The sequence below is a fragment of the Acomys minous genome (genome assembly GCF_964271855.1).
Source record: "Acomys minous genome assembly, contig: scaffold_26, whole genome shotgun sequence".
In the NCBI taxonomy this organism is placed as follows: domain Eukaryota; kingdom Metazoa; phylum Chordata; class Mammalia; order Rodentia; family Muridae; genus Acomys; species Acomys minous.
In genome coordinates, this window is record NW_028182179.1 from 2380905 (window position 1) to 2452744 (window position 71840).

Sequence of the window (71840 nt, forward strand, 5' to 3'; positions counted from 1 at the left end):
GGAAGCTCAGTTGTAGTCACAGTAGCTCCAACAAGTGTCTCCTCAGTGTGTTCCCATTTCCTTAGAAGCAGTGTATTTGCTGGGAGAAAAGTGCATTACTGTGCGCTTTCACCGTTCAGCAAATACATGTGTGGAAGCACAGCGCTAGCAGATACGACCGTTTCTCGACGTTTTCTAACTCAGGGAACAAGTTGCACACTTCTGAGATGCTTTTGGGCAACTTTGTCAGAAATGAGTTTTTTGCCTACAGAGACAAATCCTATTTGCGCAGTAGTACAGATTCTGAGTATGTAACTTGGCTTGATGAAATCAGCATTTCTCTTGCTTCCCTGTGCTTAGGGAAGCTCAGTTTTAGTCACAGTAGCTCCCACAAGTGTCTCCTCAGTGTGTTCCCATTTCCTTAGAAACAGTGTATTTGCTGGGAGAAAAGTACTTTGCTGTGTGCTTTCACCGTACAGCAAATACATGTGTAGAAGCACAGCGCTAGCAGAAACGAACGGTTCTCGACGTTTTCTAACTCAGGGAACAAGTTGCACACTTCTGAGATGCATTTGGGCAACATTGTCAGAAATGAGTTTTTTGCCTACAAAGACATGCCTATTTGCGCAGTAGTACAGATTCTGAGTATGTAACTGGGCTTGATGAAATCAGCATTTCTCTTGCTTCCCTGTGCGTAGGGAAGCTCAGTTTTAGTCACAGTAGCTCCCACAAGTGTCTCCTCAGTGTGTTCCCATTTCCTTAGAAACAGTGTATTTGCTGGGAGAAAAGTGCATTACTGTGTGCTTTCACCGTTCAGCAAATACATGTGTAGAAGCACAGCGCTAACAGAAACGAACGTTTCTCGACATTTTCTAACTCAGGGAACAAGTTGCACACTTCTGAGATGCATTTGGGCAACATTGTCAGAAATGAGTTTTTTGCCTATAGATTCATGCCTATTTTCGCAGTAGTACAGATTCTGAGTATGTAACTGGGCTTGATGAAATCAGCATTTCTCTTGCTTCCCTGTGCATAGGGAAGCTCAGTTTTAGTCACAGTAGCTCCCACAAGTGTATCCTCAGTGTGTTCCCATTTCCTTAGAAACAGTGTATTTCCTGGGAGAAAAGTGCATTACTGTGCGCTTTCACCGTTCAGCAAATACATGTGTAGAAGCACAGCCTTAGCAGATATGACCGTTTCTCGACGTTTTCTAACTCAGGGAAGAAGTTGCACAGTTTTGAGATGCATTTGGGCAACTTTGTCAGAAATGAGTTTTTTGCCTACAGAGACATGCCTATTTGCGCAGTAGAACAGATTCTGAGTATGTAACTGGGCTTGATGAAATCAGCATTTCTCTTGCTTCCCTGTGCTTAGGGAAGCTCAGTTTTAGTCACAGTAGCTCCCACAAGTGTCTCCTCAGTGTGTTCCCATTTCCTTAGAAACAGTGTATTTGCTGGGAGAAAAGTGCATTACTGTGTGCTTTCACCGTTCAGCAAATACATGTGTTGAAGCACAGCGCTATCAGAAACGAACGTTTCTCGACGTTTTCTAACTCAGGGAACAAGTTGCACACTTCTGAGATGCATTTGGGCAAATTTGTCAGAAATGAGTTTTTTGCCTATAGAGACATGCCTATTTGCGCAGTAGTACAGATTCTGTGTATGTAACTGGGCTTGATGAAATTAGCATTTCTCTTGCTTCCCTGTGCGTAGGAAAGCTCAGTTTTAGTCACAGTAGCTCCCACAAGTGTCTCCTCAGTGTGTTCCCAGTTCCTTAGAAACAGTGTATTTGCTGGGAGAAAAGTGCATTACTGTGCGCTTTCACCGTTCAGCAAATACATGTGTAGAAGCACAGCGCTAGCAGAAACGACCGTTTCTCGACGTTTTCTTACTCAGGGAACAAGTAGCACACTTCTGAGATGCATTTGGGCAACTTTGTCAGAAATGAGTTTTTTGCCTTACAGAGACATGCCTATTTGCGCAGTAGTACAGATTCTGAGTATGTAACTGGGCTTGATGAAATCAGCATTTCTCTTGCTTCCCTGTGCGTAGGGAAGCTCAGTTTTAGTCACAGTAGCTCCCACAAGTGTCTCCTCAGTGTGTTCCCATTTCCTTAGAAACAGTGTATTTGCTGGGAGAAAAGTGCATAACTGTGCACTTTCACCGTTCAGCAAATACATGTGTAGAAGCACAGCACTAGTAGATATGAACGTTTCTCGACGTTTTCTAAATCAGGGAACAAGTTGCACACTTCTGAGATGCATTTGGGCAACTTTGTCAGAAATGAGTTTTTTGCCTACAGAGACATGCCTATTTGCGCAGTAGTACAGATTCTGAGTATGTAACTGGGCTTGATGAAATCAGCATTTCTCTTGCTTCCCTGTGCGTAGGGAAGCTCAGTTTTAGTAACAGTAGCTCCCACAAGTGTCTCCTCAGTGTGTTCCCATTTCCTTAGAAGCAGTGTATTTGCTGGGAGAAAAGTCATTACTGTGCGCTTTCACCGTTCAGCAAATACATGTGTAGAAGCACAGCGTTAGCAGATATGACCGTTTCTCGACGTTTTCTAACTCAGGGAACAAGTTGCACACTTCTGAGATGCTTTTGGGCAACTTTGTCAGAAATGAGTTTTTGCCTAAAGAGACATGCCTATTTGCGCAGTAGTACAGATTCTGAGTATGTAACTGGGCTTGATGAAATCAGCATTTCTCTTGCTTCCCTGTGCGTAGGGAAGCTCAGTTTTAGTCACAGTAGCTCCCACAAGTGTCTCCTCAGTGAGTTCCCATTTCCTTAGAAACAGTGTATTTGCTGGGAGAAAAGTGCATTACTGTACACTTTCGCCGTTCAGCAAATACATGTGTAGAAGCACAGCGCAAGCAGAAACGAACGTTTCTCGAAGTTTTCTAACTCAGGGAACAAGTTGCACACTTCTGAGATGCATTTGGGCAACTTTGTCAGAAATGAGTTTTTTGCCTACAGAGACATGCCTATTTGCGCAGTAGTACAGATTCTGAGTATGTAACTGGGCTGGATGAAATCAGCATTTCTCTTGCTTCCCTGTGCGTAGGGAAGCTCAGTTTTAGTCACAGTAGCTCCCACAAGTGTCTCCTCAGTGTGTTCCCAGTTCCTTAGAAACAGTGTATTTGCTGGGAGAAAAGTGCATTACTGTGTGCTTTCACCGTTCAGCAAATACATGTGTAGAAGCACAGCGTTAGCAGATATGACAGTTTCTCGACGTTTTCTAACTCAGGGAACAAGTTGCACACTTCTGAGATGCATTTGGGCAACTTTGTCAGAAATGAGTTTTTTGCCTACAGAGACATGCCTATTTGCGCAGTAGTACAGATTCTGAGTATGTAACTGGGCTTGATGAAATCAGCATTTCTCTTGCTTCCCTGTGCGTAGGGAAGCTCAGTTTTAGTCACAGTAGCTCCCACAAGTGTCTCCTCAGTGTGTTCCCATTTCCTTAGAAACAGTGTATTTGCTGGGAGAAAAGTGCATTACTGTGCGCTTTCACCGTTCAGCAAATACATGTGTAGAAGCACAGCGTTAGCAGATATGACCGTTTCTCGATGTTTTCTAACTCAGGGAACAAGTTGCACACTTCTGAGATGCATTTTGGCAACTTTGTCAGAAATGAGTTTTTTGCCTACAGAGACATGCCTATTTGCGCAGTAGTACAGATTCTGAGTATGTAACTGGGCTTGATGAAATCAGCATTTCTCTTGCTTCCCTGGGCGTAGGGAAGCTCAGTTTTAGTCACAGTAGCTCCCACAAGTGTCGCCTCAGTGTGTTCCCATTTCCTTAGAAACAGTGTATTTGCTGGGAGAAAAGTACATTACTGTGCGCTTTCACCGTTGAGCAAATACATGTGTAGAAGCACAGCGCTATCAGAAACGAACGTTTCTCGACGTTTTCTAACTCAGGGAACAAGATGCACACTTCTGAGATGCATTTGGGCAACTTTGTCAGAAATGAGTTTTTTGCCTAAAGAGACATGCCTATTTGCGCAGTAGTACAGATTCTGAGTATATAACTGGGCTTGATGAAATCAGCATTTCTCTTGCTTCCCTGTGCGTAGGGAAGCTCAGTTTTAGTCACAGTAGCTCCCACAAGTGTCTCCTCAGTGTGTTCCCATTTCCTTAGAAACAGTGTATTTGCTGGGAGAAAAGTGCACATTCCTGTGGGCTTTCACCGTTCAGCAAATACATGTGTAGAAGCACAGCGCTAGCAGAAATGACCGTTTCTCGACGTTTTCTAACTCAGGGAACAAGTTGCACACTTCTGAGATGCATTTGGGCAACTTTGTCAGAAATGAGTTTTTTGCCTAAAGAGACATGCCTATTTGCGCAGTAGTACAGATTCTGAGTATGTAACTGGGCTTGATGAAATCAGCATTTCTCTTGCTTCCCTGTGCGTAGGGAAGCTCAGTTTTAGTCACAGTAGCTCCCAAAAGTGTCTCCTCAGTGTGTTCCCATTTCCTTAGAAACAGTGTATTTGCTGGGAGAAAAGTGCATTACTGTGCGCTTTCACCGTTCAGCAAATACATGTGTAGAAGCACAGCGCTAGCAGAAACGAACGTTTCTCGACGTTTTCTAACGCACGGAACAAGATGCACACTTCTGAGATGCATTTGGGCAACTTTGTCAGAAATGAGTTTTTTGCCTAAAGAGACATGCCTATTTGCGCAGTAGTACAGATTCTGAGTATGTAACTGGGCTTGATGAAATCAGCATTTCTCTTGCTTCCCTGTGCGTAGGGAAGCTCAGTTTTAGTCACAGTAGCTCCCACAAGTGTCTCCTCAGTGTGTTCCCATTTCCTTAGAAACAGTGTATTTGCTGGGAGAAAAGTGCATTACTGTGCGCTTTCACCGTTCAGCAAATACATGTGTAGAAGCACAGCGTTAGCAGATATGACCGTTTCTCGACGTTTTCTAACTCAGGGAACAAGTTGCACAGTTTTGAGATGCATTTGGGCAACTTTGTCAGAAATGAGTTTTTTGCCTAGAGAGACATGCCTATTTGCGCACTAGAACAGATTCTGAGTATGTAACTGGGCTTGATGAAATCAGCATTTCTCTTGCTTCCCTGTGCTTAGGGAAGCTCAGTTTTAGTCACAGTAGCTCCCACAAGTGTCTCCTCAGTGTGTTCCCATTTCCTTAGAAACAGTGTATTTGCTGGGAGAAAAGTACTTTACTGTGTGCTTTCACCGTTCAGCAAATACATGTGTAGAAGCACAGCGCTAGCAGAAACGAACGGTTCTCGACGTTTTCTAACTCAGGGAACAAGTTGCACACTTCTGAGATGCATTTGGGCAACATTGTCAGAAATGAGTTTTTTGCCTACAAAGACATGCCTATTTGCGCAGTAGTACAGATTCTGAGTATGTAACTGGGCTTGATGAAATCAGCATTTCTCTTGCTTCCCTGTGCGTAGGGAAGCTCAGTTTTAGTCACAGTAGCTCCAACAAGTGTCTCCTCAGTGTGTTCCCATTTCTTTAGAAGCAGTGTATTTGCTGGGAGAAAAGTGCATTACTGTGTGCTTTCGCCGTTCAGCAAATACATGTGTAGAAGCACAGCGCTAACAGAAACGAACGTTTCTCGACATTTTCTAACTCAGGGAAGAAGTTGCACAGTTTTGAGATGCATTTGGGCAACTTTGTCAGAAATGAGTTTTTTGCCTACAGAGACATGCCTATTTGCGCAGTAGAACAGATTCTGAGTATGTAACTGGGCTTGATGAAATCAGCATTTCTCTTGCTTCCCTGTGCTTAGGGAAGCTCAGTTTTAGTCACAGTAGCTCCCACAAGTGTCTCCTCAGTGTGTTCCCATTTCCTTAGAAACAGTGTATTTGCTGGGAGAAAAGTGCATTACTGTGTGCTTTCACCGTTCAGCAAATACATGTGTAGAAGCACAGCGCTAGCAGAAACGAACGTTTCTCGACGTTTTCTAACTCAGGGAACAAGTTGCACACTTCTGAGATGCATTTGGGCAAATTTGTCAGAAATGAGTTTTTTGCCTATAGAGACATGCCTATTTGCGCAGTAGTACAGATTCTGTGTATGTAACTGGGCTTGATGAAATTAGCATTTCTCTTGCTTCCCTGTGCGTAGGAAAGCTCAGTTTTAGTCACAGTAGCTCCCACAAGTGTCTCCTCAGTGTGTTCCCAGTTCCTTAGAAACAGTGTATTTGCTGGGAGAAAAGTGCATTACTGTGTGCTTTCACCGTTCAGCAAATACATGTGTAGAAGCACAGCGTTAGCAGATATGACAGTTTCTCGACGTTTTCTAACTCAGGGAACAAGTTGCACACTTCTGAGATGCATTTGGGCAACTTTGTCAGAAATGAGTTTTTTGCCTACAGAGACATGCCTATTTGCGCAGTAGTACAGATTCTGAGTATGTAACTGGGCTTGATGAAATCAGCATTTCTCTTGCTTCCCTGTGCGTAGGGAAGCTCAGTTTTAGTCACAGTAGCTCCCACAAGTGTCTCCTCAGTGTGTTCCCATTTCCTTAGAAACAGTGTATTTGGTGGGAGAAAAGTGCATTACTGTGCGCTTTCACCGTTCAGCAAATACATGTGTAGAAGCACAGCGTTAGCAGATATGACCGTTTCTCGATGTTTTCTAACTCAGGGAACAAGTTGCACACTTCTGAGATGCATTTGAGCAACTTTGTCAGAAATGAGTTTTTTGCCTACAGAGACATGCCTATTTGCGCAGTAGTACAGATTCTGAGTATGTAACTGGGCTTGATGAAATCAGCATTTCTCTTGCTTCCCTGGGCGTAGGGAAGCTCAGTTTTAGTCACAGTAGCTCCCACAAGTGTCGCCTCAGTGTGTTCCCATTTCCTTAGAAACAGTGTATTTGCTGGGAGAAAAGTACATTACTGTGCGCTTTCACCGTTCAGCAAATACATGTGTAGAAGCACAGCGCTATCAGAAACGAACGTTTCTCGACGTTTTCTAACTCAGGGAACAAGATGCACACTTCTGAGATGCATTTGGGCAACTTTGTCAGAAATGAGTTTTTTGCCTAAAGAGACATGCCTATTTGCGCAGTAGTACAGATTCTGAGTATGTAACTGGGCTTGATGAAATCAGCATTTCTCTTGCTTCCCTGTGCATAGGGAAGCTCAGTGTTAGTCACAGTAGCTCCCACAAGTGTCTCCTCAGTGTGTTCCCATTTCCTTAGAAACAGTGTATTTGCTGGGAGAAAAGTGCATTACTGTGCACTTTCACCGTTCAGCAAGTACATGTGTAGAAGCACAGCACTAGCAGAAACGACCGTTTCTCGACGTTTTCTAACTCAGGGAACAAGTTGCACACTTCTGAGATGCATTTGGGCAACTTTGTCAGAAATGAGTTTCTTGCCTAAAGAGACATGCCTATTTGCGCAGTAGTACAGATTCTGAGTATGTAACTGGGCTTGATGAAATCAGCATTTCTCTTGCTTCCCTGTGCGTAGGGAAGCTCAGTTTTAGTCACAGTAGCTCCCACAAGTGTCTCCTCAGTGTGTTCCCATTTCCATAGAAACAGTGTATTTGCTGGGAGAAAAGTGCACATTCCTGTGGGCTTTCACCGTTCAGCAAATACATGTGTAGAAGCACAGCGCTAGCAGAAATGACCGTTTCTCGACGTTTTCTAACTCAGGGAACAAGTTGCACACTTCTGAGATGCATTTGGGCAACTTTTTCAGAAATGAGGTTTTTGCCTAAAGAGACATGCCTATTTGCGCAGTAGTACAGATTCTGAGTATGTAACTGGGCTTGATGAAATCAGCATTTCTCTTGCTTCCCTGTGCGTAGGGAAGCTCAGTTTTAGTCACAGTAGCTCCCAAAAGTGTCTCCTCAGTGTGTTCCCATTTCCTTAGAAACAGTGTATTTGCTGGGAGAAAAGTGCATTACTGTGCGCTTTCACCGTTCAGCAAATACATGTGTAGAAGCACAGCGCTAGCAGAAACGACCGTTTCTCGACGTTTTCTAACGCACGGAACAAGATGCACACTTCTGAGATGCATTTGGGCAACTTTGTCAGAAATGAGTTTTTTGCCTAAAGAGACATGCCTATTTGCGCAGTAGTACAGATTCTGAGTATGTAACTGGGCTTGATGAAATCAGCATTTCTCTTGCTTCCCTGTGCGTAGGGAAGCTCAGTTTTAGTCACAGTAGCTCCCACAAGTGTCTCCTCAGTGTGTTCCCATTTCCTTAGAAACAGTGTATTTGCTGGGAGAAAAGTGCACTACTGTGCGCTTTCACCGTTCAGCAAATACATGTGTAGAAGCACAGCGTTAGCAGATATGACCGTTTCTCGACGTTTTCTAACTCAGGGAACAAGTTGCACAGTTTTGAGATACATTTGGGCAACTTTGTCAGAAATGAGTTTTTTGCCTACAAAGACATGCCTATTTGCGCAGTAGTACAGATTCTGAGTATGTAACTGGGCTTGATGAAATCAGCATTTCTCTTGCTTCCCTGTGCGTAGGGAAGCTCAGTTTTAGTCACAGTAGCTCCAACAAGTGTCTCCTCAGTGTGTTCCCATTTCCTTAGATGCAGTGTATTTGCTGGGAGAAAAGTGCATTACTGTGCGCTTTCACCGTTCAGCAAATACATGTGTGGAAGCACAGCGCTAGCAGATACGACCGTTTCTCGACGTTTTCTAACTCAGGGAACAAGTTGCACACTTCTGAGATGCATTTGGGTAACTTTGTCAGAAATGAGTTTTTTGCCTACAGAGACAAATCCTATTTGCGCAGTAGTACAGATTCTGAGTATGTAACTGGGCTTGATGAAATCAGCATTTCTATTGCTTCCCTGTGCGTAGAGAAGCTCAGTTTTAGTCACAGTAGCTCCCACAAGTGTCTCCTCAGTGTGTTCCCATTTCCTTAGAAAAAGTGTATTTGCTGGGAGAAAAGTGCATTACTGTGCGCTTTCACCGTTCAGCAAATACATGTGTAGAAGCACAGCGTTAGCAGATATGACCGTTTCTCGACGTTTTCTAACTCAGGGAACAAGTTGCACAGTTTTGAGATGCATTTGGGCAACTTTGTCAGAAATGAGTTTTTTGCCTAGAGAGACATGCCTATTTGCGCAGTAGAACAGATTCTGAGTATGTAACTGGGCTTGATGAAATCAGCATTTCTCTTGCTTCCCTGTGCTTAGGGAAGCTCAGTTTTAGTCACAGTAGCTCCCACAAGTGTCTCCTCAGTGTGTTCCCATTTCCTTAGAAACAGTGTATTTGCTGGGAGAAAAGTACTTTGCTGTGTGCTTTCACCGTACAGCAAATACATGTGTAGAAGCACAGCGCTAGCAGAAACGAACGGTTCTCGACGTTTTCTAACTCAGGGAACAAGTTGCACACTTCTGAGATGCATTTGGGCAACATTGTCAGAAATGAGTTTTTTGCCTACAAAGACATGCCTATTTGCGCAGTAGTACAGATTCTGAGTATGTAACTGGGCTTGATGAAATCAGCATTTCTCTTGCTTCCCTGTGCGTAGGGAAGCTCAGTTTTAGTCACAGTAGCTCCCACAAGTGTCTCCTCAGTGTGTTCCCATTTCCTTAGAAACAGTGTATTTGCTGGGAGAAAAGTGCATTACTGTGTGCTTTCACCGTTCAGCAAATACATGTGTAGAAGCACAGCGCTAACAGAAACGAACGTTTCTCGACATTTTCTAACTCAGGGAACAAGTTGCACACTTCTGAGATGCATTTGGGCAACTTTGTCAGAAATGAGTTTTTTGCCTACAGATTCATGCCTATTTTCGCAGTAGTACAGATTCTGAGTATGTAACTGGGCTTGATGAAATCAGCATTTCTCTTGCTTCCCTGTGCATAGGGAAGCTCAGTTTTAGTCACAGTAGCTCCCACAAGTGTATCCTCAGTGTGTTCCCATTTCCTTAGAAACAGTGTATTTCCTGGGAGAAAAGTGCATTACTGTGCGCTTTCACCGTTCAGCAAATACATGTGTAGAAGCACAGCCTTAGCAGATATGACCGTTTCTCGACGTTTTCTAACTCAGGGAAGAAGTTGCACAGTTTTGAGATGCATTTGGGCAACTTTGTCAGAAATGAGTTTTTTGCCTACAGAGACATGCCTATTTGCGCAGTAGAACAGATTCTGAGTATGTAACTGGGCTTGATGAAATCAGCATTTCTCTTGATTCCCTGTGCTTAGGGAAGCTCAGTTTTAGTCACAGTAGCTCCCACAAGTGTCTCCTCAGTGTGTTCCCATTTCCTTAGAAACAGTGTATTTGCTGGGAGAAAAGTGCATTACTGTGTGCTTTCACCGTTCAGCAAATACATGTGTAGAAGCACAGCGCTAGCAGAAACGAACGTTTCTCGACGTTTTCTAACTCAGGGAACAAGTTGCACACTTCTGAGATGCATTTGGGCAAATTTGTCAGAAATGAGTTTTTTGCCTATAGAGACATGCCTATTTGCGCAGTAGTACAGATTCTGAGTATGTAACTGGGCTTGATGAAATCAGCATTTCTCTTGCTTCCCTGTGCGTAGGAAAGCTCAGTTTTAGTCACAGTAGCTCCCACAAGTGTCTCCTCAGTGTGTTCCCAGTTCCTTAGAAACAGTGTATTTGCTGGGAGAAAAGTGCATTACTGTGCGCTTTCACCGTTCAGCAAGTACATGTGTAGAAGCACAGCGCTAGCAGAAACGACCGTTTCTCGACGTTTTCTAACTCAGGGAACAAGTAGCACACTTCTGAGATGCATTTGGGCAACTTTGTCAGAAATGAGTTTTTTGCCTTACAGAGACATGCCTATTTGCGCAGTAGTACAGATTCTGAGTATGTAACTGGGCTTGATGAAATCAGCATTTCTCTTGCTTCCCTGTGCGTAGGGAAGCCCAGTTTTAGTCACAGTAGCTCCCACAAGTGTCTCCTCAGTGTGTTCCCATTTCCTTAGAAACAGTGTATTTGCTGGGAGAAAAGTGCATTACTGTGTGCTTTCACCGTTCAGCAAATACATGTGTAGAAGCACAGCGCTAGCAGAAACGAACGTTTCTCGACGTTTTCTAACTCAGGGAACAAGTTGCACACTTCTGAGATGCATTTGGGCAAATTTGTCAGAAATGAGTTTTTTGCCTATAGAGACATGCCTATTTGCGCAGTAGTACAGATTCTGTGTATGTAACTGGGCTTGATGAAATTAGCATTTCTCTTGCTTCCCTGTGCGTAGGAAAGCTCAGTTTTAGTCACAGTAGCTCCCACAAGTGTCTCCTCAGTGTGTTCCCAGTTCCTTAGAAACAGTGTATTTGCTGGGAGAAAAGTGCATTACTGTGCGCTTTCACCGTTCAGCAAGTACATGTGTAGAAGCACAGCGCTAGCAGAAACGACCGTTTCTCGACGTTTTCTAACTCAGGGAACAAGTAGCACACTTCTGAGATGCATTTGGGCAACTTTGTCAGAAATGAGTTTTTTGCCTTACAGAGACATGCCTATTTGCGCAGTAGTACAGATTCTGAGTATGTAACTGGGCTTGATGAAATCAGCATTTCTCTTGCTTCCCTGTGCGTAGGGAAGCTCAGTTTTAGTCACAGTAGCTCCCACAAGTGTCTCCTCAGTGTGTTCCCATTTCCTTAGAAACAGTGTATTTGCTGGGAGAAAAGTGCATTACTGTGCACTTTCACCGTTCAGCAAATACATGTGTAGAAGCACAGCACTAGCAGATATGACCGTTTCTCGACGTTTTCTAAATCAGGGAACAAGTTGCACACTTCTGAGATGCATTTGGGAAACTTTGTCAGAAATGAGTTTTTGCCTAAAGAGACATGCCTATTTGCGCAGTAGTACAGATTCTGAGTATGTAACTGGGCTTTATGAAATCAGCATTTCTCTTGCTTCCCTGTGCGTAGGGAAGCTCAGTTTTAGTCACAGTAGCTCCCACAAGTGTCTCCTCAGTGAGTTCCCATTTCCTTAGAAACAGTGTATTTGCTGGGAGAAAAGTGCATTACTGTACGCTTTCGCCGTTCAGCAAATACATGTGTAGAAGCACAGCGCAAGCAGAAACGAACGTTTCTCGACGTTTTCTAACTCAGGGAACAAGTTGCACACTTCTGAGATGCATTTGGGCAACTTTGTCAGAAATGAGTTTTTTGCCTACAGAGAAATGCCTATTTGCGCAGTAGTACAGATTCTGAGTATGTACCTGGGCTTGATGAAATCAGCATTTCTCTTGCTTCCCTGTGCGTAGGGAAGCTCAGTTTTAGTCACAGTAGCTCCCACAAGTGTCTCCTCAGTGTGTTCCCAGTTCCTTAGAAACAGTGTATTTGCTGGGAGAAAAGTGCATTACTGTGTGCTTTCACCGTTCAGCAAATACATGTGTAGAAGCACAGCGTTAGCAGATATGACCGTTTCTCGACGTTTTCTAACTCAGGGAACAAGTTGCACACTTCTGAGATGCATTTGGGCAACTTTGTCAGAAATGAGTTTTTTGCCTACAGAGAGACATGCCTATTTGCGCAGTAGTACAGATTCTGAGTATGTAACTGGGCTTGATGAAATCAGCATTTCTCTTGCTTCCCTGTGCGTAGGGAAGCTCAGTTTTAGTCACAGTAGCTCCCACAAGTGTCTCCTCAGTGTGTTCCCATTTCCTTAGAAACAGTGTATTTGCTGGGAGAAAAGTGCATTACTGTGCGCTTTCACCGTTCAGCAAATACATGTGTAGAAGCACAGCGTTAGCAGATATGACCGTTTCTCGATGTTTTCTAACTCAGGGAACAAGTTGCACACTTCTGAGATGCATTTGGGCAACTTTGTCAGAAATGAGTTTTTTGCCTACAGAGACATGCCTATTTGCGCAGTAGTACAGATTGTGAGTATGTAACTGGGCTTGATGAAATCAGCATTTCTCTTGCTTCCCTGGGCATAGGGAAGCTCAGTTTTAGTCACAGTACCTCCCACAAGTGTCTCCTCAGTGTGTTCCCATTTCCTTAGAAACAGTGTATTTGCTGGGAGAAAAGTACATTACTGTGCGCTTTCAACGTTCAGCAAATACATGTGTAGAAGCACAGCGCTATCAGAAACGAACGTTTCTCGACGTTTTCTAACTCAGGGAACAAGATGCACACTTCTGAGATGCATTTGGGCAACTTTGTCAGAAATGAGTTTTTTGCCTAAAGAGACATGCCTATTTGCGCAGTAGTACAGATTCTGAGTATGTAACTGGGCTTGATGAAATCAGCATTTCTCTTGCTTCCCTGTGCATAGGGAAGCTCAGTTTTAGTCACAGTAGCTCCCACAAGTGTCTCCTCAGTGTGTTCCCATTTCCTTAGAAACAGTGTATTTGCTGGGAGAAAAGTGCATTACTGTGCGCTTTCACCGTTCAGCAAATACATGTGCAGAAGCACAGCGTTAGCAGATATGACCGTTTCTCGATGTTTTCTAACTCAGGGAACAAGTTGCACACTTCTGAGATGCATTTGGGCAACTTTGTCAGAAATGAGTTTTTTGCCTACAGAGACATGCCTATTTGCGCAGTAGTACAGATTCTGAGTATGTAACTGGTCTTGATGAAATCAGCATTTCTCTTGCTTCCCTGTGCGTAGGGAAGCTCAGTTTTAGTCACAGTAGCTCCCACAAGTGTCTCCTCAGTGTGTTCCCATTTCCATAGAAACAGTGTATTTGCTGGGAGAAAAGTGCACATTCCTGTGGGCTTTCACCGTTCAGCAAATACATGTGTAGAAGCACAGCGCTAGCAGAAATGACCGTTTCTCGACGTTTTCTAACTCAGGGAACAAGTTGCACACTTCTGAGATGCATTTGGGCAACTTTTTTAAGAAATGAGGTTTTTGCCTAAAGAGACATGCCTATTTGCGCAGTAGTACAGATTCTGAGTATGTAACTGGGCTTGATGAAATCAGCATTTCTCTTGCTTCCCTGTGCGTAGCGAAGCTCAGTTTTAGTCACAGTAGCTCCCAAAAGTGTCTCCTCAGTGTGTTCCCATTTCCTTAGAAACAGTGTATTTGCTGGGAGAAAAGTGCATTACTGTGCGCTTTCACCTTTCAGCAAATACATGTGTAGAAGCACAGCGCTAGCAGAAACGACCGTTTCTCGACGTTTTCTAACTCACGGAACAAGATACACACTTCTGAGATGCATTTGGGCAACTTTGTCAGAAATGAGTTTTTTGCCTAAAGAGACATGCCTATTTGCGCAGTAGTACAGATTCTGAGTATGTAACTGGGCTTGATGAAATCAGCATTTCTCTTGCTTCCCTGTGCGTAGGGAAGCTCAGTTTTAGTCACAGTAGCTCCCACAAGTGTCTCCTCAGTGTGTTCCCATTTCCTTAGAAACAGTGTATTTGCTGGGAGAAAAGTGCATTACTGTGCGCTTTCACCTTTCAGCAAATACATGTGTAGAAGCACAGCGCTAGCAGGAACGAACATTTCTCGACGTTTTCTAACTCAGGGAACAAGTTGCACACTTCTGAGATGCATTTGGGCAACTTTGTCAGAAATGAGTTTTTTGCCTAAAGAGACATGCCTATTTGCGCAGTAGTACAGATTCTGAGTATGTAACTGGGCTTGATGAAATCAGCATTTCTCTTGCCTCCCTGTGCGTAGGGAAGCTCAGTTTTAGTCACAGTAGCTCGCACAAGAGTCTCCTCAGTTTTTTCCCATTTCCTTAAAAACAGTGTATTTGCTGGGAGAAAAGTGCATTACTGTGTGCTTTCACCGTTCAGCAAGTACATGTGTAGAAGCACAGCGCTAGCAGAGAAGACCGTTTCTCGACGTTTTCTAACTTAGAGAACAAGTTGCACACTTCTGAGATGCATTTGGGCAACTTTGTCAGAAATGAGTTTTTTGCCTAAAGACACATGCCTATTTGCGCAGTAGTACAGATTCTGAGTATGTAACTGGGCTTGATGAAATCAGCATTTCTCTTGCTTCCCTGTGCGTAGGGAAGCTCAGTTTTAGTCACAGTAGCTCCCACAAGTGTCTCCTCAGTGTGTTCCCATTTCTTTAGAAACAGTGTATTTGCTGGGAGAAAAGTGCATTACTGTGCGCTTTCACCGTTCAGCAAATACATGTGTAGAAGCACAGCGCTAGCAGAAACGAACGTTTCTCGACGTTTTCTAACTCAGGGAACAAGATGCACACTTCTGAGATGCATTTGGGCAACTTTGTCAGAAATGAGTTTTTTGCCTAAAGAGACATGCCTATTTGCGCAGTAGTACAGATTCTGAGTATGTAACTGGGCTTGATGAAATCAGCATTTCTCTTGCTTCCCTGTGCGTAGGGAAGCTCAGTTTTAGTCACAGTAGCTCCCACAAGTGTCTCCTCAGTGTGTTCCCATTTCCTTAGAAACAGTGTATTTGCTGGGAGAAAAGTGCATTACTGTGCGCTTTCACCGTTCAGCAAATACATGTGTAGAAGCACAGCGCTAGCAGAAACGAACATTTCTCGACGTTTTCTAACTCAGGGAACAAGTTGCACACTTCTGAGATGCATTTGGGCAACTTTGTCAGAAATGAGTTTTTTGCCTAAAGAGACATGCCTATTTGCGCAGTAGTACAGATTCTGAGTATGTAACTGGGCTTGATGAAATCAGCATTTCTCTTGCTTCCCTGTGCATAGGGAAGCTCAGTTTTAGTCACAGTAGCTCCCACAAGTGTCTCCTCAGTGTGTTTCCATTTCCTTAGAAACAGTGTATTTGCTGGGAGAAAAGTGCATTACTGTGCGCTTTCACCGTTCAGCAAGTACATGTGTAGAAGCACAGCGCTAGCAGAAACGACCGTTTCTCGACGTTTTCTAACTCAGGGAACAAGTTGCACACTTCTGAGATGCATTTGGGCAACTTTTCCAGAAATGAGTTTTTTGCCTAAAGAAACATGCCTATTTGCGCAGTAGTACAGATTCTGCGTATGTAACTGGGCCTGATGAAATCAGCATTTCTCTTGCTTCCCTGTGCGTAGGGAAGCTCAGTTTTAGTCACAGTACCTCCCACAAGTGTCTCCTCAGTGTGTTCCCATTTCCTTAGAAACAGTGTATTTGCTGGGAGAAAAGTGCACATTCCTGTGCGCTTTCACCGTTCAGCAAATACATGTGTAGAAGCACAGCGCTAGCAGAAACGAACGTTTCTCGACGTTTTCTAACTCCGGGAACAAGTTGCACACTTCTGAGATGCATTTGGGCAACTTTGTCAGAAATGAGTTTTTTGCCTAAAGAGACATTCCTATTTGCGCAGTAGTACAGATTCTGAGTATGTAACTGGGCTTGATGAAATCAGCATTTCTCTTGCTTCCCTGTGCGTAGGGAAGCTCAGTTTTAGTCACAGTAGCTCCCACAAGTGTCTCCTCAGTGTGTTCCCATTTCCTTAGAAACAGTGTATTTGCTGGGAGAAAAGTGCACATTCCTGTGCGCTTTCACCGTTCAGCAAATACATGTGTAGAAGCACAGCGCTAGCAGAAACGAACGTTTCTCGACGTTTTCTAACTCAGGGAACAAGTTGCACACTTCTGAGATGCATTTGGGCAACTTTGTCAGAAATGAGTTTTTTGCCTAAAGAGACATGCCTATTTGCGCAGTAGTACAGATTCTGAGTATGTAACTGGGCTTGATGAAATCAGCATTTCTCTTGCTTCCCTGTGCATAGGGAAGCTCAGTTTTAGTCACAGTAGCTCCCACAAGTTTCTCCTCAGTGTGTTCCCATTTCCTTAGAAACAGTGTATTTCCTGGGAGAAAAGTGCATTACTGTGCGCTTTCACCGTTCAGCAAATACATATGTAGAAGCACAGCGCTAGCAGAAACGAACGTTTCTCGACGTTTTCTAACTCAGGGAACAAGTTGCACACTTCTGAGATGCCTTGGGCAACTTTGTCAGAAATGAGTTTTTTGCCTACAGAGACATGCCTTTTTGCGCAGTAGTACAGATACTGAGTATGTAACTGGGCTTGATGAAATCAGCATTTCTCTTGCTTCCCTGTGCGTAGGGAAGCTCAGTTTTAGTCACAGTAGCTCCCAGAAGTGTCTCCTCAGTGTGTTCCCATTTCCTTAGAAACAGTGTATTTGCTGGGAGAAAAGTGCATTACTGTGCACTTTCACCGTTCAGCAAGTACATGTGTAGAAGCACAGCGCTAGCAGAAAAGACCGTGTCTCGACGTTTTCTAACTCCGGGAACAAGTTGCACACTTCTGAGATGCATTTGGGCAACTTTGTCAGAAATGAGTTTTTTGCCTAAAGAGACATTCCTATTTGCGCAGTAGTACAGATTCTGAGTATGTAACTGGGCTTGATGAAATCAGCATTTCTCTTGCTTCCCTGTGCGTAGGGAAGCTCAGTTTTAGTCACAGTAGCTCCCACAAGTGTCTCCTCAGTGTGTTCCCAGTTCCTTAGAAACAGTGTATTTGCTGGGAGAAAAGTGCATTACTGTGCGCTTTCACCGTTCAGCAAATACATGTGTAGAAGCACAGCGCTAGCAGAAACGAACGTTTCTCGACGTTTTGTAACTCAGGGAACAAGTTGCACACTTCTGAGATGCATTTGGGCAACTTTGTCAGAAATGAGTTTTTAGCCTAAAGAGACATTCCTATTTGCGCAGTAGTACAGATTCTGAGTATGTAACTGGGCTTGATGAAATCAGCATTTCTCTTGCTTCCCTGTGCGTAGGGAAGCTCAGTTTTAGTCACAGTAGCTCCCTCAAGTGTCTCCTCAGTGTGTTCCCATTTCCTTAGAAACAGTGTATTTCCCGGGAGAAAAGTGCATTACTGTGCGCTTTCACCGTTCAGCAAATACATGTGTAGAAGCACAGCGCTAGCAGAAACGAACGTTTCTCGACGTTTTCTAACTCAGGGAACAAGTTGCACACTTCTGAGATGCATTTGGGCAACTTTGTCAGAAATGAGTTTTTTGCCTACAGAGACATGCCTATTTGCGCAGTAGTACAGATTCTGTGTATGTAACTGGGCTTGATGAAATCAGCATTTCTCTTGCTTCCCTGTGCGTAGGGAAGCTCAGTTTTAGTCACTGTAGCTCCCACAAGTGTCTCCTAAGTGTGTTCCCATTTCCTTAGAAACAGTGTATTTGCTGGGAGAAAAGTGCATTACTGTGCGCTTTCACCGTTCAGCAAATACATGTGTAGAAGCACAGCGCTAGCAGAAACGACCGTTTCTCCACGTTTTCTAACTCAGGGAACAAGTTGCACACTTCTGAGATGTATTTGGGCAACTTTGTCAGAAATGAGTTTTTTGCCTAAAGAGACATGCCTATTTGCGCAGTAGTACAGATTCTGAGTATGTAACTGGGCTTGATGAAATCAGCATTTCTCTTGCTTCCCTGTGCTTAGGGAAGCTCAGTTTTAGTCACAATAGCTCCCACAAGTGTCTCCTCAGTGTGTTCCCATTTCCTTAGAAACAGTGTATTTGCTGGGAGAAAAGTGCACATTACTGTGCGCTTTCACCGTTCAGCAAATACATGTGTAGAAGCACAGCGCTAGCAGAAACGAACATTTCTCGACGTTTTCTAACTCAGGGAACAAGTTGCACACTTCTGAGATGCATTTGGGCAACTTTGTCAGAAATGAGTTTTTTGCCTAAAGAGACATGCCTATTTGCGCAGTAGTACAGATTCTGAGTATGTAACTGGGCTTGATGAAATCAGCATTTCTCTTGCTTCCCTGTGCGTAGGGAAGCTCAGTTTTAGTCACAGTAGCTCCCACAAGTGTCTCCACAGTGTGTTCCCATTTCCTTAGAAACAGTGTATTTGCTGGGAGAAAAGTGCATTACTGGGCGCTTTCACCGTTCAGCAAGTATAATGTGTAGAAGCACAGCGCTAGCAGAAACGAACGTTTCTCGACGTTTTCTAACTCAGGGAACAAGTTGCACACTTCTGAGATGCATTTGGGCAACTTTGTCAGAAATGAGTTTTTTGCCTACAGAGACATGCCTATTTGCGCAGTAGTACAGATTCTGAGTATGTAACTGGGCTTGATGAAATCAGCATTTCTCTTGCTTCCCTGTGCGTAGGGAAGCTCAGTTTTAGTCACAGTAGCTCCCACAAGTGTCTCCTCAGTGTGTTTCCATTTCCTTAGAAACAGTGTATTTGCTGGGAGAAAAGTGCACATTCCTGTGCGCTTTCACCGTTCAGCAAATACATGTGTAGAAGCACAGCGCTAGCAGAAACAAACGTTTCTCGACGTTTTCTAACTCCGGGAACAAGTTGCACACTTTTGAGATGCATTTGGGCAACTTTGTCAGAAATGAGTTTTTTGCCTAAAGAGACATTCCTATTTGCGCAGTAGTACAGATTCTGAGTATGTAACTGGGCTTGATGAAATCAGCATTTCTCTTGCTTCCCTGTGCGTAGGGAAGCTCAGTTTTAGTCACAGTAGCTCCCACAAGTGTCTCCTCAGTGTGTTCCCATTCCCTTAGAAACAGCGTATTTGCTGGGAGAAAAGTGCATTACTGTGCGCTTTCACCGTTCAGCAAATACATGTGTAGAAGCACAGCGCTAGCAGAAACGACCGTTTCTCAACATTTTCTAACTCAGGGAACAAGTTGCACACTTCTGAGATGCATTTGGGCAACTTTGTCAGAAATGAGTTTTTTGCCTAAAGAGACATGCCTATTTGCGCAGTAGTACAGATTCTGAGTATGTAACTGGGCTTGATGAAATCAGCATTTCTCTTGCTTCCCTGTGCGTAGGGAAGCTCAGTTTTAGTCACAGTAGCTCCCACAAGTGTCTCCTCAGTGTGTTCCCATTTCCTTAGAAACAGTGTATTTGCTGGGAGAAAAGTGCATTACTGTGCGCTTTCACCGTTCAGCAAATACATGTGTAGAAGCACAGCGCTAGCAGAAATGAACGTTTCTCAACGTTTTCTAACTCAGGGAACAAGTTTCACACTTCTGAGATGCTTTTGGGCAACTTTGTCAGAAATGAGTTTTTTGCATACAGAGACATGCCTATTTGCGCAGTAGTACAGATTCTGAGTATGTAACTGGGCTTGATGAAATCAGCATTTCTCTTGCTTCCCTGTGCGTAGGGAAGCTCAGTTTTAGTCACAGTAGCTCCCACAAGTGTCTCCTCAGTGTGTTCCCATTTCCTTAGAAAGAGTGTATTTGCTGGGAGAAAAGTGCATTACTGTGCGCATTCACCGTTCAGCAAGTACATGTGTAGAAGCACAGCACTAGCAGAAACGACCGTTTCTCGACGTTTTCTAACTCAGGGAACAAGTTCCACACTTCTGGGATGCATTTAAGCAACTTTGTCAGAAATAAGCTTTTTGCCTACAGAGGCATGCCTATTTGCGCAGCACTACAGATTCTGAGTATGTAACTGGTTTGATGAAATCAGCATTTCTCATGCTTCCCTGAGTGTAGGGACGCTCAGTTTTAGTCACAGTAGCTCCCACAAGTGTCTCCTGAGTGTGTTCCCATTTCCTTACAAACAGTGTATTTGCTGTTAAAAAAGAGCATTACTGTGCGCTTTCACCGTTCAGCAAATACATGTGTAGAAGCACAGCGCTAGCAGAAAGTAACGTTTCTCGACGTTTTCTAATTCAGGGAACAAGTTGCACACTTCTGAGATGCATTTGGGCAACTTTGTCAGAAATGAGTTTTTTGCCTACAGAGACATGCCTATTTGCGCAGTAGTACAGATTCTGAGTATGTAACTGGGCTTGATGAAATCAGAATTTCTCTAGTTTCCTGTGCGAAGGGAAGCTCAGTTTTAGTCACAGTAGCTCCCACAAGTGTCTCCTCAGTGTGTTCCTATTTCCTAAGAAACAGTGTATTTGCTGGGAAAAAGTGCATTACTGTGCGCTTTCACCGTTCAGCAAATACATGTGTAGTAGCACAGCGCTAGCAGAAATGAACGTTTCTCGACGTTTTCTAACTCAGGGAACAAGTTGCACACTTCTGAGATGCATTTGGGCAACTTTGTCAGAAATGAGTTTTTTGCCTAAAGAGACATGCCTATTTGCGCAGTAGTACAGATTCTTATTATGTAACTAGGCTTGATGAAATCAGCATTTCTCTTGCTTCCCTGTGCATAGGGAAGCTCAGTTTTAGTCACAGTAGCTCCCACAAGTGTCTCCTCAGTGTGTTCCCATTTCCTTAGAAACAGTGTATTTGCTGTTAAAAAAGAGCATTACTGTGCGCTTTCACCGTTCAGCAAGTACATGTGTAGAAGCACAGCGCTAGCAGAAACGAATGTTTCTCGACGTTTTCTAACTCAGGGAACAAGTTGCACACTTCTGAGGTGCATTTGGGCAACTTTGTCAGAAATGAGTTTTTTGCCTACAGAGACATGCCTATTTGCGCAGTAGTACAGATTCTGAGTATGTAACTGGGCTTGATGAAATCAGCATTTCTCTTGCTTCCCTGTGCGTAGGGAAGCTCAGTTTTAGTCACAGTAGCTCCCACAAGTGTCTCCTCAGTGTGTTCACATTTCCTTAGAAAGAGTGTATTTGCTGGGAGAAAAGTGCATTACTGTGCGCTTTCACCGTTCAGCAAATACATGTGTAGTAGCACAGCGCTAGCAGAAACGAACGTTTCTCGATGTTTTCTAACTCAGGGTACAAGTTGCACACTTCTGAGATGCATTTGGGAAACTTTGTCAGAAATAAGTTTTTTGCCTACCGAAACATGCCTATTTGCGCAGTAGTACAGATTCTGAGTATGTAACTGGGCTTGATGAAATCAGCATTTCTCTTGCTTCCCTGTGCGTAGGGAAGCTCAGTTTTAGTCACAGTAGCTCCCACAAGTGTCTCCTCAGTGTGTTCCCATTTTCGTAGAAACAGTGTATTTGCTGGGTGAAAAGTGCAATACTGTGAGCTTTCACCGTTCAGCAAATACATGTGTAGAAGCACAGCGCTAGCAGAAACGAATGTTTCTCGACGTTTTTTAACGCAGGGACCAAGTTGCACACTTCTGAGATGCATTTGGGCAACTTTGTCAGAAATGAGTTTTTTGCCTAAAGAAACGTGCCTATTTGCGCAGTAGTACAGATTCTTAGTATGTAACTAGGCTTGATGAAATCAGCATTTCTCTTGCTTCCCTGTGCGTAGGGAAGCTCAGTTTTAGTCACAGTAGCTCCCACAAGTGTCTCCTCAGTGTGTTCCCAGTTCTTTGAAACAGTGTATTTGCTGGGAGAAAAGTGCATTACTGTGTGCTTTCACCGTTCAGCAAATACATGTGTAGAAGCACAGCGCTAGCAGAAACGACCGTTTCTCGACGTTTTTTAACTCAGGGAACAAGTTGCACACTTCTGAGATGCATTTGGGCAACTTTGTCAGAAAGGAGTTTTTTGCCTAAAGAGACATGCCTATTTGCGCAGTAGTACAGATTCTGAGTATGTAACTGGGCTTGATGAAATCAGCATTCTCTTGCTTCCCTGTGCGTAGGGAAGCTCAGTTTTAGTCACAGTAGCTCCCACAAGTGTCTCCTCAGTGTGTTCCCATTTCCTTAGAAACAGTGTATTTGCTGGGAGAAAAGTGCATTACTGTGTGCTTTCACCATTCAGCAAATACATGTGTAGTAGCACAGCGCTAGCAGAAACGAACGTTTCTCGATGTTTTCTAACTCAGAGTACAAGTTGCACACTTCTGAGATGCATTTGGGAAACTTTGTCAGAAATGAGTTTTTTGCCTACAGAAACATGCCTATTTGTGCAGTAGTACAGATTCTGAGTATGTGACTGGGCTTGATGAAATCAGCATTTCTCTTGCTTCCCTGTGCGTAGGGAAGCTCAGTTTTAGTCACAGTAGCTCCCACAAGTGTCTCCTCAGTGTGTTCCCATTTCCTTAGAAACAGTGTATTTGCTGGGTGAAAAGTGCAATACTGTGAGCTTTCACCGTTCAGCAAATACATGTGTAGAAGCACAGCGCTAGCAGAAACGAACGTTTCTTGACGTTTTTTAACTCAGGGACCAAGTTGCACACTTCTGAGATGCATTTGGGCAACTTTGTCAGAAATGAGTTTTCTGCCAAAAAACACATGCCTATTTGCGCAGTAGTATAGATTCTTAGTATGTAACTAGGCTTGATGAAATCAGCATTTCTCTTGCTTCCCTGTGCTTAGGGAAGCTCAGTTTTAGTCACAGTATCTCCCACAAGTGTCTCCTCAGTGTGTTCCCATTTCCGTAGAAACAGTGTATTTGCTGGGAGAAAAGTACTTTACTGTGTGCTTTCACCGTTCAGCAAATACATGTGTAGAAGCACAGCGCTGGCAGAAACGAACGGTTCTCGACGTTTTCTAACTCAGGGAACAAGTTGCACACTTCTGAGATGTATTTGGGCAACATTGTCAGAAATGAGTTTTTTGCCTACAAAGACATGCCTATTTGCGCAGTAGTACAGATTCTGAGTATGTAACTGGGCTTGATGAAATCAGCATTTCTCTTGCTTCCCTGTGCGTAGGGAAGCTCAGTTTTAGTCACAGTAGCTCCCACAAGTGTCTCCTCAGTGTGTTCCCATTTCCTTAGAAACAGTGTATTTGCTGGGAGAAAACTGCATTACTGTGCGCTTTCACCGTTCAGCAAATACATGTGTAGAAGCACAGCGCTAGCAGATACGACCGTTTCTCGACGTTTTCTAACTCAGGGAACAAGTTGCACACTTCTGAGATGCATTTGGGCAACTTTGTCAGAAATGAGTTTTTTGCCTACAGAGACAAATCCTATTTGCGCAGTAGTACAGATTCTGAGTATGTAACTGGGCTTGATGAAATCAACATTTCTCTTGCTTCCCTGTGCGTAGGGAAGCTCAGTTTTAGTCACAGTAGTTCCCACAAGTGTCTCCTCAGTGTCTTTCCATTTCCTTAAAAACAATGTATTTGCTGGGAGAAAAGTGCATTACTGTGCGCTTTCACCGTTCAGCAAATACATGTGTAGAAGCACAGCGTTAGCAGATATGACCGTTTCTCGACCTTTTCTAACTCAAGGAAGAAGTTGCACAGTTTTGAGATGCATTTGGGCAACTTTGTCAGAAATGAGTTTTTTGCCTACAGAGACATGCCTATTTGCGCAGTAGAACAGATTCTGAGTATGTAACTGGGCTTGATGAAATCAGCATTTCTCTTGCTTCCCTGTGCTTAGGGAAGCTCAGTTTTAGTCACAGTAGCTCCCACAAGTGTCTCCTCAGTGTGTTCCCATTTCCTTAGAAACAGTGTATTTGCTGGGAGAAAAGTGCATTACTGTGTGCTTTCACCGTTCAGCAAATACATGTGTAGAAGCACAGCGCTATCAGAAACGAACGTTTCTCGACGTTTTCTAACTCAGGGAACAAGTTGCACACTTCTGAGATGCATTTGGGCAAATTTGTCAGAAATGAGTTTTTTGCCTACAGAGACATGCCTATTTGCGCAGTAGTACAGATTCTGTGTATGTAACTGGGCTTGATGAAATTAGCATTTCTCTTGCTTCCCTGTGCGTAGGAAAGCTCAGTTTTAGTCACAGTAGCTCCCACAAGTGTCTCCTCAGTGTGTTCCCAGTTCCTTAGAAACAGTGTATTTGCTGGGAGAAAAGTGCATTACTGTGCGCTTTCACCGTTCAGCAAGTACATGTGTAGAAGCACAGCGCTAGCAGAAACGACCGTTTCTCGACGTTATCTAACTCAGGGAACAAGTAGCACACTTCTGAGATGCATTTGGGCAACTTTGTCAGAAATGAGTTTTTTGCCTTACAGAGACATGCCTATTTGCGCAGTAGTACAGATTCTGAGTATGTAACTGGGCTTGATGAAATCAGCATTTCTCTTGCTTCCCTGTGCGTAGGGAAGCTCAGTTTTAGTCACAGTAGCTCCCACAAGTGTCTCCTCAGTGTGTTCCCATTTCCTTAGAAACAGTGTATTTGCTGGGAGAAAACTGCATTACTGTGCACTTTCACCGTTCAGCAAATACATGTGTAGAAGCACAGCACTAGCAGATATGACCGTTTCTCGACGTTTTCTAAATCAGGGAACAAGTTGCACACTTCTGAGATGCATTTGGGCAACTTTGTCAGAAATGAGTTTTTTGCCTACAGAGACATGCCTATTTGCGCAGTAGTACAGATTCTGAGTATGTAACTGGGCTTGATGAAATCAGCATTTCTCTTGCTTCCCTGTGCGTAGGGAAGCTCAGTTTTAGTCACAGTAGCTCCCACAAGTGTCTCCTCAGTGTGTTCCCATTTCCTTAGAAGCAGTGTATTTGCTGGGAGAAAAGTCATTACTGTGTGCTTTCACCGTTCAGCAAATACATGTGTAGAAGCACAACGTTAGCAGATATGACCGTTTCTCGACGTTTTCTAACTCAGGGAACAAGTTGCACACTTCTGAGATGCTTTTGGGCAACTTTGTCAGAAATGAGTGTTTGCCTAAAGAGACATGCCTATTTGTGCAGTAGTACAGATTCTGAGTATGTAACTGGGCTTGATGAAATCAGCATTTCTCTTGCTTCCCTGTGCGTAGGGAAGCTCAGTTTTAGTCACAGTAGCTCCCACAAGTGTCTCCTCAGTGAGTTCCCATTTCCTTAGAAACAGTGTATTTGCTGGGAGAAAAGTGCATTACTGTACGCTTTCGCCGTTCAGCAAATACATGTGTAGAAGCACAGCACAAGCAGAAACGAACGTTTTTCGACGTTTTCTAACTCAGGGAACAAGTTGCACACTTCTGAGATGCATTTGGGCAACTTTGTCAGAAATGAGTTTTTTGCCTAAAGAGACATGCCTATTTGCGCAGTAGTACAGATTCTGAGTATGTAACTGGGCTTGATGAAATCAGCATTTCTCTTGCTTCCCTGTGCGTAGGGAAGCTCAGTTTTAGTCACAGTAGCTCCGACAAGTGTCTCCTCAGTGTGTTCCCAGTTCCTTAGAAACAGTGTATTTGCTGGGAGAAAAGTGCATTACTGTGTGCTTTCACCGTTCAGCAAATACATGTGTAGAAGCACAGCCTTAGCAGATATGACCGTTTCTCGACGTTTTCTAACTCAGGGAACAAGTTGCACACTTCTGAGATGCATTTGGGCAACTTTGTCAGAAATGAGTTTTTTGCCTACAGAGACATGCCTATTTGCGCAGTAGTACAGATTCTGAGTATGTAACTGGGCTTGATGAAATCAGCATTTCTCTTGCTTCCCTGTGCGTAGGGAAGCTCAGTTTTAGTCACAGTAGCTCCCACAAGTGTCTCCTCAGTGTGTTCCCATTTCCTTAGAAACAGTGTATTTGCTGGGAGAAAAGTGCATTACTGTGCGCTTTCACCGTTCAGGAAATACATGTGTGGAAGCACAGCGTTAGCAGATATGACCTTTTCTCGATGTTTTCTAACTCAGGGAACAAGTTGCACACTTCTGAGATGCATTTGGGCAACTTTGTCAGAAATGAGTTTTTTGCCTACAGAGACATGCCTATTTGCGCAGTAGTACAGATTCTGAGTATGTAACTGGGCTTGATGAAATCAGCATTTCTCTTGCTTCCCTGTGCGTAGGGAAGCTCAGTTTTAGTCACAGTAGCTCCCACAAGTGTCTCCTCAGTGTGTTCCCATTTCCTTAGAAACAGTGTATTTGCTGGGAGAAAAGTGCATTACTGTGCGCTTTCACCGTTCAGGAAATACATGTGTGGAAGCACAGCGTTAGCAGATATGACCTTTTCTCGATGTTTTCTAACTCAGGGAACAAGTTGCACACTTCTGAGATGCATTTGGGCAACTTTGTCAGAAATGAGTTTTTTGCCTACAGAGACATGCCTATTTGCGCAGTAGTACAGATTCTGAGTATGTAACTGGGCTTGATGAAATCAGCATTTCTCTTGCTTCCCTGTGCGTAGGGAAGCTCAATTTTAGTCACAGTAGCTCCCACAAGTGTCTCCTCAGTGTGTTCCCATTTCCTTAGAAACAGTGTATTTGCTGGGAGAAAAGTGCATTACTGTGCGCTATCACCGTTCAGCAAAAACATGTGTAGAAGCACAGCGCTAGCAGAAACGACCGTTCTCGATGTTTTCTAACTCAGGGAACAAGTTGCACACTTCTGAGATGCATTTGGGCAACTTTGTCAGAAATGAGTTTTTTGCCTACAGGAAACATGCCTATTTGCGCAGTAATACAGATTCTGAGTATGTAACTGTGCGTGATGAAATCAGCATTTCTCTTGCTTCCCTGTGCGTAGGGATGCTCAGTTTTAGTCACAGTAGCTCCGACAAGTGTCTCCTCAGTGTGTTCCCATTTCCTTAGAAACAGTGTATTTGCTGGGAGAAAAGTGCATTACTGTGCGCTTTCACCGTTCAGCAAATACATGTGTAGAAGCACAGCGCTAGCAGAAACGAACGTTTCTCGACGTTTTCTAACTCACGGAACAAGATGCACACTTCTGAGATGCATTTGGGCAACTTTGTCAGAAATGAGTTTTTTGCCTAAAGAGACATGCCTATTTCCGCAGTAGTACAGATTCTGAGTATGTAACTGGGCTTAATGAAATCAGCATTTCTCTTGCTTCCCGGTGCGTAGGGAAGATCAGTTTTAGTCACAGTAGCTCCCACAAGTGTCTCCTCAGTTTGTTCACATTTCATTAGAAACAGTGTATTTGCTGGGAGAAAAGTGCATTACTGTGCGCTTTCACCGTTCAGCAAATACATGTGCAGAAGCACAGCGCTAGCAGAAACGAACGTTTCTCGACGTTTTCTAACTCTGGGAACAAGTTGCACACTTCTGAGATGCATTTGGGCAACTTTGTCAGAAATGAGTTTTTTGCCTAAAGAGACATGCCTATTTGCGCAGTAGTACAGATTCTGAGTATGTAACTGGGCTTGATGAAATCAGCATTTCTCTTGCTTCCCTGTGCATAGGGAAGCTCAGTTTTAGTCACAGTAGCTCCCACAAGTGTCTCCTCAGTGTGTTCCCATTTCCTTAGAAACAGTGTATTTGCTGGGAGAAAAGTGCATTACTGTGCGCTTTCACCGTTCAGCAAGTACATGTGTAGAAGCACAGCGCTAGCAGAAATGACCGATTCTCGACGTTTTCTAACTCAGGGAACAAGTTGCACACTTCTGAGATGCATTTGGGCAACTTTTTCAGAAATGAGTTTTTTGCCTAAAGAAACATGCCTATTTGCGCAGTAGTACAGATTCTGCGTATGTAACTGGGCCTGATGAAATCAGCATTTCTCTTGCTTCCCTGTGCATTGGGAAGCTCAGTTTTAGTCACAGTAGCTCGCACAAGAGTCTCCTCAGTTTTTTCCCATTTCCTTAAAAACAGTGTATTTGCTGGGAGAAAAGTGCATTACTGTGCGCTTTCACCGTTCAGCAAGTACATGTGTAGAAGCACAGCGCTAGCAGAGAAGACCGTTTCTCGAAGTTTTCTAACTTAGAGAACAAGTTGCACACTTCTGAGATGCATTTGGGCAACTTTGTCAGAAATGAGTTTTTTGCCTACAGAGACATGCCTATTTGCGCAGTAGTACAGATTCTGAGTATGTAACTGGGCTTGATGAAATCAGCATTTCTCTTGCTTCCCTGTGCGTAGGGAAGCTCAGTTTTAGTCACAGTAACTCCCACAAGTGTCTCCTCAGTGTGTTCCCATTTCCTTAGAAACAGTGTATTTGCTGGGAGAAAAGTGCATTACTGTGCGCTTTCACCGTTCAGGAAATACATGTGTGGAAGCACAGCGTTAGCAGATATGACCTTTTCTCGATGTTTTCTAACTCAGGGAACAAGTTGCACACTTCTGAGATGCATTTGGGCAACTAGGTCAGAAATGAGTTTTTTGCCTACAGAGACATGCCTATTTGCGCAGTAGTACAGATTCTGAGTATGTAACTGGGCTTGATGAAATCAGCATTTCTCTTGCTTCCCTGTGCGTAGGGAAGCTCAATTTTAGTCACAGTAGCTCCCACAAGTGTCTCCTCAGTGTGTTCCCATTTCCTTAGAAACAGTGTATTTGCTGGGAGAAAAGTGCATTACTGTGCGCTATCACCGTTCAGCAAAAACATGTGTAGAAGCACAGCGCTAGCAGAAACGACCGTTCTCGATGTTTTCTAACTCAGGGAACAAGTTGCACACTTCTGAGATGCATTTGGGCAACTTTGTCAGAAATGAGTTTTTTGCCTACAGGAAACATGCCTATTTGCGCAGTAATACAGATTCTGAGTATGTAACTGTGCGTGATGAAATCAGCATTTCTCTTGCTTCCCTGTGCGTAGGGATGCTCAGTTTTAGTCACAGTAGCTCCGACAAGTGTCTCCTCAGTGTGTTCCCATTTCCTTAGAAACAGTGTATTTGCTGGGAGAAAAGTGCATTACTGTGCGCTTTCACCGTTCAGCAAATACATGTGTAGAAGCACAGCGCTAGCAGAAACGAACGTTTCTCGACGTTTTCTAACTCACGGAACAAGATGCACACTTCTGAGATGCATTTGGGCAACTTTGTCAGAAATGAGTTTTTTGCCTAAAGAGACATGCCTATTTCCGCAGTAGTACAGATTCTGAGTATGTAACTGGGCTTAATGAAATCAGCATTTCTCTTGCTTCCCGGTGCGTAGGGAAGATCAGTTTTAGTCACAGTAGCTCCCACAAGTGTCTCCTCAGTTTGTTCACATTTCCTTAGAAACAGTGTATTTGCTGGGAGAAAAGTGCATTACTGTGCGCTTTCACCGTTCAGCAAATACATGTGCAGAAGCACAGCGCTAGCAGAAACGAACGTTTCTCGACGTTTTCTAACTCTGGGAACAAGTTGCACACTTCTGAGATGCATTTGGGCAACTTTGTCAGAAATGAGTTTTTTGCCTAAAGAGACATGCCTATTTGCGCAGTAGTACAGATTCTGAGTATGTAACTGGGCTTGATGAAATCAGAATTTCTCTTGCTTCCCTGTGCATAGGGAAGCTCAGTTTTAGTCACAGTAGCTCGCACAAGTGTCTCCTCAGTGTGTTCCCATTTCCTTAGAAACAGTGTATTTGCTGGGAGAAAAGTGCATTACTGTGCGCTTTCACCGTTCAGCAAGTACATGTGTAGAAGCACAGCGCTAGCAGAAATGACCGATTCTCGACGTTTTCTAACTCAGGGAACAAGTTGCACACTTCTGAGATGCATTTGGGCAACTTTTTCAGAAATGAGTTTTTTGCCTAAAGAAACATGCCTATTTGCGCAGTAGTACAGATTCTGCGTATGTAACTGGGCCTGATGAAATCAGCATTTCTCTTGCTTCCCTGTGCATTGGGAAGCTCAGTTTTAGTCACAGTAGCTCGCACAAGAGTCTCCTCAGTTTTTTCCCATTTCCTTAAAAACAGTGTATTTGCTGGGAGAAAAGTGCATTACTGTGCGCTTTCACCGTTCAGCAAGTACATGTGTAGAAGCACAGCGCTAGCAGAGAAGACCGTTTCTCGAAGTTTTCTAACTTAGAGAACAAGTTGCACACTTCTGAGATGCATTTGGGCAACTTTGTCAGAAATGAGTTTTTTGCCTAAAGACACATGCCTATTTGCGCAGTAGTACAGATTCTGAATATGTAACTGGGCTTGATGAAATCAGCATTTCTCTTGCTTCCCTGTGCGTAGGAAAGCTCAGTTTTAGTCACAGTAGCTCCCACAAGTGTCTCCTCAGTGTGTTCCCATTTCCTTAGAAACAGTGTATTTGCTGGGAGAAAAGTGCATTACTGTGCGCTTTCACCGTTCAGCAAATACATGTGTAGAAGCACAGCGCTAGCAGAAACGAACATTTCTCAACGTTTTCTAACTCAGGGAACAAGTTGCACACTTCTGAGATGCATTTGGGCAACTTTGTCAGAAATGAGTTTTTTGCCTACAGAGACATGCCTATTTGCGCAGTAGTACAGATTCTGAGTATGTAACTGGGCTTGATGAAATCAGCATTTCTCTTGCTTCCCTGTGAATAGGGAAGCTCAGTTTTAGTCACAGTAGCTCCCACAAGTGTCTCCTCAGTGTGTTCCCATTTCCTTAGAAACAGTGTATTTGCTGGGAGAAAAGTGCATTACTGTGCGCTTTCACCGTTCAGCAAGTACATGTGTAGAAGCACAGCGCTAGCAGAAATGACCGTTTCTCGACGTTTTCTAACTCAGGGAACAAGTTGCACACTTCTGAGATGCATTTGGGCAACTTTTTCAGAAATGAGTTTTTTGCCTAAAGAAACATGCCTATTTGCGCAGTAGTACAGATTCTGCGTATGTAACTGGGCCTGATGAAATCAGCATTTCTCTTGCTTCCCTGTGCGTAGGGAAGCTCAGTTTTAGTCACAGTAGCTCCCACAAGTGTCTCCTCAGTGTGTTCCCATTTCCTTAGAAACAGTGTATTTGCTCGGAGAAAAGTGCACATTCCTGTGCGCTTTCATCGTTCAGCAAATACATGTGTAGAAGCACAGCGCTAGCAGAAACGAACGTTTCTCGACGTTTTCTAACTCAGGGAACAAGTTGCACACTTCTGAGATGCATTTGGGCAACTTTGTCAGAAATCAGTTTTTTGCCTAAAGAGACATGCCTATTTGCGCAGTAGTACAGATTCTGAGTATGTAACTGGGCTTGATGAAATCAGCATTTCTCTTGCTTCCCTGTGCATAGGGAAGCTCAGTTTTAGTCACAGTAGCTCCCACAAGTTTCTCCTCAGTGTGTTCCCATTTCCTTAGAAACAGTGTATTTCCTGGGAGAAAAGTGCATTACTGTGCGCTTTCACCGTTCAGCAAATACATATGTAGAAGCACAGCGCTAGCAGAAAAGACCGTGTCTCGACGTTTTTAACTCAGGGAACAAGTTGCACACTTCTGAGATGCATTTGGGCAACTTTGTCAGAAATGAGTTTTTTGCCTACAAAGACATGCCTATTTGCGCAGTAGTACAGATTCTGAGTATGTAACTGGGCTTGATGAAATCAGCATTTCTCTTGCTTCCCTGTGCGTTGGGAAGCTCAGTTTTAGTCACAGTAGCTCGCACAAGTGTCTCCTCCGTGTGTTCCCATTTCCTTAGAAACAGTGTATTTGCTGGGAGAAAAGTGCACATTCCTGTGCGCTTTCACCGTTCAGCAAATACATGTGTAGAAGCACAGCGCTAGCAGAAACGACCGTTTCTCGACGTTTTCTAACTCAGGGAACAAGTTGCACACTTCTGAGATGCATTTGTGCAACTTTGTCAGAAATGAGTTTTTCCTAAAGAGAAATGCCTATTTGCACAGTAGTACAGATTCTGAGTATGTAACTGGGCTTGATGAAATCAGCATTTCTCTTGCTTCCATGTGTGTAGGGAAGCTCAGTATTAGTCACAGTAGCTCCCACAAGTGTCTCCTCAGTGTGTTCCCATTTCCTTAGAAACAGTGTATTTGCTGGGAGAAAAGTGCATTACTGTGCGCTTTCACCATTCAGCAAATAAATCTGTAGAAGCACAGCGCTAGCAGAAACGACCGTTTCTCCACGTTTTCTAACTCAGGGAACAAGTTGCACACTTCTGAGATGCATTTGGGCAACTTTGTCAGAAATGAGTTTTTTGCCTACAGAGACGTGCCGATTTGCGCAGTAGTACAGATTCTGAGTATGTAACTGGGCTTGATGAAATCAGCATTTCTCTTGCTTCCCTGTGCGTAGGGAAGCTCAGTTTTAGTCACAGTAGCTCCCACAAGTGTCTCCTCAGTGTGTTCCCATTTCCTTAGAAACAGTGTATTTGCTGGGAGAAAAGTGCATTACTGTGCGCTTTCACCGTTCAGCAAATACATGTGTAGTAGCACAGCGCTAGCAGAAACGAACGTTTCTCGACGTTTTCTAACTCAGGGTACAAGTTGCACACTTCTGAGATGCATTTGGGAAACTTTGTCAGAAATAAGTTTTTTGCCTACAGAAACATGCCTATTTGCGCAGTAGTACAGATTCTGAGTATGTAACTGGGCTTGATGAAATCAGCATTTCGCTTGCTTCCCTGTGCGTAGGGAAGCTCAGTTTTAGTCACAGTAGCTCCCACAAGTGTCTCCTCAGTGTGTTCCCATTTCCTTAGAAACAGTGTATTTGCTGGGTGAAAAGTGCAATACTGTGAGCTTTCACCGTTCAGCAAATACATGTGTAGAAGCACAGCGCTAGCAGACACGAATGTTTCTCGACGTTTTTTAACGCAGGGACCAAGTTGCACACTTCTGAGATGCATTTGGGCAACTTTGTCAGAAATGAGTTTTTTGCCTAAAGAGACGTGCCTATTTGCGCAGTAGTACAGATTCTTAGTATGTAACTAGGCTTGATGAAATCAGCATTTCTCTTGCTTCCCTGTGCGTAGGGAAGCTCAGTTTTAGTCACAGTAGCTCCCACAAGTGTCTCCTCAGTGTGTTCCCAGTTCTTTAGAAACAGTGTATTTGCTGGGAGAAAAGTGCATTACTGTGTGCTTTCACCGTTCAGCCAATACATGTGTAGAAGCACAGCACTAGCAGAAACGACCGTTTCTCGATGTTTTTTAACTCAGGGAACAAGTTGCACACTTCTGAGATGCATTTGGGCAACTTTGTCAGAAATGAGTTTTTTGCCTAAAGAGACATGCCTATTTGCGCAGTAGTACAGATTCTGAGTATGTAACTGGGCTTGATGAAATCAGCATTTGTCTTGCTTCCCTGTGCGTAGGGAAGCTCAGTTTTAGTCACTGTAGCTCCCACAAGTGTCTCCTCAGTGTGTTTCCATTTCCTTATAAACAGTGTATTTGCTGGGAGAAAAGTGCATTACTGTGCGCTTTCACCGTTCAGCAAATACATGTGTAGTAGCACAGCGCTAGCAGAAACGAACGTTTCTCTATTTTTTCTAACTCAGGGTACAAGTTGCACACTTCTGAGATGCATTTGGGAAACTTTGTCAGAAATGAGTTTTTTGCCTACAGAAACATGCCTATTTGTGCAGTAGTACAGATTCTGAGTATGTGACTGGGCTTGATGAAATCAGCATTTCTCTTGCTTCCCTGTGCGTAGGGAAGCTCAGTTTTAGTCACAGTAGCTCCCACAAGTGTCTCCTCAGTGTGTTCCCATTTCCTTAGAAACAGTGTGTTTGCTGGGTGAAAAGTGCAATACTGTGAGCTTTCACCGTTAAGCAAATACATGTGTAGAAGCACAGCGCTAGCAGAAACGAACGTTTCTCGACGTTTTTTAACTCAGGGACCAAGTTGCACACTTCTGAGATGCATTTGGGCAACTTTGTCAGAAATGAGTTTTCTGCCAAAAGAGACATGCCTATTTGCGCAGTAGTATAGATTCTTAGTATGTAACTAGGCTTGATGAAATCAGCATTTCTCTTGCTTCCCTGTGCGTAGGGAAGCTCAGATTTAGTCACAGTAGCTCCCACAAGTGTCTCCTCAGTGTGTTCCCATTTTCTTAGAAACAGTGTATTTGCTGGGAGAAAAGTGCATTACTGTGTGCTTTTACCGTTCAGCAAATACATGTGTAGTAGCACAGCGCTAGCAGAAACGAACGTTTCTCGATGTTTTCTAACTCAGGGTACAAGTTGCACACTTCTGAGATGCATTTGGGAAACTTTGTCAGAAATAAGTTTTTTGCCTACAGAAACATGCCTATTTGCGCAGTAGTACAGATTCTGAGTATGTACCTGGTCTTGATGAAATCAGCATTTCTCTTGTTTCCCTGTGCGTAGGGAAGCTCAGTTTTAGTCACAGTAGCTCCCACAAGTGTCTCCTCAGTGTGTTCCCATTTCCTTAGAAACAGTGTATTAGCTGGGTGAAAAGTGCAATACTGTGAGCTTTCACCGTTCAGCAAATACATGTGTAGAAGCACAGCGCTAGCAGAAACTAATGTTTCTCGACCTTTTCTAACTCAGGGAACAAGTTGCACACTTCTGAGATGCATTTGGGCAATTTTGTCAGAAATGAGTTTTTTGCCTACAGAGACATGCCTATTTGCGCAGTAGTACAGTTTCTGAGTATGTAACTGGGTTTGATGAAATCAGCATTTCTCTTGCTTCCCTGTGCGTAGGGAAGCTCAGTTTTAGTCACAGTAGCTCCCACAAGTGTCTCCTAAGTGTGTTCCCATTTCCTTACAAACAGTGTATTTCCTGGGAGAAAAGTGCATTACTGTGCGCTTTCACCGTTCTGCTAATACATGGGTAGAAGCACAGCACTAGCAGAAACGAACGTTTCTCGACGTTGTCTAACTCAGGGAACAAGTTGCACACTTCAGAGATGCATTTGGGCAACTTTGTCAGAAATGAGTTTTTTGCCTAAAGAGACATGCATATTTGCGCAGTAGTACAGATTCTGAGTATGTAACTGGGCTTGATGAAATCAGCATTTCTCTTGCTTCCCTGTGCGTAGGGAAGCTCAGTTTTAGTCACAGTAGCTCCCACAAGTGTCTCCTCAGTGTGTTCCCATTTCCTTAGAAACAGTGTATTAGCTGGGTGAAAAGTGCAATACTGTGAGCTTTCACCGTTCAGCAAATACATGTGTAGAAGCACAGCGCTAGCAGAAACTAATGTTTCTCGACCTTTTCTAACTCAGGGAACAAGTTGCACACTTCTGAGATGCATTTGGGCAATTTTGTCAGAAATGAGTTTTTTGCCTACAGAGACATGCCTATTTGCGCAGTAGTACAGTTTCTGAGTATGTAACTGGGTTTGATGAAATCAGCATTTCTCTTGCTTCCCTGTGCGTAGGGAAGCTCAGTTTTAGTCACAGTAGCTCCCACAAGTGTCTCCTCAGTGTGTTCCCATTTCCTTAGAAACAGTGTATTTCCTGGGAGAAAAGTGCATTACTGTGCGCTTTCACCGTTCTGCTAATACATGGGTAGAAGCACAGCACTAGCAGAAACGAACGTTTCTCGACGTTGTCTAACTCAGGGAACAAGTTGCACACTTCAGAGATGCATTTGGGCAACTTTGTCAGAAATGAGTTTTTTGCCTAAAGAGACATGCCTATTTGCGCAGTAGTACAGATTCTGAGTATGTAACTGGGCTTGATGAAATCAGCATTTCTCTTGCTTCCCTGTGCATAGGGAAGCTCAGTTTTAGTCACAGTAGCTCCCACAAGTTTCTCCTCAGTGTGTTCCCATTTCCTTAGAAACAGTGTATTTGCTGGGAGAAAAGTGCATTACTGTGCGCTTTCACCGTTCAGCAAATACATATGTAGAAGCACAGCGCTAGCAGAAACGAACGTTTCTCGACGTTTTCTAACTCAGGGAACAAGTTGCACACTTCTGAGATGCCTTGGGCAACTTTGTCAGAAATGAGTTTTTTGCCTACAGAGACATGCCTTTTTGCGCAGTAGTACAGATACTGAGTATGTAACTGGGCTTGATGAAATCAGCATTTCTCTTGCTTCCCTGTGCGTAGGGAAGCTCAGTTTTAGTCACAGTAGCTCCCACAAGTGTCTCCTCAGTGTGTTCCCATTTCCTTAGAAACAGTGTATTTGCTGGGAGAAAAGTGCATTACTGTGCACTTTCACCGTTCAGCAAGGACATGTGTAGAAGCACAGCGCTAGCAGAAAAGACCGTGTCTCGACGTTTTCTAACTCAGGGAACAAGTTGCACACTTCTGAGATGCATTTGGGCAACTTTGTCAGAAATGAGTTTTTTGCCTACAAAGACATGCCTATTTGCGCAGTAGTACAGATTCTGAGTATGTAACTGGGCTTGATGAAATCAGCATTTCTCTTGCTTCCCTGTGCATAGGGAAGCTCAGTTTTAGTCACAGTAGCTCCCACAAGTGTCTCCTCAGTGTGTTCCCATTCCCTTAGAAACAGCGTATTTGCTGGGAGAAAAGTGCATTACTGTGCGCTTTCACCGTTCAGCAAATACATGTGTAGAAGCACAGCGCTAGCAGAAACGACCGTTTCTCAACATTTTCTAACTCAGGGAACAAGTTGCACACTTCTGAGATGCATTTGGGCAACTTTGTCAGAAATGAGTTTTTTGCCTAAAGAGACATGCCTATTTGCGCAGTAGTACAGATTCTGAGTATGTAACTGGGCTTGATGAAATCAGCATTTCTCTTGCTTCCCTGTGCGTAGGGAAGCTCAGTTTTAGTCACAGTAGCTCCCACAAGTGTCTCCTCAGTGTGTTCCCATTTCCTTAGAAACAGTGTATTTGCTGGGAGAAAAGTGCATTACTGTGCGCTTTCACCGTTCAGCAAATACATGTGTAGAAGCACAGCGCTAGCAGAAATGAACGTTTCTCAACGTTTTCTAACTCAGGGAACAAGTTTCACACTTCTGAGATGCTTTTGGGCAACTTTGTCAGAAATGAGTTTTTTGCATACAGAGACATGCCTATTTGCGCAGTAGTACAGATTCTGAGTATGTAACTGGGCTTGATGAAATCAGCATTTCTCTTGCTTCCCTGTGCGTAGGGAAGCTCAGTTTTAGTCACAGTAGCTCCCACAAGTGTCTCCTCAGTGTGTTCCCATTTCCTTAGAAAGAGTGTATTTGCTGGGAGAAAAGTGCATTACTGTGCGCATTCACCGTTCAGCAAGTACATGTGTAGAAGCACAGCACTAGCAGAAACGACCGTTTCTCGACGTTTTCTAACTCAGGGAACAAGTTCCACACTTCTGGGATGCATTTAAGCAACTTTGTCAGAAATAAGCTTTTTGCCTACAGAGGCATGCCTATTTGCGCAGCACTACAGATTCTGAGTATGTAACTGGTTTGATGAAATCAGCATTTCTCATGCTTCCCTGAGTGTAGGGACGCTCAGTTTTAGTCACAGTAGCTCCCACAAGTGTCTCCTGAGTGTGTTCCCATTTCCCTACAAACAGTGTATTTGCTGTTAAAAAAGAGCATTACTGTGCGCTTTCACCGTTCAGCAAATACATGTGTAGAAGCACAGCGCTAGCAGAAAGTAACGTTTCTCGACGTTTTCTAATTCAGGGAACAAGTTGCACACTTCTGAGATGCATTTGGGCAACTTTGTCAGAAATGAGTTTTTTGCCTACAGAGACATGCCTATTTGCGCAGTAGTACAGATTCTGAGTATGTAACTGGGCTTGATGAAATCAGAATTTCTCTAGTTTCCTGTGCGAAGGGAAGCTCAGTTTTAGTCACAGTAGCTCCCACAAGTGTCTCCTCAGTGTGTTCCTATTTCCTAAGAAACAGTGTATTTGCTGGGAAAAAGTGCATTACTGTGCGCTTTCACCGTTCAGCAAATACATGTGTAGTAGCACAGCGCTAGCAGAAATGAACGTTTCTCGACGTTTTCTAACTCAGGGAACAAGTTGCACACTTCTGAGATGCATTTGGGCAACTTTGTCAGAAATGAGTTTTTTGCCTAAAGAGACATGCCTATTTGCGCAGTAGTACAGATTCTTATTATGTAACTAGGCTTGATGAAATCAGCATTTCTCTTGCTTCCCTGTGCGTAGAGAAGCTCAGTTTTAGTCACAGTAGCTCCCACAAGTGTCTCCTCAGTGTGTTCCCATTTCCTTAGAAACAGTGTATTTGCTGTTAAAAAAGAGCATTACTGTGCGCTTTCACCGTTCAGCAAGTACATGTGTAGAAGCACAGCGCTAGCAGAAACGAATGTTTCTCGACGTTTTCTAACTCAGGGAACAAGTTGCACACTTCTGAGGTGCATTTGGGCAACTTTGTCAGAAATGAGTTTTTTGCCTACAGAGACATGCCTATTTGCGCAGTAGTACAGATTCTGAGTATGTAACTGGGCTTGATGAAATCAGCATTTCTCTTGCTTCCCTGTGCGTAGGGAAGCTCAGTTTTAGTCACAGTAGCTCCCACAAGTGTCTCCTCAGTGTGTTCACATTTCCTTAGAAAGAGTGTATTTGCTGGGAGAAAAGTGCATTACTGTGCGCTTTCACCGTTCAGCAAATACATGTGTAGTAGCACAGCGCTAGCAGAAACGAACGTTTCTCGATGTTTTCTAACTCAGGGTACAAGTTGCACACTTCTGAGATGCATTTGGGAAACTTTGTCAGAAATAAGTTTTTTGCCTACCGAAACATGCCTATTTGCGCAGTAGTACAGATTCTGAGTATGTAACTGGGCTTGATGAAATCAGCATTTCTCTTGCTTCCCTGTGCGTAGGGAAGCTCAGTTTTAGTCACAGTAGCTCCCACAAGTGTCTCCTCAGTGTGTTCCCATTTTCGTAGAAACAGTGTATTTGCTGGGTGAAAAGTGCAATACTGTGAGCTTTCACCGTTCAGCAAATACATGTGTAGAAGCACAGCGCTAGCAGAAACGAATGTTTCTCGACGTTTTTTAACGCAGGGACCAAGTTGCACACTTCTGAGATGCATTTGGGCAACTTTGTCAGAAATGAGTTTTTTGCCTAAAGAAACGTGCCTATTTGCGCAGTAGTACAGATTCTTAGTATGTAACTAGGCTTGATGAAATCAGCATTTCTCTTGCTTCCCTGTGCGTAGGGAAGCTCAGTTTTAGTCACAGTAGCTCCCACAAGTGTCTCCTCAGTGTGTTCCCAGTTCTTTGAAACAGTGTATTTGCTGGGAGAAAAGTGCATTACTGTGTGCTTTCACCGTTCAGCAAATACATGTGTAGAAGCACAGCGCTAGCAGAAACGACCGTTTCTCGACGTTTTTTAACTCAGGGAACAAGTTGCACACTTCTGAGATGCATTTGGGCAACTTTGTCAGAAAGGAGTTTTTTGCCTAAAGAGACATGCCTATTTGCGCAGTAGTACAGATTCTGAGTATGTAACTGGGCTTGATGAAATCAGCATTCTCTTGCTTCCCTGTGCGTAGGGAAGCTCAGTTTTAGTCACAGTAGCTCCCACAAGTGTCTCCTCAGTGTGTTCCCATTTCCTTAGAAACAGTGTATTTGCTGGGAGAAAAGTGCATTACTGTGTGCTTTCACCATTCAGCAAATACATGTGTAGTAGCACAGCGCTAGCAGAAACGAACGTTTCTCGATGTTTTCTAACTCAGAGTACAAGTTGCACACTTCTGAGATGCATTTGGGAAACTTTGTCAGAAATGAGTTTTTTGCCTACAGAAACATGCCTATTTGTGCAGTAGTACAGATTCTGAGTATGTGACTGGGCTTGATGAAATCAGCATTTCTCTTGCTTCCCTGTGCGTAGGGAAGCTCAGTTTTAGTCACAGTAGCTCCCACAAGTGTCTCCTCAGTGTGTTCCCATTTCCTTAGAAACAGTGTATTTGCTGGGTGAAAAGTGCAATACTGTGAGCTTTCACCGTTCAGCAAATACATGTGTAGAAGCACAGCGCTAGCAGAAACGAACGTTTCTTGACGTTTTTTAACTCAGGGACCAAGTTGCACACTTCTGAGATGCATTTGGGCAACTTTGTCAGAAATGAGTTTTCTGCCAAAAAACACATGCCTATTTGCGCAGTAGTATAGATTCTTAGTATGTAACTAGGCTTGATGAAATCAGCATTTCTCTTGCTTCCCTGTGCTTAGGGAAGCTCAGTTTTAGTCACAGTATCTCCCACAAGTGTCTCCTCAGTGTGTTCCCATTTCCGTAGAAACAGTGTATTTGCTGGGAGAAAAGTACTTTACTGTGTGCTTTCACCGTTCAGCAAATACATGTGTAGAAGCACAGCGCTGGCAGAAACGAACGGTTCTCGACGTTTTCTAACTCAGGGAACAAGTTGCACACTTCTGAGATGTATTTGGGCAACATTGTCAGAAATGAGTTTTTTGCCTACAAAGACATGCCTATTTGCGCAGTAGTACAGATTCTGAGTATGTAACTGGGCTTGATGAAATCAGCATTTCTCTTGCTTCCCTGTGCGTAGGGAAGCTCAGTTTTAGTCACAGTAGCTCCCACAAGTGTCTCCTCAGTGTGTTCCCATTTCCTTAGAAACAGTGTATTTGCTGGGAGAAAACTGCATTACTGTGCGCTTTCACCGTTCAGCAAATACATGTGTAGAAGCACAGCGCTAGCAGATACGACCGTTTCTCGACGTTTTCTAACTCAGGGAACAAGTTGCACACTTCTGAGATGCATTTGGGCAACTTTGTCAGAAATGAGTTTTTTGCCTACAGAGACAAATCCTATTTGCGCAGTAGTACAGATTCTGAGTATGTAACTGGGCTTGATGAAATCAACATTTCTCTTGCTTCCCTGTGCGTAGGGAAGCTCAGTTTTAGTCACAGTAGTTCCCACAAGTGTCTCCTCAGTGTCTTTCCATTTCCTTAAAAACAATGTATTTGCTGGGAGAAAAGTGCATTACTGTGCGCTTTCACCGTTCAGCAAATACATGTGTAGAAGCACAGCGTTAGCAGATATGACCGTTTCTCGACCTTTTCTAACTCAAGGAAGAAGTTGCACAGTTTTGAGATGCATTTGGGCAACTTTGTCAGAAATGAGTTTTTTGCCTACAGAGACATGCCTATTTGCGCAGTAGAACAGATTCTGAGTATGTAACTGGGCTTGATGAAATCAGCATTTCTCTTGCTTCCCTGTGCTTAGGGAAGCTCAGTTTTAGTCACAGTAGCTCCCACAAGTGTCTCCTCAGTGTGTTCCCATTTCCTTAGAAACAGTGTATTTGCTGGGAGAAAAGTGCATTACTGTGTGCTTTCACCGTTCAGCAAATACATGTGTAGAAGCACAGCGCTATCAGAAACGAACGTTTCTCGACGTTTTCTAACTCAGGGAACAAGTTGCACACTTCTGAGATGCATTTGGGCAAATTTGTCAGAAATGAGTTTTTTGCCTACAGAGACATGCCTATTTGCGCAGTAGTACAGATTCTGTGTATGTAACTGGGCTTGATGAAATTAGCATTTCTCTTGCTTCCCTGTGCGTAGGAAAGCTCAGTTTTAGTCACAGTAGCTCCCACAAGTGTCTCCTCAGTGTGTTCCCAGTTCCTTAGAAACAGTGTATTTGCTGGGAGAAAAGTGCATTACTGTGCGCTTTCACCGTTCAGCAAGTACATGTGTAGAAGCACAGCGCTAGCAGAAACGACCGTTTCTCGACGTTATCTAACTCAGGGAACAAGTAGCACACTTCTGAGATGCATTTGGGCAACTTTGTCAGAAATGAGTTTTTTGCCTTACAGAGACATGCCTATTTGCGCAGTAGTACAGATTCTGAGTATGTAACTGGGCTTGATGAAATCAGCATTTCTCTTGCTTCCCTGTGCGTAGGGAAGCTCAGTTTTAGTCACAGTAGCTCCCACAAGTGTCTCCTCAGTGTGTTCCCATTTCCTTAGAAACAGTGTATTTGCTGGGAAAAAACTGCATTACTGTGCACTTTCACCGTTCAGCAAATACATGTGTAGAAGCACAGCACTAGCAGATATGACCGTTTCTCGACGTTTTCTAAATCAGGGAACAAGTTGCACACTTCTGAGATGCATTTGGGCAACTTTGTCAGAAATGAGTTTTTTGCCTACAGAGACATGCCTATTTGCGCAGTAGTACAGATTCTGAGTATGTAACTGGGCTTGATGAAATCAGCATTTCTCTTGCTTCCCTGTGCGTAGGGAAGCTCAGTTTTAGTAACAGTAGCTCCCACAAGTGTCTCCTCAGTGTGTTCCCATTTCCTTAGAAGCAGTGTATTTGCTGGGAGAAAAGTCATTACTGTGTGCTTTCACCGTTCAGCAAATACATGTGTAGAAGCACAACGTTAGCAGATATGACCGTTTCTCGACGTTTTCTAACTCAGGGAACAAGTTGCACACTTCTGAGATGCTTTTGGGCAACTTTGTCAGAAATGAGTGTTTGCCTAAAGAGACATGCCTATTTGCGCAGTAGTACAGATTCTGAGTATGTAACTGGGCTTGATGAAATCAGCATTTCTCTTGCTTCCCTGTGCGTAGGGAAGCTCAGTTTTAGTCACAGTAGCTCCCACAAGTGTCTCCTCAGTGAGTTCCCATTTCCTTAGAAACAGTGTATTTGCTGGGAGAAAAGTGCATTACTGTACGCTTTCGCCGTTCAGCAAATACATGTGTAGAAGCACAGCACAAGCAGAAACGAACGTTTTTCGACGTTTTCTAACTCAGGGAACAAGTTGCACACTTCTGAGATGCATTTGGGCAACTTTGTCAGAAATGAGTTTTTTGCCTAAAGAGACATGCCTATTTGCGCAGTAGTACAGATTCTGAGTATGTAACTGGGCTTGATGAAATCAGCATTTCTCTTGCTTCCCTGTGCGTAGGGAAGCTCAGTTTTAGTCACAGTAGCTCCGACAAGTGTCTCCTCAGTGTGTTCCCAGTTCCTTAGAAACAGTGTATTTGCTGGGAGAAAAGTGCATTACTGTGTGCTTTCACCGTTCAGCAAATACATGTGTAGAAGCACAGCCTTAGCAGATATGACCGTTTCTCGACGTTTTCTAACTCAGGGAACAAGTTGCACACTTCTGAGATGCATTTGGGCAACTTTGTCAGAAATGAGTTTTTTGCCTACAGAGACATGCCTATTTGCGCAGTAGTACAGATTCTGAGTATGTAACTGGGCTTGATGAAATCAGCATTTCTCTTGCTTCCCTGTGCGTAGGGAAGCTCAGTTTTAGTCACAGTAGCTCCCACAAGTGTCTCCTCAGTGTGTTCCCATTTCCTTAGAAACAGTGTATTTGCTGGGAGAAAAGTGCATTACTCTGCGCTTTCACGGTTCAGCAAATACATGTGTAGAAGCACAGCGCTAGCAGAAACGAACGTTTCTCGACGTTTTCTAACTCAGGGAACAAGTTGCACACTTCTGAGATGCATTTGAGCAACTTTGTCAGAAATGAGTTTTTTGCCTACAGAGACATGCCTATTTGCGCAGTAGTACAGATTCTGAGTATGTAACGGGGCTTGATGAAATCAGCCTTTCTCTTGCTTCCCTGTGCGTAGGGAAGCTCAGTTTTAGTCACAGTAGCTCCAAGAAGTGTCTCCTCAGTGTGTTCCCATTTCCTGAGAAGAAGTGTATTTGCTGGGAGAAACGTGCATGACTGTGCGCTTTCACCGTTCAGCAAATACATGTGTAGAAGCACAGCGTTAGCAGATATGACCTTTTCTCGATGTTTTCTAACTCAGGGAAGAAGTTGCACACTTCTGAGATGCATTTGGGCAACTTTGTCAGAAATGAGTTTTTTGCCTACAGAGACATGCCTATTTGCGCAGTAGTACAGATTCTGAGTATGTAACTGGGCTTGATGAAATCAGCATTTCTCTTGCTTCCCTGTGCGTAGGGAAGCTCAATTTTAGTCACAGTAGCTCCCACAAGTGTCTCCTCAGTGTGTTCCCATTTCCTTAGAAACAGTGTATTTGCTGGGAGAAAAGTGCATTACTGTGCGCTATCACCGTTCAGCAAAAACATGTGTAGAAGCACAGCGCTAGCAGAAACGACCGTTCTCGATGTTTTCTAACTCAGGGAACAAGTTGCACACTTCTGAGATGCATTTGGGCAACTTTGTCAGAAATGAGTTTTTTGCCTACAGGAAACATGCCTATTTGCGCAGTAATACAGATTCTGAGTATGTAACTGTGCGTGATGAAATCAGCATTTCTCTTGCTTCCCTGTGCGTAGGGATGCTCAGTTTTAGTCACAGTAGCTCCGACAAGTGTCTCCTCAGTGTGTTCCCATTTCCTTAGAAACAGTGTATTTGCTGGGAGAAAAGTGCATTACTGTGCGCTTTCACCGTTCAGCAAATACATGTGTAGAAGCACAGCGCTAGCAGAAACGAACGTTTCTCGACGTTTTCTAACTCACGGAACAAGATGCACACTTCTGAGATGCATTTGGGCAACTTTGTCAGAAATGAGTTTTTTGCCTAAAGAGACATGCCTATTTCCGCAGTAGTACAGATTCTGAGTATGTAACTGGGCTTAATGAAATCAGCATTTCTCTTGCTTCCCGGTGCGTAGGGAAGATCAGTTTTAGTCACAGTAGCTCCCACAAGTGTCTCCTCAGTTTGTTCACATTTCCTTAGAAACAGTGTATTTGCTGGGAGAAAAGTGCATTACTGTGCGCTTTCACCGTTCAGCAAATACATGTGCAGAAGCACAGCGCTAGCAGAAACGAACGTTTCTCGACGTTTTCTAACTCTGGGAACAAGTTGCACACTTCTGAGATGCATTTGGGCAACTTTGTCAGAAATGAGTTTTTTGCCTAAAGAGACATGCCTATTTGCGCAGTAGTACAGATTCTGAGTATGTAACTGGGCTTGATCAAATCAGCATTTCTCTTGCTTCCCTGTGCATAGGGAAGCTCAGTTTTAGTCACAGTAGCTCCCACAAGTGTCTCCTCAGTGTGTTCCCATTTCCTTAGAAACAGTGTATTTGCTGGGAGAAAAGTGCATTACTGTGCGCTTTCACCGTTCAGCAAGTACATGTGTAGAAGCACAGCGCTAGCAGAAATGACCGATTCTCGACGTTTTCTAACTCAGGGAACAAGTTGCACACTTCTGAGATGCATTTGGGCAACTTTTTCAGAAATGAGTTTTTTGCCTAAAGAAACATGCCTATTTGCGCAGTAGTACAGATTCTGCGTATGTAACTGGGCCTGATGAAATCAGCATTTCTCTTGCTTCCCTGTGCATTGGGAAGCTCAGTTTTAGTCACAGTAGCTCGCACAAGAGTCTCCTCAGTTTTTTCCCATTTCCTTAAAAACAGTGTATTTGCTGGGAGAAAAGTGCATTACTGTGCGCTTTCACCGTTCAGCAAGTACATGTGTAGAAGCACAGCGCTAGCAGAGAAGACCGTTTCTCGAAGTTTTCTAACTTAGAGAACAAGTTGCACACTTCTGAGATGCATTTGGGCAACTTTGTCAGAAATGAGTTTTTTGCCTACAGAGACATGCCTATTTGCGCAGTAGTACAGATTCTGAGTATGTAACTGGGCTTGATGAAATCAGCATTTCTCTTGCTTCCCTGTGCGTAGGGAAGCTCAGTTTTAGTCACAGTAGCTCCCACAAGTGTCTCCTCAGTGTGTTCCCATTTCCTTAGAAACAGTGTATTTGCTGGGAGAAAAGTGCATTACTGTGCGCTTTCACCGTTCAGGAAATACATGTGTGGAAGCACAGCGTTAGCAGATATGACCTTTTCTCGATGTTTTCTAACTCAGGGAACAAGTTGCACACTTCTGAGATGCATTTGGGCAACTAGGTCAGAAATGAGTTTTTTGCCTACAGAGACATGCCTATTTGCGCAGTAGTACAGATTCTGAGTATGTAACTGGGCTTGATGAAATCAGCATTTCTCTTGCTTCCCTGTGCGTAGGGAAGCTCAATTTTAGTCACAGTAGCTCCCACAAGTGTCTCCTCAGTGTGTTCCCATTTCCTTAGAAACAGTGTATTTGCTGGGAGAAAAGTGCATTACTGTGCGCTATCACCGTTCAGCAAAAACATGTGTAGAAGCACAGCGCTAGCAGAAACGACCGTTCTCGATGTTTTCTAACTCAGGGAACAAGTTGCACACTTCTGAGATGCATTTGGGCAACTTTGTCAGAAATGAGTTTTTTGCCTACAGGAAACATGCCTATTTGCGCAGTAATACAGATTCTGAGTATGTAACTGTGCGTGATGAAATCAGCATTTCTCTTGCTTCCCTGTGCGTAGGGATGCTCAGTTTTAGTCACAGTAGCTCCGACAAGTGTCTCCTCAGTGTGTTCCCATTTCCTTAGAAACAGTGTATTTGCTGGGAGAAAAGTGCATTACTGTGCGCTTTCACCGTTCAGCAAATACATGTGTAGAAGCACAGCGCTAGCAGAAACGAACGTTTCTCGACGTTTTCTAACTCACGGAACAAGATGCACACTTCTGAGATGCATTTGGGCAACTTTGTCAGAAATGAGTTTTTTGCCTAAAGAGACATGCCTATTTCCGCAGTAGTACAGATTCTGAGTATGTAACTGGGCTTGATGAAATCAGCATTTCTCTTGCTTCCCTGTGCATAGGGAAGATCAGTTTTAGTCACAGTAGCTCGCACAAGTGTCTCCTCAGTGTGTTCCCATTTCCTTAGAAACAGTGTATTTGCTGGGAGAAAAGTGCATTACTGTGCGCTTTCACCGTTCAGCAAGTACATGTGTAGAAGCACAGCGCTAGCAGAAATGACCGATTCTCGACGTTTTCTAACTCAGGGAACAAGTTGCACACTTCTGAGATGCATTTGGGCAACTTTTTCAGAAATGAGTTTTTTGCCTAAAGAAACATGCCTATTTGCGCAGTAGTACAGATTCTGCGTATGTAACTGGGCCTGATGAAATCAGCATTTCTCTTGCTTCCCTGTGCATTGGGAAGCTCAGTTTTAGTCACAGTAGCTCGCACAAGAGTCTCCTCAGTTTTTTCCCATTTCCTTAAAAACAGTGTATTTGCTGGGAGAAAAGTGCATTACTGTGCGCTTTCACCGTTCAGCAAGTACATGTGTAGAAGCACAGCGCTAGCAGAGAAGACCGTTTCTCGAAGTTTTCTAACTTAGAGAACAAGTTGCACACTTCTGAGATGCATTTGGGCAACTTTGTCAGAAATGAGTTTTTTGCCTAAAGACACATGCCTATTTGCGCAGTAGTACAGATTCTGAATATGTAACTGGGCTTGATGAAATCAGCATTTCTCTTGCTTCCCTGTGCGTAGGAAAGCTCAGTTTTAGTCACAGTAGCTCCCACAAGTGTCTCCTCAGTGTGTTCCCATTTCCTTAGAAACAGTGTATTTGCTGGGAGAAAAGTGCATTACTGTGCGCTTTCACCGTTCAGCAAATACATGTGTAGAAGCACAGCGCTAGCAGAAACGAACATTTCTCAACGTTTTCTAACTCAGGGAACAAGTTGCACACTTCTGAGATGCATTTGGGCAACTTTGTCAGAAATGAGTTTTTTGCCTACAGAGACATGCCTATTTGCGCAGTAGTACAGATTCTGAGTATGTAACTGGGCTTGATGAAATCAGCATTTCTCTTGCTTCCCTGTGAATAGGGAAGCTCAGTTTTAGTCACAGTAGCTCCCACAAGTGTCTCCTCAGTGTGTTCCCATTTCCTTAGAAACAGTGTATTTGCTGGGAGAAAAGTGCATTACTGTGCGCTTTCACCGTTCAGCAAGTACATGTGTAGAAGCACAGCGCTAGCAGAAATGACCGTTTCTCGACGTTTTCTAACTCAGGGAACAAGTTGCACACTTCTGAGATGCATTTGGGCAACTTTTTCAGAAATGAGTTTTTTGCCTAAAGAAACATGCCTATTTGCGCAGTAGTACAGATTCTGCGTATGTAACTGGGCCTGATGAAATCAGCATTTCTCTTGCTTCCCTGTGCGTAGGGAAGCTCAGTTTTAGTCACAGTAGCTCCCACAAGTGTCTCCTCAGTGTGTTCCCATTTCCTTAGAAACAGTGTATTTGCTCGGAGAAAAGTGCACATTCCTGTGCGCTTTCATCGTTCAGCAAATACATGTGTAGAAGCACAGCGCTAGCAGAAACGAATGTTTCTCGACGTTTTCTAACTCAGGGAACAAGTTGCACACTTCTGAGATGCATTTGGGCAACTTTGTCAGAAATCAGTTTTTTGCCTAAAGAGACATGCCTATTTGCGCAGTAGTACAGATTCTGAGTATGTAACTGGGCTTGATGAAATCAGCATTTCTCTTGCTTCCCTGTGCATAGGGAAGCTCAGTTTTAGTCACAGTAGCTCCCACAAGTGTCTCCTCAGTGTGTTCCCATTTCCTTAGAAACAGTGTATTTCCTGGGAGAAAAGTGCATTACTGTGCGCTTTCACCGTTCAGCAAATACATATGTAGAAGCACAGCGCTAGCAGAAAAGACCGTGTCTCGACGTTTTTAACTCAGGGACCAAGTTGCACACTTCTGAGATGCATTTGGGCAACTTTGTCAGAAATGAGTTTTTTGCCTACAAAGACATGCCTATTTGCGCAGTAGTACAGATTCTGAGTATGTAACTGGGCTTGATGAAATCAGCATTTCTCTTGCTTCCCTGTGCGTTGGGAAGCTCAGTTTTAGTCACAGTAGCTCGCACAAGTGTCTCCTCCGTGTGTTCCCATTTCCTTAGAAACAGTGTATTTGCTGGGAGAAAAGTGCACATTCCTGTGCGCTTTCACCGTTCAGCAAATACATGTGTAGAAGCACAGCGCTAGCAGAAACGACCGTTTCTCGACGTTTTCTAACTCAGGGAACAAGTTGCACACTTCTGAGATGCATTTGTGCAACTTTGTCAGAAATGAGTTTTTCCTAAAGAGAAATGCCTATTTGCACAGTAGTACAGATTCTGAGTATGTAACTGGGCTTGATGAAATCAGCATTTCTCTTGCTTCCATGTGTGTAGGGAAGCTCAGTATTAGTCACAGTAGCTCCCACAAGTGTCTCCTCAGTGTGTTCCCATTTCCTTAGAAACAGTGTATTTGCTGGGAGAAAAGTGCATTACTGTGCGCTTTCACCATTCAGCAAATAAATCTGTAGAAGCACAGCGCTAGCAGAAACGACCGTTTCTCCACGTTTTCTAACTCAGGGAACAAGTTGCACACTTCTGAGATGCATTTGGGCAACTTTGTCAGAAATGAGTTTTTTGCCTACAGAGACGTGCCGATTTGCGCAGTAGTACAGATTCTGAGTATGTAACTGGGCTTGATGAAATCAGCATTTCTCTTGCTTCCCTGTGCGTAGGAAGCTCAGTTTTAGTCACAGTAGCTCCCACAAGTGTCTCCTCAGTGTGTTCCCATTTCCTTAGAAACAGTGTATTTGCTGGGAGAAAAGTGCATTACTGTGCGCTTTCACCGTTCAGCAAATACATGTGTAGTAGCACAGCGCTAGCAGAAACGAACGTTTCTCGACGTTTTCTAACTCAGGGTACAAGTTGCACACTTCTGAGATGCATTTGGGAAACTTTGTCAGAAATAAGTTTTTTGCCTACAGAAACATGCCTATTTGCGCAGTAGTACAGATTCTGAGTATGTAATTGGGCTTGATGAAATCAGCATTTCGCTTGCTTCCCTGTGCGTAGGGAAGCTCAGTTTTAGTCACAGTAGCTCCCACAAGTGTCTCCTCAGTGTGTTCCCATTTCCTTAGAAACAGTGTATTTGCTGGGTGAAAAGTGCAATACTGTGAGCTTTCACCGTTCAGCAAATACATGTGTAGAAGCACAGCGCTAGCAGACACGAATGTTTCTCGACGTTTTTTAACGCAGGGACCAAGTTGCACACTTCTGAGATGCATTTGGGCAACTTTGTCAGAAATGAGTTTTTTGCCTAAAGAGACGTGCCTATTTGCGCAGTAGTACAGATTCTTAGTATGTAACTAGGCTTGATGAAATCAGCATTTCTCTTGCTTCCCTGTGCGTAGGGAAGCTCAGTTTTAGTCACAGTAGCTCCCACAAGTGTCTCCTCAGTGTGTTCCCAGTTCTTTAGAAACAGTGTATTTGCTGGGAGAAAAGTGCATTACTGTGTGCTTTCACCGTTCAGCCAATACATGTGTAGAAGCACAGCACTAGCAGAAACGACCGTTTCTCGATGTTTTTTAACTCAGGGAACAAGTTGCACACTTCTGAGATGCATTTGGGCAACTTTGTCAGAAATGAGTTTTTTGCCTAAAGAGACATGCCTATTTGCGCAGTAGTACAGATTCTGAGTATGTAACTGGGCTTGATGAAATCAGCATTTGTCTTGCTTCCCTGTGCGTAGGGAAGCTCAGTTTTAGTCACTGTAGCTCCCACAAGTGTCTCCTCAGTGTGTTTCCATTTCCTTATAAACAGTGTATTTGCTGGGAGAAAAGTGCATTACTGTGCGCTTTCACCGTTCAGCAAATACATGTGTAGTAGCACAGCGCTAGCAGAAACGAACGTTTCTCTATTTTTTCTAACTCAGGGTACAAGTTGCACACTTCTGAGATGCATTTGGGAAACTTTGTCAGAAATGAGTTTTTTGCCTACAGAAACATGCCTATTTGTGCAGTAGTACAGATTCTGAGTATGTGACTGGGCTTGATGAAATCAGCATTTCTCTTGCTTCCCTGTGCGTAGGGAAGCTCAGTTTTAGTCACAGTAGCTCCCACAAGTGTCTCCTCAGTGTGTTCCCATTTCCTTAGAAACAGTGTATTTGCTGGGTGAAAAGTGCAATACTGTGAGCTTTCACCGTTAAGCAAATACATGTGTAGAAGCACAGCGCTAGCAGAAACGAACGTTTCTCGACGTTTTTTAACTCAGGGACCAAGTTGCACACTTCTGAGATGCATTTGGGCAACTTTGTCAGAAATGAGTTTTCTGCCAAAAGAGACATGCCTATTTGCGCAGTAGTATAGATTCTTAGTATGTAACTAGGCTTGATGAAATCAGCATTTCTCTTGCTTCCCTGTGCGTAGGGAAGCTCAGATTTAGTCACAGTAGCTCCCACAAGTGTCTCCTCAGTGTGTTCCCATTTTCTTAAAAACAGTGTATTTGCTGGGAGAAAAGTGCATTACTGTGTGCTTTTACCGTTCAGCAAATACATGTGTAGTAGCACAGCGCTAGCAGAAACGAACGTTTCTCGATGTTTTCTAACTCAGGGTACAAGTTGCACACTTCTGAGATGCATTTGGGAAACTTTGTCAGAAATAAGTTTTTTGCCTACAGAAACATGCCTATTTGCGCAGTAGTACAGATTCTGAGTATGTACCTGGGCTTGATGAAATCAGCATTTCTCTTGTTTCCCTGTGCGTAGGGAAGCTCAGTTTTAGTCACAGTAGCTCCCACAAGTGTCTCCTCAGTGTGTTCCCATTTCCTTAGAAACAGTGTATTAGCTGGGTGAAAAGTGCAATACTGTGAGCTTTCACCGTTCAGCAAATACATGTGTAGAAGCACAGCGCTAGCAGAAACTAATGTTTCTCGACCTTTTCTAACTCAGGGAACAAGTTGCACACTTCTGAGATGCATTTGGGCAATTTTGTCAGAAATGAGTTTTTTGCCTACAGAGACATGCCTATTTGCGCAGTAGTACAGTTTCTGAGTATGTAACTGGGTTTGATGAAATCAGCATTTCTCTTGCTTCCCTGTGCGTAGGGAAGCTCAGTTTTAGTCACAGTAGCTCCCACAAGTGTCTCCTAAGTGTGTTCCCATTTCCTTACAAACAGTGTATTTCCTGGGAGAAAAGTGCATTACTGTGCGCTTTCACCGTTCTGCTAATACATGGGTAGAAGCACAGCACTAGCAGAAACGAACGTTTCTCGACGTTGTCTAACTCAGGGAACAAGTTGCACACTTCAGAGATGCATTTGGGCAACTTTGTCAGAAATGAGTTTTTTGCCTAAAGAGACATGCATATTTGCGCAGTAGTACAGATTCTGAGTATGTAACTGGGCTTGATGAAATCAGCATTTCTCTTGCTTCCCTGTGCGTAGGGAAGCTCAGTTTTAGTCACAGTAGCTCCCACAAGTGTCTCCTCAGTGTGTTCCCATTTCCTTAGAAACAGTGTATTAGCTGGGTGAAAAGTGCAATACTGTGAGCTTTCACCGTTCAGCAAATACATGTGTAGAAGCACAGCGCTAGCAGAAACTAATGTTTCTCGACCTTTTCTAACTCAGGGAACAAGTTGCACACTTCTGAGATGCATTTGGGCAATTTTGTCAGAAATGAGTTTTTTGCCTACAGAGACATATTTTTTTGCGCAGTAGTACAGATTCTGAGTATGTAACTGGGCTTGATGAAATCAGCATTTCTCTTGCTTCCCTGTGCGTAGGGAATCTCAGTTTTAGTTACTGTAGCTCCCACGAGTGTCTCCTAAGTGTGTTCCCATTTCCTTAGAAACAGTGTAGTTGCTGGGAGAAAAGTGCATTACTGTGCGCTTTCACCGTTCAGCAAATACATGTGTAGAAGCACAGCGCTAGCAGAAACGAACGTTTCTCGACGTTGTCTAACTCAGGGAACAAGTTGCACACTTCAGAGATGCATATGGGCAACTTTGTCAGAAATGAGTTTTTTGCCTACAGAGACATGCATATTTGCGCAGTAGTACAGATTCTGAGTATGTAACTGGGCTTGATGAAATCAGCATTTCTCTTGTTTCCCTGTGCGTAGGGAAGCTCAGTTTTAGTGACAGTAGCTCCCAGAAGTGTCTCCTCAGTGTGTTCCCATTTCCTGAGAAGAAGTGTATTAGCTGGGAGAAACGTGCATTACTGTGCGCTTTCACCGTTCAGCAAATACATGTGTAGAAGCACAGCGCTAGCAGAAACGAACGTTTCTCGACGTTTTCTTACTCCATGAACAAGTTGCACACTTCTGAGATGCATTTGTGAAACTTTGTCAGAAATGAGTTTTTTGCCTACAGAGACATGCCTTTTTGCGCAGTAGTACAGATTCTGAGTATGTAACTGGGCTTGATGAAATCAGCATTTCTCTTGCTTCCCTGTGCGTAGGGTAGCTCAGTTTTAGTCACAGTAGCTCCCACAAGTGTCTCCTCAGTGTGTTCCCATTTCCTTAGAAACAGAGTATTTGCTGGGAGAAAAGTGCATTACTCTGCGCTTTCACCGTTCAGCAAATACATGTGTAGAAGCACAGCGCTAGCAGAAACGAACGTTTCTCGACGTTTTCTAACTCAGGGAACAAGTTGCACACTTCTGAGATGCATTTGGGCAACTTTGTCAGAAATGAGTTTTTTGCCTAAAGAGACATGCCTATTTGCGCAGTAGTACAGATTCTGAGTATGTAACTGGGCTTGATGAAATCAAAATTTCTCTTGCTTCCCTGTGCGTTGGGAAGCTCAGTTTTAGTCACAGTAGCTCCAAGAAGTGTCTCCTCAGTGTGTTCCCATTTCCTGAGAAGAAGTGTATTTGCTGGGAGAAACGTGCATTACTGTGCGCTTTCACCGTTCAGCAAATACATGTGTAGAAGCACAGCGCTAGCAGAAACGAACGTTTCTCGACGTTTTCAAACTCCATGAACAAGTTGCACACTTCTGAGATGCATTTGGGCAACTTTGTCAGAAATGAGTTTTTTGCGTACAGAGACATATTTTTTTGCGCAGTAGTACAGATTCTGAGTATGTAACTGGGCTTGATGAAATCAGCATTTCTCTTGCTTCCCTGTGCGTAGGGAAGCTCAGTTTTAGTCACTGTAGCTCCCACAAGTGTCTCCTCAGTGTGTTCCCATTTCCTTAGAAACAGTGTATTTGCTGGGAGAAACGTGCATTACTGTGCGCTTTCACCGTTCAGCAAATACATGTGTAGAAGCACAGCGCTAGCAGAAACGAACGTTTCTCGACGTTTTCTAACTCAGGGAACAAGTTGCACACTTCTGAGATGCATTTGGGCAACTTTGTCAGAAATGAGTTTTTTGCCTACAGAGACATGCCTATTTGCGCAGTAGTACAGATTCTGAGTATGTAACTGGGCTTGATGTAATCAGCATTTCTCTTGCTTCCCTGTGCGTAGGGAAGCTCAGTTTTAGTGACAGTAACTCCCACAAGTGTCTCCTAAGTGTGTTCCCATTTCCTTACAAACAGTGTATTTCATGGGAGAAAAGTGCATTACTTTGCGCTTTCACCGTTCAGCAAATACATTGGTAGAAGCACAGCGCTAGCAGAAACGACCGTTTCTCGACGTTTTCTAACTCAGGGAACAAGTTGCACACTTCTGAGATGCATTTGGGTAACTTTGTCAGAAATGAGTTTTTTGCCTAAAGAGACATGCCTATTTGCGCAGTAGTACAGATTCTGAGTATGTAACTGGGCTTGATGAAATCAGCATTTCTCTTGCTTCCCTGTGCGTAGGGAAGCTCAGTTTTAGTCACAGTAGCTCCCACAATTGTCTCCTCAGTGTGTTCCCATTTCCTTAGAAACAGTGTATTTGCTGCGAGAAAAGTGCATTACTGTGCGCTTTCACCGTTCAGCAAATACATGTGTAGAAGCACAGGGCTAGCAAAAACGAACGTTTCTCGACGTTTTCTAACTCAGGGAACAAATTGCACACTTCTGAGATGCATTTGGGCAACTTTGTCAGAAATGAGTATTTTGCCTACAGAGACATGCCTATTTGCGCATTAGTACAGATTCTGAGTATGTAACTGGGCTTGATGAAATCAGCATTTCTCTTGCTTCCCTGTGCGTAGGGAAGCTCAGTTTTAGTCACAGTAGCTCCCACAAGTGTCTCCTCAGTGTGTTCCCATTTCCTGAGAAGAAGTGTATTTGCTGGGAGAAAAGTGCATTACTGTGCGCTTTCACCGTTCAGCAAATACATGTGTAGAAGCACAGCGCTAGCAGATACGACCGTTCCCCGACGTTTTCTAACTCAGGGAACAAGTTGCACACTTCTGAGATGCATTTGGGCAACTTTGTCAGAAATGAGTTTTTTGCCTAAAGAGACATGACTATTTGCGCAGTAGTACAGATTCTGAGTATGTAACTGGGCTTGATGAAATCAGCATTTCTCTTGCTTCCCTGTGCGTAGGGAAGCTCAGTTTTAGTCACAGTAGCTCCCACAAGTGTCTCCTCAGTGTGTTCCCATTTCCTTAGAAACAGAGTATTTGCTGGGAGAAAAGTGCATTACTGTGCGCTTTCACCGTTCAGCAAATACATGTGTAGAAGCACAGCGCTAGCAGAAACGAACGTTTCTCGATGTTTTCTAACTCCATGAACAAGTTGCACACTTCTGAGATGCATTTGGGCAACTTTGTCAGAAATGAGTTTTTTGCGTACAGAGACATGCCTTTTTGCGTAGTAGTACAGATTATGAGTATGTAACTGGGCTTGATGAAATCAGCATTTCTCTTGCTTCCCTGTGCGTAGGGAATCTCAGTTTTAGTCACTGTAGCTCCCACAAGTGTCTCCTCAGTGTGTTCCCATTTCCTTAGAAACAGTGTATATGCTGGGAGAAAAGTGCATTACTGTGCGCTTTCACCGTTCAGCAAATACATGTGTAGAAGCACAGCGCTAGCAGAAACGAACGTTTCTCGACGTTTTCTAACTCCAAGAACAAGTTGCACACTTCTGAGATGCATTTGGGCAACTTTGTCAGAAATGAGTTTTTTGCCTAAAGAGACATGCCTATTTGCGCAGTACTACAGATTCTGAGTATGTAACTTGGTTTGATGAAATCAGCATTTCTCTTGCTTCCCTGAGGGTAGGGACGCTCAGTTTTAGTCACAGTAGCTCCCACAAGTGTCTCCTCAGTGTGTTCCCATTTCCTTAGAAACAGTGTATTTGCTGTTAAAAAAGAGCATTACTGTGCGCTTTCACCGTTCAGCAAGTACATGTGTAGAAACACAGCGCTAGCAGAAACAACCGTTTCTCGACGTTTTCTAACTCAGGGAACAAGTTGCACACTTCTGAGATGCATTTGGGCAACTTTGTCAGAAATGAGTTTTTTGCCTAAAGAGACATGCCTATTTGCGCAGTAGTACAGATTCTGAGTATGTGACTGGGCTTGATGAAATCAGCATTTCTCTTGCTTCCCTGTGCGTAGGGAAGCTCAGTTTTAGTCACAGTAGCTCCCACAAGTGTCTCCTCAGTGTGTTCCCATTTCCTTGGAAACAGTGTATTTGCTGGGAGAAAAGTGCATTACTGTGCGCTTTCACCGTTCAGCAAAAACATGTGTAGTAGCACAGCGCTAGGAGAAATGAACGTTTCTCGACGTTTTCTAACTCAGGGAACAAGTTGCACACTTCTGAGATGCATTTGGGCAACTTTGTCAGAAATGAGCTTTTTGCCTACAGAGACATGCGTATTTGCGCAGTAGTACAGATTCTGAGTATGTAACTGGGCTTGATGAAATCAGCATTTCTCTTGCTTCCCTGTGCGTAGGGAAGCTCAGTTTTAGTCACAGTAGCTCCCAGAAGTGTCTCCTCAGTGTGTTCCCATTTCCTGAGAAGAAGTGTATTTGCTGGGAGAAACGTGCATTACTGTGCGCTTTCACCGTTCAGCAAATACATGTGTAGAAGCACAGCGCTAGCAGAAACGAACGTTTCTCGACGTTTTCTAACTCAGGGAACAAGTTGCACACTTCTGAGATGCATTTGGGCAACTTTGTCAGAAAAGAGTTTTTTGCCTAAAGAGACATGCCTATTTGCGCAGTAGTACAGATTCTGAGTATGTAACTGGGCTTGATGAAATCAGAATTTCTCCTGCTTCCCTGTGCATAGGGAGCTCAGTTTTAGTCACAGTAGCTCTCACAAGTGTCTCCTCAGTGTGTTCCCATTTCTTTGGAAACAGTGTATTTGCTGGGAGAAAAGTGCAATACTGTGCGCTTTCACCGTTCAGCAAATACATGTGTAGTAGCACAGCGCTAGCAGAAACGATCGTTTCTCGATGTTTTCTAACTCAGGGTAGAAGTTGTACACTTCTGAGATAAATTTGGGAAACTTTGTCAGAAATGAGTTTTTTACCTACAGAAACATGCCTATTTGCGCAGTAGTACAGATTCTGAGTATGTAATTGGGCTTGATGAAATCAGCATTTCTCTTGCTTCCCTGTGCGTAGGGAAGCTCAGTTTTAGTCACAGAAGCTCCCAAAAGTTTCTCCTCAGTGTGTTCCCATTTCCTTAGAAACAGTGTATTTGCTGGGTGAAAAGTGCAATACTGTGAGCTTTCACCGTTCAGCAAATACATGTGTAGAGGCACAGCGCTATCAGAAACGAACGTTTCTCGACGTTTTTTAACTCAGGGACCAAGTTGCACACTTCTGAGATGCATTTGGGTAACTTTGTCAGAAATGAGTTTTTTGCCTAAAGAGACATGCCTATTTGCGTAGTAGTACAGATTCTTAGTATGTAACTAGGCTTGATGAAATCAGCATTTCTCTTGCTTCCCTGTGCGTAGGGAAGCTCAGTTTTAGTCACAGTAGCTCCCACAAGTGTCTCCTCAGTGTGTTCCCATTTCCTTAGAAACAGTGTATTTGCTGGGAGAAAAGTGAATTACTGTGTGCTTTCACCGTTCAGCAAATACATGTGTAGAAGCACAGCGCTAGCAGAAACGACCGTTTCTCGATGTTTTCTAACTCAGGGAACAAGTTGCACACTTCTGAGATGCATTTGGGCAACTTTGTCAGAAAAGAGTTTTTTGCCTAAAGAGCCATGCCTATTTGCGCAGTAGTACAGATTCTGAGTATGTAACTGGGCTTGATGAAATCAGCATTTCTCTTGCTTCCCTGTGCGTAGGGAAGCTCAGTTTTAGTCACAGTAGCTCCCACAAGTGTCTCCTCAGTGTGTTCCCATTTCTTTAGAAACATTGTATTTGCTGGGAGAAAAGTGCATTTCTGTGCGCTTTCACCGTTCAGCAAATACATGTGTAGAAGCACAGCGCTAGCAGAAACGAACGTTTCTAGACGTTTTCTAACTCCATGAACAAGTTGCACACTTCTGAGATGCATTTGGGCAACTTTGTCAGAAATGAGTTTTTTGCCTACAGAGACATGCCTATTTGCGCAGTAGTACAAATTCTGAGTATGTAACTGGGTTTGATGAAATCTGCATTTCTCTTGCTTCCCTGTGCGTAGGGAAGCTCAGTTTTAGTCACAGTAGCTCCCACAAGTGTCTCCTCAGTGTCTTCCCATTTCCTTACAAACAGTGTATTTCCTGGGAGAAAAGTGCATTACTGTGCGCTATCACCGTTCAGCAAATACATGGGTAGAAGCACAGCGCTAGCAGAAACGAACGTTTCTCGACGTTTTCTAACTCAGGGAACAAGTTTCACACTTCTGAGATGCATTTGGGCAACTTTGTCAGAAATGAGCTTTTTGCCTAAAGAGACATGCCTATTTGCGAAGTAGTACAGATTCTGAGTATGTAACTGGGCTTGATGAAATCAGCATTTCTCTTGCTTCCCTGTGCGTAGGGAAGCTCAGTTTTAGTCACAGTAGCTCCCAGAAGTGTCTCCTCAGTGTGTTCCCATTTCCTGAGAAGAAGTGTATTTGCTGGGAGAAACGTGCATTACTGTGCGCTTTCACCGTTCAGCAAATACATGTGTAGAAGCACAGCGCTAGCAGAAACGAACGTTTCTCGACGTTTTCTAACTCAGGGAACAAGTTGCACACTTCTGAGATGCATTTGGGCAACTTTGTCAGAAATGAGTTTTTTGCGTACAGATACATGCCTTTTTGCGCATTAGTACAGATTCTGAGTATGTAACTGGGCTTGATGAAATCAGCATTTCTCTTGCTTCCCTGTGCGTAGGGAAGCTCAGTTTTAGTCACAGTAGCTCCCACAAGTTTCTCCTCAGTGTGTTTCATTTCCTTTGAAACAGTGTATTTGCTGGGAGAAAAGTGCATTACTGTGTGCTTTCACCGTTCAGCAAATACATGTGTAGAAGCACAGCGCTAGCAGAAACGACAGTTTCTCGACGTTTTCTAACTCAGGGAACAATTTGCACACTTCTGAGATGCATTTGGGCAACTTTGTCAGAAATGAGTTTTTTGCGTACAGATACATGCCTTTTTGCGCAGTAGTACAGATTATGAGTATGTAACTGGGCTTGATGAAATCAGCATTTCTCTTGCTTCCCTGTGCGTAGGGAATCTCAGTTTTAGTCACTGTAGCTCCCACAAGTGTCTCCTCAGTGTGTTCCCATTTCCTTAGAAACAGTGTATATGCTGGGAGAAAAGTGCATTACTGTGCGCTTTCACCGTTCAGCAAATACATATGTAGAAGCACAGCGCTAGCAGAAACGAACGTTTCTCGACGTTTTCTAACTCCAAGAACAAGTTGCACACTTCTGAGATGCATTTGGGCAACTTTGTCAGAAATGAGTTTTTTGCCTAAAGAGACATGCCTATTTGCGCAGTACTACAGATTCTGAGTATGTAACTTGGTTTGATGAAATCAGCATTTCTCTTGCTTCCCTGAGGGTAGGGACGCTCAGTTTTAGTCACAGTAGCTCCCACAAGTGTCTCCTCAGTGTGTTCCCATTTCCTTAGAAACAGTGTATTTGCTGTTAAAAAAGAGCATTACTGTGCGCTTTCACCGTTCAGCAAGTACATGTGTAGAAACACAGCGCTAGCAGAAACAACCGTTTCTCGACGTTTTCTAACTCAGGGAACAAGTTGCACACTTCTGAGATGCATTTGGGCAACTTTGTCAGAAATGAGTTTTTTGCCTAAAGAGACATGCCTATTTGCGCAGTATTACAGATTCTGAGTATGTGACTGGGCTTGATGAAATCAGCATTTCTCTTGCTTCCCTGTGCGTAGGGAAGCTCAGTTTTAGTCACAGTAGCTCCCACAAGTGTCTCCTCAGTGTGTTCCCATTTCCTTGGAAACAGTGTATTTGCTGGGAAAAAAGTGCATTACTGTGCGCTTTCACCGTTCAGCAAAAACATGTGTAGTAGCACAGCGCTAGGAGAAATGAACGTTTCTCGACGTTTTCTAACTCAGGGAACAAGTTGCACACTTCTGAGATGCATTTGGGCAACTTTGTCAGAAATGAGCTTTTTGCCTACAGAGACATGCGTATTTGCGCAGTAGTACAGATTCTGAGTATGTAACTGGGCTTGATGAAATCAGCATTTCTCTTGCTTCCCTGTGCGTAGGGAAGCTCAGTTTTAGTCACAGTAGCTCCCAGAAGTGTCTCCTCAGTGTGTTCCCATTTCCTGAGAAGAAGTGTATTTGCTGGGAGAAACGTGCATTACTGTGCGCTTTCACCGTTCAGCAAATACATGTGTAGAAGCACAGCGCTAGCAGAAACGAACGTTTCTCGACGTTTTCTAACTCAGGGAACAAGTTGCACACTTCTGAGATGCATTTGGGCAACTTTGTCAGAAAAGAGTTTTTTGCCTAAAGAGACATGCCTATTTGCGCAGTAGTACAGATTCTGAGTATGTAACTGGGCTTGATGAAATCAGAATTTCTCCTGCTTCCCTGTGCATAGGGAGCTCAGTTTTAGTCACAGTAGCTCTCACAAGTGTCTCCTCAGTGTGTTCCCATTTCTTTGGAAACAGTGTATTTGCTGGGAGAAAAGTGCAATACTGTGCGCTTTCACCGTTCAGCAAATACATGTGTAGTAGCACAGCGCTAGCAGAAACGATCGTTTCTCGATGTTTTCTAACTCAGGGTAGAAGTTGTACACTTCTGAGATAAATTTGGGAAACTTTGTCAGAAATGAGTTTTTTACCTACAGAAACATGCCTATTTGCGCAGTAGTACAGATTCTGAGTATGTAATTGGGCTTGATGAAATCAGCATTTCTCTTGCTTCCCTGTGCGTAGGGAAGCTCAGTTTTAGTCACAGAAGCTCCCAAAAGTTTCTCCTCAGTGTGTTCCCATTTCCTTAGAAACAGTGTATTTGCTGGGTGAAAAGTGCAATACTGTGAGCTTTCACCGTTCAGCAAATACATGTGTAGAGGCACAGCGCTATCAGAAACGAACGTTTCTCGACGTTTTTTAACTCAGGGACCAAGTTGCACACTTCTGAGATGCATTTGGGTAACTTTGTCAGAAATGAGTTTTTTGCCTAAAGAGACATGCCTATTTGCGTAGTAGTACAGATTCTTAGTATGTAACTAGGCTTGATGAAATCAGCATTTCTCTTGCTTCCCTGTGCGTAGGGAAGCTCAGTTTTAGTCACAGTAGCTCCCACAAGTGTCTCCTCAGTGTGTTCCCATTTCCTTAGAAACAGTGTATTTGCTGGGAGAAAAGTGAATTACTGTGTGCTTTCACCGTTCAGCAAATACATGTGTAGAAGCACAGCGCTAGCAGAAACGACCGTTTCTCGATGTTTTCTAACTCAGGGAACAAGTTGCACACTTCTGAGATGCATTTGGGCAACTTTGTCAGAAAAGAGTTTTTTGCCTAAAGAGCCATGCCTATTTGCACAGTAGTACAGATTCTGAGTATGTAACTGGGCTTGATGAAATCAGCATTTCTCTTGCTTCCCTGTGCGTAGGGAAGCTCAGTTTTAGTCACAGTAGCTCCCACAAGTGTCTCCTCAGTGTGTTCCCATTTCTTTAGAAACATTGTATTTGCTGGGAGAAAAGTGCATTTCTGTGCGCTTTCACCGTTCAGCAAATACATGTGTAGAAGCACAGCGCTAGCAGAAACGAACGTTTCTAGACGTTTTCTAACTCCATGAACAAGTTGCACACTTCTGAGATGCATTTGGGCAACTTTGTCAGAAATGAGTTTTTTGCCTACAGAGACATGCCTATTTGCGCAGTAGTACAAATTCTGAGTATGTAACTGGGTTTGATGAAATCTGCATTTCTCTTGCTTCCCTGTGCGTAGGGAAGTTCAGTTTTAGTCACAGTAGCTCCCACAAGTGTCTCCTCAGTGTCTTCCCATTTCCTTACAAACAGTGTATTTCCTGGGAGAAAAGTGCATTACTGTGCGCTATCACCGTTCAGCAAATACATGGGTAGAAGCACAGCGCTAGCAGAAACGAACGTTTCTCGACGTTTTCTAACTCAGGGAACAAGTTTCACACTTCTGAGATGCATTTGGGCAACTTTGTCAGAAATGAGCTTTTTGCCTAAAGAGACATGCCTATTTGCGAAGTAGTACAGATTCTGAGTATGTAACTGGGCTTGATGAAATCAGCATTTCTCTTGCTTCCCTGTGCGTAGGGAAGCTCAGTTTTAGTCACAGTAGCTCCCAGAAGTGTCTCCTCAGTGTGTTCCCATTTCCTGAGAAGAAGTGTATTTGCTGGGAGAAACGTGCATTACTGTGCGCTTTCACCGTTCAGCAAATACATGTGTAGAAGCACAGCGCTAGCAGAAACGAACGTTTCTCGACGTTTTCTAACTCAGGGAACAAGTTGCACACTTCTGAGATGCATTTGGGCAACTTTGTCAGAAATGAGTTTTTTGCGTACAGATACATGCCTTTTTGCGCATTAGTACAGATTCTGAGTATGTAACTGGGCTTGATGAAATCAGCATTTCTCTTGCTTCCCTGTGCGTAGGGAAGCTCAGTTTTAGTCACAGTAGCTCCCACAAGTTTCTCCTCAGTGTGTTTCATTTCCTTTGAAACAGTGTATTTGCTGGGAGAAAAGTGCATTACTGTGTGCTTTCACCGTTCAGCAAATACATGTGTAGAAGCACAGCGCTAGCAGAAACGACAGTTTCTCGACGTTTTCTAACTCAGGGAACAATTTGCACACTTCTGAGATGCATTTGGGCAACTTTGTCAGAAATGATTTTTTTGCCTAAAGAGATATGCCTATTTGCGCAGTAGTACAGATTCTGAATATGTAACTGGGCTTGATGAAATCAGCATTTCTCTTGCTTCCCTGTGCGTAGGGAAGCTCAGTTTTAGTCACAGTAGCTCCCACAAGTGTCTCCTCAGTGTGTTCCCATTTCCTGAGAAGAAGTGTATTTGCTGGGAGAAACGTACATTACTGTGCGCTTTCACCGTTCAGCAAATACATGTATAGAAGCACAGCGCTAGCAGAAACGAACGTTTCTCGACGTTTTTTAACTCCATGAACAAGTTGCACACTTCTGAGATGCATTTGTGCAACTTTGTCAGAAATGAGTTTTTTGCCTACAGAGACATGCCTTTTTGCGCAGTAGTACAGATTCTGAGTATGTAACTGGGCTTGATGAAATCAGCATTTCTCTTGTTTCCCTGTGCGTAGGGAAGCTCAGTTTTAGTCACAGTAGCTCCCACAAGTGTCTCCTCAGTGTGTTCCCATTTCCTTTGAAACAGTGTATTTGCTGGGAGAAAAGTGCATTACTGTGCCCTTTCACCGTTCAAAAAATACATGTGTAGAAGCACAGCGCTAGCAGAAACGAACGTTTCTCGACGTTTTCTAACTCAGGGAACAAGTTGCACATTTCTGAGATGCATTTGGGCAACTTTGTCAGAAATGAGTTTTTTGCCTAAATAGACATGCATATTTGAGAAGTAGTACAGATTCTGAGTATGTAAATGGGCTTGATGAAATCAGCATTTCTCTTGCTTCCCTGTGCGTAGGGAAGCTCAGTTTTAGTCACAGTAGCTCCCACAAGTGTCTCCTCAGTGTGTTCCCATTTCCTTAGAAACAGTGTATTTGCTGGGAGAAAAGTGCATTACTGTGCGCATTCACCGTTCAGCAAATACATGTGTAGAAGCACAGCGCTAGCAGAAACGACCGTTTCTCGACGTTTTCTAACTCAGGGAACAAGTTGCACACTTCTGAGATGCATTTGTGCAACTTTGTCAGAAATGAGTTTTTTGCCTACAGAGACATGCCTATTTGCGCAGTAGTACAGATTATGAGTATGTAACTGGGCTTGATGAAATCAGCATTTCTCTTGCTTCCCTGTGCGTAGGGAAGCTCAGTTTTAGTCACAGTAGCTCCCACAAGTGTCTCCTCAGTGTGTTCCCATTTCCTGAGAAGAAGTGTATTTGCTGGGAGAAACGTGCATTACTGTGCGCTTTCACTGTTCAGCAAATACATGTGTAGAAGCACAGCGCTAGCAGAAACGAACGTTTCTCAACGTTTTCTAACTCCATGAACAAGTTGCACACTTCTGAGATGCATTTGTGCAACTTTGTCAGAAATGAGTTTTTTGCCTACAGAGACATGCCTTTTTGCGCAGTAGTACAGATTCTGAGTATGTAACTGGGCTTGATGAAATCAGCATTTCTCTTGTTTCCCTGTGCGTAGGGAAGCTCAGATTTAGGCAAGTAGCTCCCACAAGTGTCTCCTCAGTGTGTTCCCATTTCCGTAGAAACAGTGTATTTGCTGGGAGAAAAGTGCATTACTGTGCGATTTCACCGTTCAAAAAATACATGTGTAGAAGCACAGCGCTAGCAGAAACGAACGTTTCAAGACGTTTTCTAACTCAGGGAACAAGTTGCACACTTCTGAGATGCATTTGGGCAACTTTGTCAGAAATGAGTTTTTTGCCTACAGAGACATGCCTATTTGCGCAATAGTACAGATTCTGAGTATGTAACTGGGCTTGATGAAATCAGCATTTCTCTTGCTTCCCTGTGCGTAGGGAAGCTCAGTTTTAGTCACAGTTGCTCCCACAAGTGTCTCCTCAGTGTGTTCCCATTTCCTTAGAAAGAGTGTATTTGCTGGGAGAAAAGGGCATTACTGTGCGCTTTCACCGTTCAGCAAATACATGTGTAGAAGCACAGCGCTAGCAGAAACGAACGTTTCTCGACGTTTTTTAACTCCATGAACAAGTTGCACACTTCTGAGATGCATTTGGGCAACTTTGTCAGAAATGAGTTTTTTGCCTACAGAGACATGCCTTTTTGCGCATTAGTACATATTCTGAGTATTTAACTGTGCTTGATGAAATCAGCATTTCTCTTGTTTCCCTGTGCGTAGGGAAGCTCAGTTTTAGTCACAGTAGCTCCCACAAGTGTCTCCTCAGTGTGTTCCCATTTCCTTTGAAACAGTGTATTTGCTGGGAGAAAAGTGCATTACAGTGCGCTTTCACCGTTCAGCAAATACATGTGTAGAAGCACAGCGCTAGCAGAAACGAACGTTTCTCGACGTTTTCTAACTCAGGGAACAAGTTGCACACTTCTGAGATGCATTTGGGCAACTTTGTCAGAAATGAGTTTTTGGCCTAAATAGACATGCATATTTGAGCAGTAGTACAGATTCTGAGTATGTAACTGGGCTTGATGAAATCAGCATTTCTCTTGCTTCCCTGTGCGTAGGGAAGCTCAGTTTTAGTCACAGTAGCTCCCACAAGTGTCTCCTCAGTGTGTTCCCATTTCCTTAGAAACAGTGTATTTGCTGGGAGAAAAGTGCATTACTGTGCGCATTCACCGTTCAGCAAATACATGTGTAGAAGCACAGCGCTAGCAGAAACGAAAGTTTCTCGACGTTTTCTAACTCAGGGAACAAGTTGCACACTTCTGAGATGCATTTGGGCAACTTTGTCAGAAATGAGTTTTTTGCCTACAGAGACATGCCGATTGCGCAGTAGTACAGATTCTGAGTATGTAACTGGGCTTGATGAAATCAGCATTTCTCTTGCTTCCCTGTGCGTAGGGAAGCTCAGTTTTAGTCACAGTAGCTCCCACAAGTGTCTCCTCAGTGTGTTCCCATTTCCTGAGAAGAATTGTATTTGCTGGGAGAAAAGTGCATTACTGTGCGCTTTCAACGTTTAGCAAATACATGTGTAGAAGCACAGCGCTAGCAGAAACGACCGTTTCTCGACGTTTTCTAACTCCATGAATAAGTTGCACACTTCTGAGAAGCATTTGGGCAACTTTGTCAGAAATGAGTTTTTTGCCTACAGAGACATGCCGATTGCGCAGTAGTACAGATTCTGAGTATGTAACTGGGCTTGATGAAATCAGCATTTCTCTTGCTTCCCTGTGCGTAGGGAAGCTCAGTTTTAGTCACAGTAGCTCCCACAAGTGTCTCCTCAGTGTGTTCCCATTTCCTGAGAAGAATTGTATTTGCTGGGAGAAAAGTGCATTACTGTGCGCTTTCACAGTTTAGCAAATACATGTGTAGAAGCACAGCGCTAGCAGAAACGACCGTTTCTCGACGTTTTCTAACTCAGAGAACAAGGTGCACACTTCTGAGATGCATTTGGGCAACTTTGTCAGAAATGAGTTTTTTGCCTAAAGAGACATGCCTATTTGCGCAGTAGTACAGATTCTGAGTATGTAACTGGGCTTGATGAAATCAGCATTTCTCTTGCTTCCCTGTGCGTAGGGAAGCTCAGTTTTAGTCACAGTAGCTCCCACAAGTGTCTCCTCAGTGTGTTCCCATTTCCTTAGAAACAGTGTATTTGCTGGGAGAAAAGTGCATTACTGTGCGCTTTCACCGTTCAGCAAATACATGTGTAGAAGCACAGCGCTAGAAGAAACGAACGTTTCTCGACTTTTTCTAACTCAGGGAACAAGTTGCACACTTCTGAGATGCATTTGGGCAACTTTGTCAGAAATGAGTTTTTTGCCTAAAGAGACATGCCTATTTGCGCAGTAGTACAGATTCTGAGTATGTAACTGGGCTTGATGAAATCAGCATTTCTCTTGCTTCCCTGTGCGTAGGGAAGCTCAGTTTTAGTCACAGTAGCTCCCACAAGTGTCTCCTCAGTGTGTTCCCATTTCCTTAGAAACAGTGTATTTGCTGGGAGAAAAGTGCATTACTGTGCGATTTCACCGTTCAGCAAACACATGTGTAGAAGCACAGCGCTAGCAGAAACGAACGTTTCTTGACGTTTTCTAACTCAGGGAACAAGTTGCACACTTCTGAGATGCATTTGGGCAACTTTGTCAGAAATGAGTTTTTTGCCTACAGAGACATGCCTATTTGCGCAGTAGTACAGATTCTGAGTATGTAACTGGGCTTGATGAAATCAGCATTTCTCTTGCTACCCTGTGCGTAGGGAAGCTCAGTTTTAGTCACAGTAGCTCCCACAAGTGTCTCCTCAGTGTGTTCCCATTTCCTTAGAAACAGTGTATTTGCTGGGAGAAAAGTGCATTACTGTGTGCTTTCACCGTTCAGCAAATACATGTGTAGAAGCACAGCGCTAGCAGAAACGACCGTTTCTCGTCGTTTTCTAACTCAGGGAACAAGTTGCACACTTCTGAGATGCATTTGGGCAACTTTGTCAGAAATGAGTTTTTTGCCTAAAGAGACATGCCTATTTGCGCAGTAGTACAGATTCTGAGTATGTAACTGGGCTTGATGAAATCAGCATTTCTCTTGCTTCCCTGTGCGTAGGGAAGCTCAGTTTTAGTCACAGTAGCTCCCACAAGGGTCTCCTCAGTGTGTTCCCATTTCCTTAGAAACAGTGTATTTGCTGGGAGAAAAGTGCATTACTGTGCGCTTTCACCGTTCAGCAAATACATGTGTAGAAGCACAGCGCTAGAAGAAACGAACGTTTCTCGACTTTTTCTAACTCAAGGAACAAGTTGCACACTTCTGAGATGCATTTGGGCAACTTTGTCAGAAATGAGTTTTTTGCCTAAAGAGACATGCCTATTTGCGCAGTAGTACAGATTCTGAGTATGTAATTGGGCTTGATGAAATCAGCATTTCTCTTGCTTCCCTGTGCGTAGGGAAGCTCAGTTTTAGTCACAGTAGCTCCCACAAGTGTCTCCTCAGTGTGTTCCCATTTCCTTAGAAACAGTGTATTTACTGGGAGAAAAGTGCATTACTGTGTGCTTTCACCGTTCAGCAAATACATGTGTAGAAGCACAGCGCTAGCAGAAACGACCGTTTCTCGTCGTTTTCTAACTCAGGGAACAAGTTGCACACTTCTGAGATGCATTTGGGCAACTTTGTCAGAAATGAGTTTTTTGCCTAAAGAGACATGCCTATTTGCGCAGTAGTACAGATTCTGAGTATGTAACTGGGCTTGATGAAATCAGCATTTCTCTTGCTTCCCTGTGCGTAGGGAAGCTCAGTTTTAGTCACAGTAGCTCCCACAAGGGTCTCCTCAGTGTGTTCCCATTTCCTTAGAAACAGTGTATTTGCTGGGAGAAAAGTGTATTACTGTGAGCTTTCACCATTCAGCAAAAACATGTGTAGAAGCAGAGCGCTAGCAGAAACGAACGTTTCTCGACGTTTTCTAACTCAGGGAACAAGTTGCACACTTCTGAGATGTATTTGGGCAACTTTGTCAGAAATGAGTTTTTTTCCTAAAGAGACATGCCTTTTTGCGCAGTAGTACAGATTCTGAGTATGTAACTGGGCTTGATGAAATCAGCATTTCTCTTGCTTCCCTGTGCGTAGGGAAGCTCAGTTTTAGTCACAGTAGCTCCCACAAGTGTCTCCTCAGTGTGTTCCTATTTCCTTAGAAACAGTGTATTTGCTGGGAGAAAAGTGCATTACTGTGCGCTTTCACCGTTCAGCAAGTACATGTGTAGAATCACAGCGCTAGCAGAAACGACCGTTTCTCGACGTTTTCTAACTCAGGGAACAAGTTGCACACTTCTGAGATGCATTTGGGCAACTTTGTCAGAAATGAGTTTTTTGCCTAAAGAGACATGCCTATTTGCGCAGTAGTACAGATTCTGAGTATGTAACTGGGCTTGATGAAATCAGCATTTCTCTTGCTTCCCTGTGCGTAGGGAAGCTCAGTTTTAGTCACAGTAGCTCCCACAAGTGTCTCCTCAGTGTGTTCCCATTTCCTTAGAAACAGTGTATTTGCTGGTAGAAAATTGCATTACTGTGCGCTTTCACCGTTCAGCAAATACATGTGTAGAAGCACAGTGCTAGCAGATAAGACCGTTTCTCGACGTTTTCTAACTCAGGGAAGAAGTTGCACACTTCTGAGATGCATTTGGGCAACTTTGTCAGAAATGAGTTTTTTGCCTACAGAGACATGCCTATTTGCGCAGTAGTACAGATTCTGAGTATGTAACTGGGCTTGATGAAATCAGCATTTCTCTTGCTTCCCTGTGCGTAGGGAAGCTCAGTTTTAGTCACAGTACCTCCCACAAGTGTCTCCTCAGTGTGTTCCCAGTTCCTGAGAAACAGTGTATTTGCTGGGAGAAAAGTGCATTACTGTGCGCTTTCACCGTTCAGCAAATACATGTGTAGAAGCACAGCGCTAGCAGAAACGACCGTTTCTCGTCGTTTTCTAACTCAGGGAACAAGTTGCACACTTCTGAGATGCATTTGGGCAACTTTGTCAGAAATGAGTTTTTTGCCTAAAGAGACATGCCTATTTGCGCAGTAGTACAGATTCTGAGTATGTAATTGGGCTTGATGAAATCAGCATTTCTCTTGCTTCCCTGTGCGTAGGGAAGCTCAGTTTTAGTCACAGTAGCTCCCACAAGGGTCTCCTCAGTGTGTTCCCATTTCCTTAGAAACAGTGTATTTACTGGGAGAAAAGTGCATTACTGTGTGCTTTCACCGTTCAGCAAATACATGTGTAGAAGCACAGCGCTAGCAGAAATGACCGTTTCTCGTCGTTTTCTAACTCAGGGAACAAGTTGCACACTTCTGAGATGCATTTGGGCAACTTTGTCAGAAATGAGTTTTTGGCCTAAATAGACATGCATATTTGAGCAGTAGTACAGATTCTGAGTATGTAACTGGGCTTGATGAAATCAGCATTTCTCTTGCTTCCCTGTGCGTAGGGAAGCTCAGTTTTAGTCACAGTAGCTCCCACAAGTGTCTCCTCAGTGTGTTCCCATTTCCTTAGAAACAGTGTATTTGCTGGGAGAAAAGTGCATTACTGTGCGCATTCACCGTTCAGCAAATACATGTGTAGAAGCACAGCGCTAGCAGAAACGAAAGTTTCTCGACGTTTTCTAACTCAGGGAACAAGTTGCACACTTCTGAGATGCATTTGGGCAACTTTGTCAGAAATGAGTTTTTTGCCTACAGAGACATGCCGATTTGCGCAGTAGTACAGATTCTGAGTATGTAACTGGGCTTGATGAAATCAGCATTTCTCTTGCTTCCCTGTGCGTAGGGAAGCTCAGTTTTAGTCACAGTAGCTCCCACAAATGTCTCCTCAGTGTGTTCCCATTTCCGTAGAAACAGTGTATTTGCTGGGAGAAAAGTGCATTACTGTGCGATTTCACCGTTCAGCAAATACATGTGTAGAAGCACAGCGCTAGCAGAAACTAACGTTTCTCGACGTTTTCTAACTCAGGGAACAAGTTGCACACTTCTGAGATGCATTTGGGCAACTTTGTCAGAAATGAGTTTTTTGCCTACAGAGACATGCCTATTTGCGCAGTAGTACATATTCTGAGTATGTAACTGGGCTTGATGAAATCAGCATTTCTCTTTCTTCCCTGTGCGTAGGGAAGCTCAGTTTTAGTCACAGTTGCTCCCACAAGTGTCTCCTCAGTGTGTTCCCATTTCCTTAGTAACAGTGTATTTGCTGGGAGAAAAGTGCATTACTGTGCGATTTCACCGTTCAGCAAATACATGTGTAGAAGCACAGCGCTAGCAGAAACGACCGTTTCTCGACGATTTCTAACTCAGGGAACAAGTTGCACACTTCTGAGATGCATTTGGGCAACTTTGTCAGAAATGAGTTTCTTGCCTACAGAGACATGCCTATTTGCGCAGTAGTACAGATTCTGAGTATGTAACTGGGCTTGATGAAATCAGCATTTCTCTTGCTTCCCTGTGCATAGGGAAGCTCAGGTTTAGTCACAGTAGCTCCCACAAGTGTCTCCTCAGTGTGTTCCCAGTTCCTGAGAAGAAGTATATTTGCTGGGAGAAAAGTGCATTACTGTGCGCTTTCACCGTTTAGCAAATACATGTGTAGAAGCACAGCGCTAGCAGAAACGACCGTTTCTCGACGTTTTCTAACTCAGAGAACAAGGTGCACACTTCTGAGATGCATTTGGGCAACTTTGTCAGAAATGAGTTTTTTGCCTAAAGAGACATGCCTATTTGCGCAGTAGTACAGATTCTGAGTATGTAACTGGGCTTGATGAAATCAGCATTTCTCTTGCTTCCCTGTGCGTAGGGAAGCTCAGTTTTAGTCACAGTAGCTCCCACAAGTGTCTCCTCAGTGTGTTCCCATTTCCTTAGAAACAGTGTATTTGCTGGGAGAAAAGTGCATTACTGTGCGCTTTCACCGTTAAGCAAATACATGTGTAGAAGCACAGCGCTAGAAGAAACGAACGTTTCTCGACATTTTCTAACTCAGGGAACAAGTTGCACACTTCTGAGATGCATTTGGGCAACTTTGTCAGAAATGAGTTTTTTGCCTAAAGAGACATGCCTATTTGCGCAGTAGAACAGATTCTGAGTATGTAACTGGGCTTGATGAAATCAGCATTTCTCTTGCTTCCCTGTGCGTAGGGAAGCTCAGTTTTAGTCACAGTAGCTCCCACAAGTGTCTCCTCAGTGTGTTCCCATTTCCTTAGAAACAGTGTATTTGCTGGGAGAAAGGTGCATTACTGTGCGCTTTCACCGTTCAGCAAGTACATGTGTAGAATCACAGCGCTAGCAGAAACGACCGTTTCTCGACGTTTTCTAACTCAGGGAACAAGTTGCACACTTCTGAGATGCATTTGGGCAACTTTGTCAGAAATGAGTTTTTTGCCTAAAGAGACATGCCTATTTGCGCAGTAGTACAGATTCTGAGTATGTAACTGGGCTTGATGAAATCAGCATTTCTCTTGCTTCCCTGTGCGTAGGGAAGCTCAGTTTTAGTCACAGTAGCTCCCACAAGTGTCTCCTCAGTGTGTTCCCATTTCCTTAGAAACAGTGTATTTGCTGGTAAAAATTGCATTACTGTGCGCTTTCACCGTTCAGCAAAAACATGTGTAGAAGCAGAGCGCTAGCAGAAACGAACGTTTCTCGACGTTTTCTAACTCAG